Here is a 60,000-nt window from a genome sequence, read left to right on the forward strand (position 1 = left end):
GTACTGTATGTATGTATGTATGTATGTACTGTATGTATGTATGTATGTATGTATGTATGTATGTATGTATGTATGTATGTATGTATGTGTGTGTGTATGTATGTATGTATTGTATGCATGTATGTATGTATGTATGTATGTATGTATGTATGTATGTATGTACTGTATGTACTGTATGTATGTATGTATGTATGTATGTATGTACTGTATGTATGCATGTACTGTATGTATGTATGTATGTATGCATGTATGTATGTACTGTATGTATGTATGTATGTACTGTATGTACTGTATGTACTGTATGTATGTACTGTATGTATGTACTGTATGTATGTATGTATGTATGTATGTATGTATGTATGTATGTACTGTATGTATGTATGTACTGTATGTATGTATGTATGTATGTATGTATGTATGTATGTATGTACTGTATGTATGTATGTATGTATGTACTGTATGTATGTATGTATGTATGTACTGTATGTATGTACTGTATGTACTGTATGTATGTATGTATGTACTGTATGTATGCATGTACTGTATGTATGTATGTATGTATATATGCATGTATGTATGTACTGTATGTATGTATGTACTGTATGTATGTACTGTATGTACTGTATGTATGTATGTATGTATGTATGTACTGTATGTACTGTATGTATGTACTGTATGTATGTACTGTATGTATGTATGTATGTATGTATGTATGTATGTATGTATGTACTGTATGTATGTATGTACTGTATGTATGTATGTATGTATGTATGTATGTATGTAATGTATGTATGTATGTATGTATGTATGTACTGTATGTATGTATGTATGTATGTACTGTATGTATGTACTGTATGTACTGTATGTACTGTATGTATGTATGTATGTATGTATGTACTGTATGTACTGTATGTATGTACTGTATGTAATGTATGTACTGTATGTATGTACTGTATGTATGTATGTATGTATGTATGTATGTATGTACTGTATGTATGTATGTAATGTATGTATGCATGTATGTATGTATGTATGTATGTACTGTATGTATGTATGTATGTATGTATGTATGTATGTATGTATGTATGTATGTATGTATGTATGTACTGTATGTATGTACTGTATGTATGTATGTATGTATGTATGTATGTACTGTATGTATGTATGTATGTACTGTATGTATGTATGTATGTATGTACTGTATGTATGTATGTATGTATGTATGTATGTATGTATGTATGTACTGTATGTATGTACTGTATGTACTGTATGTATGTACTGTATGTACTGTATGTACTGTATGTATGTACTGTATGTACTGTATGTATGCATGTACCTACATACAGAGGACACATGCATTGTTCTCAGATTATGGGCAGGACATTTCTTGAGTTCAGCTCAGAACCTCCTGAATGTCCAGGTTCACTGAGCTGCAGAGTGTGCACTGGCTCTGACTCATGATTGGTGCAGGTCTTTAGGTAGTGACCAATCAGATCAAAGAGGACGCACAGGTTCAAAGACCCTGGAGGTCAGCGTTGACTCACGTCATTCTGCTTTTCACCAAATAAATGCCAATGATTTTAAGATGCAATTAACTTAAGTAATTAAGAATAAATCAACAATACAATTGATATTAACTAAAGCTATATTTGATTTGGACATATTTACTTGGCAACACAGACAGGTCATATTAATCAAATATAAATGAGCAGCATGTATATTTATACAATGTGAGGGTTGCAGCTTTGATACACGACACATGCAGAAAGTGCACCTTGACCCTTTCCTCTCGTAACTTCTAACCCATAAAGTAGACTTGATTGTATGTTGTAAAAAAATTCCCAGGGCTGCATTTGTACGAAACTTTTCAAGGCTCAAAAACACATGAGCAGTGAAATCATTAATACTGTGCAATGACTGAACATTTTTCATCTAATGTGATTTGTGAGTTGAATATCAGTGATGTTCCCAGGGGCCAGTTCAGTTCACTCACAGCTCCCTCCCCTGGCCCTCTGGGACAAACACATTGTGATAGTGCATCCTTGCAGGAACTGTTGGGAGCAGAGGTCTATAGTTAATAAAGTCATCTGGGAGGTTTCTACTGTCTTACATAACACCTTGAGAACAATTCATCTTATCTCTGGAACTGAGAGACCAGTGGGAAAAGCAGGGGTCAAAATGGGGCAGTTTTTCTGTTTGTTTGCTTATTTAGACCCTTATTAACCATTGCTCCACATTAAACCTGGTGTGTCTAATGTCATGCACTCAATACAAAATTACAATTATTATAACCTCAAATTGACTAAAGGCACTAGTTTTATCTACTTCCAGTACGACACAGGGATAGCCAGTGGTGTAGCTACTGATCACATTGCAGCGCAAAATGGCGTCAATGAGAGCTGAAATAAGGGGTGAGAACTCCTTATGGACAGACATGTGGCAGAAGCAGAGCAGCACGTCTCCATCTGCATTGATACAGCCTTTAGTGCAGTGGCTGTCAAGTCTCACCTATGAAACGATCTTTACAACTTACAACTACAAAGGTGAGACTAACTAGCCACAGCACAAAAGGCTGTATCGACAGAAGACACTGGAGTTCAGGACCACAGGGCGCCGTGCATCTTCACCTCAAAGCCACAAACCACTCTTTTGAAGACAGTGCGGTGAAGATTCTAAGCTGGAGAAGAGATGGTTTGAAAGAGGAGTTAAAAAACAGAACTTACAACAAAACATACAAACTAAATGATATGTGGAAATCTTAAGATGGGCGGCCCATGATCAGTTTTCCAGATTTGAGGCTTATAAATCAGAGGTTTTGAGAGGAATAATATCTAAATTATATAAATGCATTAATAATCTGGACAGCTACTCCACTAAATGTATTAAAAGCCAATGGGAAAGAGAAGGTGACTTGGTTTTGACAGATGAAGAGTGGGAAAGTACATCCCAGTGGAAGACCTCAAAATCACAAATCTGGAGGGGATTTTATTGTGGAAATTGCCATCTCACTTGAATTCAGAACGATGCATTTGCGCATTAAAACCCTGCCATGGACCATCTGAATGGAAACCTTTGGACCTTACTTTTGGCGGTAGAAAAAACAAACAAAAAATACTTACGGTAATCATCAAGTCGTAAATGAAAACAATGGAAAAGATCCCATTCACACTTTAAATTGAACTGAAAATACTTTGAAAAACCTTGGACCAAATAAGACATTTCTTTTAGTTTTGACGCTCTGGATTTGTCCAATCAGAGCCTTTGGTCAGGGGCCATACACAGACTCTGAAATAGTCTCAGATTCAAGTTGATTTTAATCGTTATCTTAATTTTTTTATTGCCTGTCTCTATTCTCCTGCTGTTCTTAAACTGTACGTTGCAACAGTAGAATTTTCCTATTTATTCCATCTTTACTTTGTGTTCAGTGTTAATATTTAGGTTGTTTGTTATATTAAGTTATGTTTGTGTTGCATTAAAAAAGTGTCAAGCTTTTTGTTTGCTTTCTTCTTTTTGCTTGTTTGCATGTTTCTTTTGTTTCTTTTTGTTCTTGTTTCTTTTGTTTTTTGTACTGCATTTTCCCTGTGTTCCATTGTCATAATATTATATATTCAGTTTTTTCTTCTGTTGTTATTCACGTAACAACTAAATAGATAAATGCATTATAAAGCACTTTAAAATGCTACATAAATCCAAGGCATTATCATTATATATTACTATTATAGAATAGTCATGAATGATAATCAAAGGCTAGAACAAGGAATGTTATATGTATATAGAAATCGTAATATGATGAAACTCTTCGTGAGCAAATACAACAGGCTGATAAGTGGTTTTGGCTCTCGATATGAAGGAACATAAAGTGTGAGGCAACACCTGTTGGCTCACCCACCTTCAGACAGGTAGAACCATGTGTGACGTAACAGCAAACCTTCCAACTTCCTCATCAACAAGTGAACAAGACTGAAAGAGTGAACAACCTTTGGACCAACATGTACTGACCAGACATTATGCTAATATGGGTCAGATACGGGAAAAGTACAGCTTTGACAATTGTATTCTTGGGACAGACACTTCACCAGTATCGATACATTGCATTGAAGACTGCACAAGTTGTGCTCACCTGTGCTCACTGTCTCACTCCGCTCTGAAAGTGCAACACAATGAGACAGAACATGGTCTCGTTGTGTTGCACTCACTCTGGGATAAATGCAACACAATGAGACTATGTGTGCTGTGTTTTCCTGGTCTCATTGTGTTGCATTCATCCCAGAGCAGTCTGGCAGTAAACAATAGGTAATACTACACGTGGAGAACATAAATGTAACTGTGAAACATTAACCGGTGAAGAGGGATTCCCTCTGCTATTTACGATGGTTCAGGGGCGGGGCTTAAGGAGCATGGGATTCCCACATTCTCTGTGTGTGTGGGAAGAAAGCAGCATATATTAAGGTTGTGGGATTCAGAGTCTGACAAAGACCTTTGGAAACAGCATGGAGAACCATCAGCAGAGACTGAGCATGAAGATCGAGATGGAAAGGTTAAACAAGGAGCCATGTGCAGAGCCAGTGGCTGCTCAGAGCAGCAGGTGCCTGAAGAGGGGCCTCATCCTGGTCTCTGCCATGGGCTTGGTGGGCGTCATCTCAACCTGTCTGCTCTTCCTCTTTTTGGTCAGACCGACTTGTGTCCAGGTAAGCTTCTCCTTTTGTGTAAAATGATACAGAGTGAATGAATATGAGTGTTATACTTTTAGCTGTAATAATCTTTCTGTAACAGATGGATAAACGACCTGAAGTAAATACTGTACTACTGAATACTACTGAAAAAGTCAACATCACCTGCAGACCTCAAGGTAAGAATGCAAAATGGGGAAGATTTTATTATCTAAGATAAATGTTTCATAGTTTTTACACTCTGGTCAGTACGAATGAGGGATTACACCGACTTCATTGATTTGAAAAGATTGATGGCAATTCAACATTCCACGTGCATGCGATTACGCACTTGTTTTACACACTTGTTTTACACGTTTGTATAACAGGAAAGCACTGTGAGCACTGACAGGTGAAGGGAATGGCACTGTAATAGGTTTTAGAGTTGATTAATTTTAATTTGTTTTATTTAAAGCAAGTCATTCTTCTGTTTCATGATGACTGGATACTATAACAGTCCAAGAACTGAACAGTGGTTAACATGGAATAACTGGACTGGCATTATAATGGGCCTTAGGACGATGGGGAAAAATCCCTTTAGGACTTAATTTGGAAGTTAAAATGTATCAGACTATGGACTGGGTTGGGCCACTACGTTGTACTTGAATTGTCGTGAAGTTGTTTGTGGAAGTTCTGTTGTACCTGTGTTCGTTTGGCTCCCTGGTCTTGTTCTATGTTTTGTGTTTTATACATTGTGTTTTTTTAATATTGGAAAAAATTATAATGACAAAATAATATAATAATTACAACAACACAAAATAATAATAATTGTATTTTAGTGAAGGTTTAATTTGTTTTTAATTCAAGTTAAGCTTTCTGACAGAATGGGGTTAGGATGCATTATGGAAACGTAAAGATCACCACAAGTAAATGTCTTTTCTGTTTATTTGTTTTCAGAAACAAAACAAAAAGGACACTATGAAATCTTCAAAGCGGAGGAAGACGCTAAATATTTGATCCATGGTTGGCTGAGCCCCAGTGACAAATGTGGGGATGTGCAACTCGTGCACTGGCTTGATGCAAAAAAACGGATTCTGCAAAAGAACAACACGTGTGGAGTTTATGTGTTCTTTGGCACTGATGTTCAGCTCTTCAAAAGCAGCAGAGTCAGTCTGCAGTTCACGTCAGAGTCATCCACGTTCAGAGACAGCTACTTCTATGTCACTCAGTTGTGACCAGGTTGACGGTCTGCTCTGGACACAGGCAGACCATCACCTGCACATGGAAGTTTAAGTGGATACTACAGTAGTATCATAAAAGCTGATGTCCAGAGACACTCCTGCTTCACTGATACCAGTCTCAGGTCATATCTGGGACAGTGTAGCAAAGGATTTGAGACGTTAAAGGTCGTTGTCTTAAAGTGCTATAAATATTTTGTGATGGAAAATTTAATACAAATTCAGGGGTGCAATATCTGGACATAAAAGGAGAGATTACATATATATTAGAGGTGGATTTGACCACAATATCAGAACTGTGTTGCTTTAATAAAACATACATTTATATCAGCAAGAAATCTAACTCCTAAAACTGTGGCATAGGACTAGTGCTATAGGACCAGTAAACGGCTGTGTCTAATTACTATGGATTTCCTGTACATTGATATATTGCTTGCACTGTACTTTGTTTTTTGTTTTTTTACAATTATGATTGTATTCACTTTTAAATACCTGTGCTGTGATTTTGAGCTATATTTATACTACTACTACTAGGGTTAGGGATACTACTATATGTCTATAATTGTTGACCGCTTATTGTTATTTTTGTCCCATTGTAGACTTAAATTGTTCCTCTTTTGACTTATTTATTGTTCATTGTTTTATGTTGCACCAAGACAAGTTCCTATGTTTGTGAATTCTGTTCATTGACAATGGCAATAAATCCTTTCTGATTCTGATTCTGATTCTGATTCTGATTCTGATTCTGATTCTGATTCTATTTATGTTGGATTATATATGATAAAAGTGTTGCCAATAAAAAAGAATATTCCCAACTCTCTTGATTGTCCTGAATTTCCTGTTCATGTGCCACACCAACACACTCGAGTGGGAGTAGTCAAACAGTGAGAGCGAGATACGCTGATTTCATTTCTGATTTACGCAGGTTTCATTATGACGTGAAATCTGAGAAAACACCACAGCAGCAAAACCAAACATGGTTTATGATTTTTAGATGTAAATATTACTTATGCAATCAGAACAGGGTCAGACTCAACATTTAGAAACAATATGAACATATTGTTATGTTTAACAGAAAAGTTCAATGATAAATGATAAATGATAAGCTATAGTTACACTAGCCACACACGCACCAGTTTTGAGTGATATCTGAAATGTAATATATCTGTTCAAAGCCCAATGAGAATTATTATATGAATGAAAAATATTCAGTTGGACGTTAAAACAAGATGTTTTGACTTTTATCCAGTCATTCTCAATCTACTTTGGGATGAAAGTTGGAACGTCTTGATTAAAAAACAATCAATGAATTAATAATTGTATTTAGTTGTCTATAGTTAGTTCTATTCAACAGAAAAATACATTCCTACTTTATTGGTTGCAATAAAGCATGAATCTTATTATTTAGAACAACATTATTATAACATTATAAGTATTAATAATTTCACATTTTAGAGTTTTTTTTTATTGGGAGTATTAATTCACTTAAGCTCATCACTGAGATCTTCAGGATCCCCGGAGTTGGAGGAAGTGTCTGGGGAGAGGGAAGTCTGGGAGTGCTAAGACTGCTGCCCCTGCGACCTGCCCCGGATAAGCAGTAGTTTTAACTACATATTTTTGTCCCCATATAAAATTCAATTTCACTCTGTAGGGGGCGCTATCGGCCAAATCCAAATTATATTTGGTGAAAATGGTGTTGAGGAGTGGGACATCAATAGTTATCCAAATTATTTTTATATAATTCTCGACGTCTGTGCTAGAATTTTCCCAAATATTACATTTGCTGCCGTTTGTGCACAAACTCCCAATTGCGTCAAATTTTAATCAGTTGTTAAACCCTTCGACCCTGAACCTATTTCAAGTGAAACTAATTAATTTGGCATGATAGCGCCCTCTACAGAGTGAAATTAGATTTTATATGGGGAGTAAAATATTTAGTTTTTCAAAATTTTATGAAATTTGGCACAAAATTCCATTTTGACATCCCGATCAAAAAAGTCAACGACACCCATGTCATATTTGTTATGACGTGTATTATTCCAATGGGAAAATGCTTACACGTTGTAGTTTAACAAACTCCTCCTAGGGCGTTGGACAATTAAAGGAATAACAGAGGATTTTTTGCCGAGTTGAGAACTCAAGCGACTCTTAGAAGCACGCAACAGCTACACGTGCGTTTGTTTATTAGCGACGGATCGCATCGCATCTCTCGTCTCCGTAGATTTCCGTCTCTTCTGATCTCGAACTCTTTCTGTGTCGTCATTTTGTACCGTCACTGAAGGAACTCAGTAAACACACCAGCATATCAACCACACATGCGCAGCCATGGAAACGTGCTGCTCTCCTGGGAACGAGGCTGCAGGTGTGCAGTAGGATGCAGGGAATGACTGACATGTGGAAGAACTACTCGGCTGTCCACGCTACGAGGAAATGAGACTCAGATTGAAAGTGCTCTATTATTCCTTTAACCAAAAATGTTGTGAGATTCATCTTCTGGAGTGGCCCATCAGCCAGCGTGGCGGCGGCGTGGCAGCGGCGTGGCGGCGGCGTGGTGGCGGCGTGGCGGCGGCGTGGCGGCGGCGGCGTGACCTGGCAGCGACGTGGCAGCGGCGTGGCAGCGGCGTGACGTGGCAGCGGCGTGACGTGGCAGCGACGTGGCAGCGGCGTGGCAGCGACGTGGCAGCGGCGTGACGTGGCAGCGGCGTGGCAGCGGAACGTGGCAGCGGCGTGGCTGCGGCGTGGCAGCGGCGCGGCAGCGGCGTGGCGGCGGCGTGGTGGCGGCGTGGTGGCGGCGTGGCGGCGGCGTGACCTGGCAGCGACGTGGCAGCGGCGTGACGTGGCAGCGGCGTGACGTGGCAGCGACGTGGCAGCGGCGTGGCAGCGACGTGGCAGCGGCATGACGTGGCAGCGGCGTGGCAGCGGAACGTGGCAGCGGCGTGGCAGCGGAACGTGGCAGCGGCGTGGCTGCGGCGTGGCAGCGGCGTGGCTGCGGCGTGGCAGCGGCGTGGCAGCGGCGTGGCTGCGGCGTGGCAGCGGCGTGGCTGCGGCGTGGCAGCGGAACGTGGCAGCGGCGTGGCAGCGGAACGTGGCAGCGGCGTGGCTGCGGCGTGGCAGCGGCGTGGCAGCGGCGTGGTGGCGGCGTGGCAGCGGCGTGGCAGCGGCGTGGTGGCGGCGTGGTGGCGGCGTGGCGGCGGCGTGACCTGGCAGCGACGTGGCAGCGGCGTGACGTGGCAGCGGCGTGACGTGGCAGCGACGTGGCAGCGGCGTGGCAGCGACGTGGCAGCGGCGTGACGTGGCAGCGGCGTGGCAGCGGAACGTGGCAGCGGCGTGGCAGCGGAACGTGGCAGCGGCGTGGCTGCGGCGTGGCAGCGGCGCGGCAGCGGCGTGGCGGCGGCGTGGCTGCGGCGTGGCAGCGGCGCGGCAGCGGCGTGGCGGCGGCGTGGTGGCGGCGTGGTGGCGGCGTGGCGGCGGCGTGACCTGGCAGCGACGTGGCAGCGGCGTGACGTGGCAGCGGCGTGACGTGGCAGCGACGTGGCAGCGGCGTGGCAGCGACGTGGCAGCGGCATGACGTGGCAGCGGCGTGGCAGCGGAACGTGGCAGCGGCGTGGCAGCGGAACGTGGCAGCGGCGTGGCTGCGGCGTGGCAGCGGCGTGGCTGCGGCGTGGCAGCGGAACGTGGCAGCGGCGTGGCAGCGGCGTGGCTGCGGCGTGGCAGCGGCGTGGCTGCGGCGTGGCAGCGGAACGTGGCAGCGGCGTGGCAGCGGAACGTGGCAGCGGCGTGGCTGCGGCGTGGCAGCGGCGTGGCAGCGGCGTGGTGGCGGCGTGGTGGCGGCGTGGCGGCGGCGTGACCTGGCAGCGACGTGGCAGCGGCGTGACGTGGCAGCGGCTTGACGTGGCAGCGACGTGGCAGCGGCGTGGCAGCGACGTGGCAGCGGCGTGACGTGGCAGCGGCGTGGCAGCGGAACGTGGCAGCGGCGTGGCAGCGGAACGTGGCAGCGGCGTGGCTGCGGCGTGGCAGCGGCGCGGCAGCGGCGTGGCGGCGGCGTGGCTGCGGCGTGGCAGCGGCGTGGCTGCGGCGTGGCAGCGGAACGTGGCAGCGGCGTGGCAGCGGAACGTGGCAGTGGCGTGGCTGCGGCGTGGCAGCGGCGTGGCAGCGGCGTGACGTGGCAGCGGCGTGACGTGGCAGCGACGTGGCAGCGGCGTGGCAGCGACGTGGCAGCGGCGTGGCAGTGGCGTGACGTGGCAGCGGCGTGGCAGCGGAACGTGGCAGCGGCGTGGCTGCGGCGTGGCAGCGGAACGTGGCAGCGGCGTGGCAGCGGAACGTGGCAGCGGCGTGGCTGCGGCGTGGCAGCGGCGTGGCAGCGGCGTGACGTGGCAGCGGCGTGACGTGGCAGCGACGTGGCAGCGGCGTGGCAGCGGAACGTGGCAGCGGAACGTGGCAGCGGCGCGGCAGCGGAACGTGGCAGCGGCGTGGCTGCGGCGTGGCAGCGGCGCGGCAGCGGCGCGTGCCATGGCAGCGGAGCATGGCAGCGGCGTGGCAGCGGCGTGGCAGCGGTGTGGCAGCGGAACGTGGCAGCGGCGCGGCAGCGGAACGTGGCAGCGGCGTGGCAGCGGCGTGGCAGCGGCGTGGCAGCGGCGTGGCAGCGGCGTGGCTGCGGCGTGGCAGCTGCGCGGCAGCGGCGCGTGCCATGGCAGCGGAACGTGGCAGCGGAACGTGGCAGCGGCGCGGCAGCGGCGCGTGCCATGGCAGCGGAGCATGGCAGCGGTGTGGCAGCGAGGTGGCGAGGGCCGATCATTGCCACTTGCAGCTATATTTGTTATTATTATTATTAATATTATTATTGTTTATTCACTTTTAAACATAAGACACAGAACAGAACAGAAAGCTAACAAAGGGCAAAAAACTAAATAAAAAGAACTAAACATTCAAAGAAACAAACACATTCAAGTCCCACCTCAGTCCGTCAAATTTGTTCATTTCCAAATTAAGTCAGAATGTTATTCATTTGTCTAATGACTGATATTCTGATCGTTAGTGAGGTTTGTGTCAATCATTTCTTTGTGATGGCCTTTTTTCCTCTAAAACTATGTTCAGAATGTATCCGTTTATTGTGTCCATGGCAGTAGTCTTGAGGCCCAGATACATGGCTGTAAAGTGGAGTGTCAAAAACAGCCTGCAGTGCCTCGATCATTTCAGTCCAATGTTTTTGAGCAACAGGAAAGTCCCAAAACATGTGGTAATGTTTTGCCTTCTGGCTGACAGGTTCTTGTGAATAATGGGCCCTTTAACATGGTGTTCTGAAAAAAGAGGTTATGGTTGCTTTGTTAGATTTTTGATGGTTAGATTAACTCCTTATTTGTATAATGTATGTTTGTATAATATCCATAAAAGTCCTGTTCCTCCAAGTCAAAGGATTCTTTCTACGTTTCATAGTTTTTCATGTGATTATCTTTTACAATCTTTCGTTATCTAGATCTTAAATCTCAGATCTGTGCTGTTGGGTGGAAATAAATGACTATAAGCCAACCGGTTTAAGATTTTAAGATCTCTGTTTTGATTAGCTCTTTCCAGGTCGTAAGAACAGATTTTACAGGGATTATTATTTCCTCCAAAGACTTAGCCTTTTGTCATCTGCCAGTAAGGCCTTTATGAACATCCAGAATCACATTACATTCTATATTTTCTATATGAGTCCCATCAGTCTAGCACTAGCAACGCTCTGATTTGAGCAGAAATAAGACAAAAATAAAGATAAACCTCAACCTCCTTTTTCTTGTGATAGTTGCAGAGTTTTGAATTAGATTTGAAGTTTTTTGCTTTGCCTTGAGATTCCTGTCTTGAGAATCTTGCGATTATTTTATTCCATTCATCAAACAGCCGGTTGGGGAGGAAAATCTGGAGGGTTTTGAATAAATAGATAGATCATTTTATAGTTTCAATCCTTTGATTTAGATTAAGTAAAGGAATAAGACTCTATTATCAAGGTCTTTCTTTATTGGTGGCAAAAAGAGGAGCCTAGTGTTTCTCTAAAATGATGACAAATCTGTATGAAGTGGGATTCTGTTTGGGGAAGTATTTCTCAAGCTCAAGAGAGAATAAGATATTCAATTTGTATCTAGACATTGCACAAATAAAAATAGTATAACATCTTTGTAGCAGGCAATTTTATGTTCCATCCCATCAATTGTAACACCATTGATTATTTTTGACTCTTTAATAAATTGGGCCAATGTTTCTAGTATAAAGTGAATAAAAGAGGAGCCATAGCCCAGAGTCAGTTGGTCTGTTAACTGACCGTTTAAATTCTTAATTTTGGATTTTTAATCTAATTAAATTTGTTTTACACTTTAAATGAATATTACCAGCCAACACAATCAAAAGCTTTCTTTTGTTATGGTGCTAGAACCAAAGATGACATTTAGGTTTGGCATAATTTGGTGAAGAATTACCAATAAAGCTAAAACAATATTATTTGGAAGGGAAAGACTGACTTGTTTCTGTGGTGTGGAACCCCGTGTCAAAAGCCCTCGATGTTTCCACTCGGTGGAAGCGGTTCCCCAGGCTGTCCACTTCATCACACCTTCTGTGTCTGTTTGTGTCCCACACACAGTCTCTCAGCCCTCAGATGCTTCTTGTACCTTGAGAAAAGCTGGAAGTAGATTTAGCGATCAGAGCTACTGTTTCCACTGTGACACATCTTGTCCCCTCCAGTGCGCACCACACAGGTCAGCTGACATCCTGTGCCGCTACAAACAGGTAAACATGCGTGATAGAATTAGACCTGGGTAAGTCCAGATCCAAGACTATACAACAGCAACATGTACGTTCTAAAATCATTAGAATGAATTAATACATTTATGTTAGCAAGTACCTGAAACCTGTTTTCACTCTCACATGACCTTTCTGCAGGAGGCTTGGTTTACCTGTTATATTCCATAAACTGAACTATTATGCATTTATTCAATTACAGATGTTTGGCTTATGGCCTAGAGCAATGACCTGACATTTCAGATTTAAGATTTTGATAACAAAAGGTTTTTGTTTTTTGTAAAAGAAAATTAAATTGAATTTACAATTTACAAATATGGAGTTATTATAATCAGGAAATAAAACAAAGCAACAACAGTTATATAAATTAAAGCACATAAATCAGAACTTTCTAGGGGAATAATATCTCAAATATATAAATGTATTCATGACTTGGACAGCCAATCTACAACATATATATATATATGTACATCACAAAGGAGGACCACAAAGTCCCATGTTTGGAGAGATATTTGTTAAAAGAATGTCAAAGTGCACATTATTCACAGGGAGGGGCCGAATGTGGGAAAGGCTGTGGTTCACCAGAGCCAGAACATTATCATGTGCTTTGGTACTCTCTCTGTCCAAGATGGTTCTCTGGATACATGACTAAATCAAGAACATGCATGTACAAAATGAAATGATGTGGAATGTGTTATATGTTACTGTCTTAATGTTTAATCCCTCATTTGTCCAGGAGGGTTCCATCATACAAAAGGATTCAAGTGTACTCATCTGGACATTTCTTCTATTTATACTACTCTGAGCTGCGTAAGCCCTGAACCCTGCAGGTCCTAAAGTTTACTACAAGCGGTCACAGGCAAACCATCTGCTCCTGAACGTGGACAAGACCAAGGAATTGACTTTAGAAGGAAGAAGACGCCATCAGCCCATCACTATCCAGGGCCAAGAGGTGGAACTAGTGAACTGCTACAACCTGGGACTCCATGTGAACAACATGCTGGACTGGAGAAACAATATTAATGCTGTGGACAAGAAGGGGATATGAATACTTTACTTCCTGATAAAGCTCAGGTCTCTCAGTGTCTGTACCAACTTACTGGAGATCTTCTACCAGGCAGTGGTTGCCAGCGCCCACTGGGCACTGCCCAGTGATCTGCTGTGATCTTCTGGGAGAGCAACTACTCTCCATCCTGGACACGAGCTCACCCACTCCACTGGACACAAGAGGAGCCGAGGATCTCAATCACCAACAGGCTCCTGCAGCTCAGCTCTTATATTATATATTATATATATATATATATATATATATATATATATATATATATATATATATATATATATATACATACATGCACGCACACGCTTGCACACACACACAAACACATTACACACACAAACACACACACACTCATTTTTATCATAAATCAAAGGGGATTTTTTTAAGATTTGCTCTGAAATAACAACGTTACCAATTTCGGTAAAAGCTGACTTTCTGTTTTAATCACACAAGGAGGAGATGGGCACATTTCTTGGATACTTCACCCACTCTTTTATCTCACTCGTCCTAAAAGTGTGGTGCTGTGGGGAGGGAGAGGAGCGTGGACGCGCTTTGTGCTGCTGGATGACTCATTGTGAACCACTAAATGCATCAGACAGGAGCGAGCAAGAGATACAGACACCTAAATAAACAGGTCATATAAGAAAAACCCAAAAGTGGTGATGTGCAAAGATAAGGAGCAGGGATTATTATCATTTGTTTATTTGTTAGGGACTGTGCATAATAATGAACATACTGTACATGATATACACGCTGTAAACACACTGGAATGTAGCCATGGATTTATTTCTATATCTTTTGTCCCACATTCACTCATTCACTAACAAACATATTGTATGTTCGTGAGCCACAGCCATCTCACTAAATACATTCAATCTTTATAAAATCTGCCTCTATGTTGGTACTGAAAATCCAAATCCAGATGCATGGAAGAATGTATTTAAGAGCAAGCAGTTTTGTCAAAACGCATCATAGGAATATGTTTGTTGACATTATTCTTATTCTTGCTTGTAAAATGTCTTTATTGTGGACAAGATGCTATATGTTGTATTAGACATTTATAAACCAGATATTTCTCTTGGTTTGTGGTTAATATCATAAAATTGAATGAGAACTTGAGAGATTATGGGACTATGGGAGACAACAGGTGGGATTCATTTGCCCTTAAGTCTTTTGAGCTAGAGCAGGGGTGGGCAAACTACGGCCCGCGGGCCACATCCGGCCCACAGGGCCTTTCAATCCGGCCGGCCAAGCTTGTCCAAGTAGTATAAAAAAAAAAAAAAAAAATCTTTTTTGCCCTCAGGCATCTGTCTGCACTTGTATCCTTAATAAATATGATGTGAAATTAATTAAATAATAGATTCAATGGCCTATATTTGACAGAAAAGTGATATTTTATTTGATATTTAACTTTTGGGATTTTTTTTTTTCATACCAATTATCGCGGGCCGGCCCTCCGCTACTTGCCTGGATTCGAATAATATGGCCCACGGAGGAAAATAATTGCCCACCCCTGAGCTAGAGCCACGCTGGAGGCAGCTCACGGGGGCTAGCTAAGCAGCTGCATCAGTTACAAGTATTGTATATATTATATATATGTGTAATAACTAACTGTGAATTTATGTTGTGCTAATTTAACTGTGCACAGCTAGAAAATGTAATTGTTCATCACCTAAATACCTCTGAAGTGACAGACGGCCACGAGGTAGCTAATTTATTCTGCACTGGAAAGACGATATGGAGTGTCTAATTGTGCCGTTTCATGGCATTTTAGAAGGCTAATAAATGTGCACGTACTCGAGAAACCGTGTGCAGTGCTGTCAATGTGGAGCTACACAAGGTCCACCTCATTTGAAGACTTTTCAGACACAAAACAAAAACTAAGAGACAGAGTCAACGAACAGTTGAAGTATGCTACCAAAATAAAAACTTCCTGGATCATTAAAATTGACGGACTAAAAATGCCAAACCCCAAAGAAAAAGATTTTGTATTGAGACTCAATTGCCTGAAATTGAACAAGGACTTGGATTTATCAATGTTTCTATAATAAATGCTCTTTATATATGATTATAAACATGTTAATTGCTACTTCGGTCAAAAGTTTACAGTTTGTTTTGTGCCCGAAGCTTACCTTCTCTCATTTCACCCTGGAGAGACTCCATCTAGAAAGCTTTATTAAATGGGTTATCCGGTGCTCAGACCCCAGTAGAGGACATTGCGATGATGGCCATGACAGTTATATGTATATTAGAAGATGTCTCCCTTTGGGGCCTGCAGACTGGTGGTAGTAAGAGATGATGCCGTGGATGGGAGGTGGGACGATGAGTGTATGGTATGCCCAGGAGGAGATGGGGTGCAGCACAGACTGAAAACGGGCAAGCCAACTGGATGAGGGTTTAAATAGGGCAGACGGGTGCTGATTGGATGCAGAGAAGGTGCACCGTGCCTTATTGAATGGTTTATTTGGGGCTCAAACCCCGGCAGAAGACGTTGTGATGATGGGCATAACAGGTCAGATGGGGTTTATTGCCATTCGTCGATGAACAAAAATTCACAAACATAGGAACTTCGGTGGTTCGGTGCAACACAAACAACAAACATTGAACACTTAATACAGAGACGGCATGATATGTACATTCTAAATAACATATAGTAGAAAAAGCTTCAGTTGTAGTCATCTGGACTCAGTTTGAAAAAATAGACGTTTCGACTCTCATCCAAGAGTCATTGTCAATAACAGAATTTAGGTCGAGAACTCCGATATTAATGGCCTTATGGCCTTCCAAAAATACACAAAAAGGATGTTCCACTCAGACCCATAGTGTGCAGCACAGATTCCATCACTTACAATGTGGCCAAGCATTTAACAACTATATTGGCTCCGCTTGTGGGGAATTCGGAACATCATGTGGAAAACACGCACAACTTTGTGGATAAAGTGAAACATCTCCAACTGGACCCAGATGACCTCATGGTTTCATATGATGTGGTGTCCCTGTTCACCTGCATCCCGACCTCTGATGCAGTAGCAGCGGTGAGGACCAGACTGCAGGAAGACACCACCCTACAGGAAAGGACCAAACTGACACCTGAACACATATGCAAACTGTTGGACATCTGTCTGAACACCACTTACTTTCAATTCCGGGGACAATTTTACAGACAGATTCATGGTTGTGCCATGGGCTCGCCCGTCTCTCCCATAGTGGCCAACCTGTACATGGAGCACTTTGAGAAGAAGGCACTGTCCTCATTCTCAGGCATAGCCCCAAAACTGTGGCTTCGCTATGTCGATGATACTTTTGTAACAATCAAGAAACAAGAGCTGGAAACCTTCTCTGATCACATCAATGCTGTGGACCCACATATCAGGTTTACAAGAGAAGACGCTAAGGAGAATCGCTTGGCCTTTCTTGATTGTTCCACGATCAGAGGAGAGGACGGGAAACTCCAAATAGAAGTATATAGGAAACCTACACACACGGACCAGTATCTGCTCTTTGGTTCCAACCACCCACTACAGCACAAGCTGGGAGTGATCAGAACCTTACAACACAGAGCTCAAGGTGTGCCCACCAGCTCAGAGGGCAAGAAGAAAGAGGAAAAACATGTCCGAAATGCCCTCTCAGCCTGTGGTTACCCCGCTTGGGCTCTCAACAGAGTGAAGAGAACCAAGAAGCAGGACAAAAGGGAAACTGAACAGAGAAGGAAGGGTGTTTCTATCCCTTATGTGTCTGGCCTGTCGGAAAAACTGCAGAGAATTTTTAGACAACACGAAGTCCCTGTTTATTTTAAACCAGGAAACACTTTAAGACAAAAACTGGTTCACCCAAAGGACAAGTTGCAGACTCAAAAACAGAGCAATGTAGTTTATTCGATCCAATGCAGTGAAGAAAGCTGTAAAGAACGGTACATAGGTGAGACGAAACAGCCTCTACACAAGAGGCTTTATCAGCACAGAAGAAATACAAGTTCAGGACCTCAGAGCGCCGTGCATCTCCATCTTGAAGCCTCTAATCACTCGTTTGAAGACGGTGAGGTGAAGGTTTTAAGCAGGGAGAAAAGATGGTTTGAAAGAGGAGTTAAGGAAGCTATTTTTGTTAAAAAAGAAAGACCTTCTTTAAACAGAAATGGAGGGCTAAGGTTTAATCTTCCTGTTATTTATAATGGTATACTGAACCCCTGGAAAGGTAAAGGACATTCAGATGCTAATCAGGTACTCAGGGTGGTTGAGCCAGAGTCTCACAAAGACAAAGAGGATTCTAATAGCCCATTAAGATTCTGAATAGGCTAGCTCGGTAGATACAAGGGGGGAGTTTCTGTTGAAACAAACAACTCTTTCTACTTCAGGAAGGCTCCTCCCAATGGGCGGGTCTTACCACAGAACAGTATTAATATCGGAGTTCCCGACCTAAATTCTGTTATTGACAATGACTCTTGGATGAGAGTCGAAACGTCTATTTTTTCAAACTGAGTCCAGATGACTACAACTGAAGCTTTTTCTACTATGGAACACGCCTGGACGAATGAGGGATTACACCTAAATAACATATATAATATAAAGTTAAGTAGTGCAATAGAAGTGGACAGTGCAATGAGTACAAGGTGCTTAGGCAGTGTTCATGAGTCCAATGGCAGAGGGAAAGAAACTGTTCTTATGACGGGAGGTACTGGTCCGGATGGACTGTAGCCTCCTGCCTGAGGGGAGTGGCCTCCTGCCTGAGGGGAGTGGCCTCCTGCCTGAGGGGAGTGGCTCAAATAGTCTGTGTCCAGGGTGAGAAGGGTCGGCTGTGATCCGACCTGCTCGTCCCAGAGTCCTGGAGACGTACAGGTCCTGCAGAGATGGGAGTTCGCGGCCGGTCACCTTCTCAGCAGAGGGCGCTGTAGTCTCTGTTTGCCCCTGGCTGTGGCTCCAGCGTACCACACGGTGATGGAGGAGGTGAGGATGGACTCAATCATGGCCGTGTAGAACTGCACCATCATCTCCGCTGTCAGATTGGCTTTCCTCAGCTGCTGCAGGAAGTACTTCCTCTGCTGGGCCTTCTTGATGAGGGAGCTGATGATGGGCCTGTTGGCTCTATAGGCGAACTGCAGGGGGTCCAGCAGGGGGGAGGTGTGGGACTTGAGGTGGGGGAGGACCAGGCGCTCAAATGACTTCATGACTACAGACGACAGCGCCACAGGTCTGTAGTCATTAAGTCCAGTGATCCGGGGCTTCTTGGGGACAGGGACAATGCGCACCGAAACGCCGAGGCTGCCAACCCCGGCGCCATCTTGAATCTACTTATTAAACTGATGGATCAAAAAAGGGGAGCAACCACTCAACTCTCTGGAATGGACCTGTTGGGTGTTGTGAGACAGGAATTTGATAGTGCAATTGCCTGGGAGGAGCGGAGACTGGAATAAAGAGGTTGAGAGCTGAAGAAGATTCCTTTTTCGCCTGGAATAGGAGAAAAATTTAAATTGTGTTAAATCCAGTGTTTAGAAAAGCACAGTCTTCTTTCTCATCCACAAATTTACAAAGTGCCATCATGTGCATATTTTCAAACAAAATAGTGAATAATGAAGAAAGTCAGCTGGCAGGTTAGCATGCCATATGTCTGGGTAAAAACTGAATGTACAAACAATTCTTTTCTTTCTTACTGGCGACCCCCCTGACTTTTAGAAAGACCTACTCAATTAAATGGGTTTTAAAAATGTATGTGTCCTCCATAAAGATTTCTGTAAGAACAAGAAAAAATATAGTCTTCTTTTTTCCATTATCTAGAAAGACGTTGAAAATGTGACTTTTATGCCATACGTAAGTCTAAGTCATAGGACTGAAACTGTACAAATGAATGTTTTGCCCAGATTTCTCTGTTCCAGACTCCCAATTTCCTTCCCCAACCGGGTGTTCAATGAATGGAATAAAACAAGCTCAAGATTTGTATGGCAAGGCAAGAAACACCCTAACCCTTATCTTAAACCTCGGATTAGATTAAAACTCTACAATTAATTATTCATTCATTAATAAACATACAAACTAAATAAAGATGTATACAAATCTTAAACTGGTTGGCTTATGACTAATGTTTTGTACCAAAAAGAACTGACCTGAGATTTAAGGTCTGGGTTACAAAAGGTTTAAAGTTTTTTCACTAGATTGTACATTTATTATAACCAATTAAACAAAGCAACGACAAATATAACCCTCTGACTGAAATAATAATAATAATTTTTTGTATACATTTTAAATTGAAAAAATGAATATGTATATCAAAAATAAAAATAAAATGTTGTTAAACCAAAGCTGTTACCAAGAAATAACACACTTCTATAATGCCTCTATAAGGCCTTTATTACATTTAAATTGTAGTAATACTCAGTGCTAATCTGTGGTGCAAGAAAGACACAGATGAACTGTTAAGAAAGCAGTATATTATTATGTCTCAGCTAACACCAGAGCATTTGCTTTACAGGGAAGTTAAGAATTGTTATTGAAAAAATAAAAAAGCTTGACCTCACAATATTGTTTTTACTTATTCAAATTAGAATGTTGATTCATTCATTACCTCACATGAATCTCTCATTTGCGTTGCCAGTTCCTACGACTAAATCCAGCTGCACTTGTAACCAATCATTAGTCAGTGCTAGTGCAGCCTCTGCAGCTCAGTGAGGGAATCTTAGGGGTTCCAATGCAGCGTAACCTATGTGTTTTTTTCTGATGAGACAGTGCTGCTGTTACGCAGAGGTCTTTTCAGAACTATGGGTACGTTTAAGGAATATCTGATGTTCTCATCATAGATCAGGGATGAACTGTTTGTGGGTTTTCCTTTTTGCTATGGGACTTCCAATGGCCGCTAGAACAGTGACCATGGTAACCATGGAAAAGGGACCATTGGAAATGGTGAAGAAATTAAAAGGAAATAGAACTGTACTTAACCACCTTGTCAAACACGTAGTATTTGCTTTTGGATGGTGAGAACGTCAAAGTACAGAAAATCCACAGTATAGACGAAGCCATTATGCTGTAATTATAACAATCTCTTCCATCATGTCAAGTTTAGTTAAGAAGAGAGGAAAAATAAAACACATACATTTCTTAGTAAAATAATAGCCAGATAAACAAAAAAAAGGGGAGATTCACAAACCAAACACCAAACTGGTTTCTGAGGAATTGTCCAAGAAAGTCCCCATTTCACAGCTTCATGGGGCAAAATGATCTCAGCTCTACAACAACAGAGTTATCTCAGATCTTGAGTGGGCTCTTCAAAGCTGCTGGCCTTTGGTGACTTGTGTTTGTCATCAGTCTTGTATGTGGTGCCCCCAAGTATCTCTGCATCTGAAACCCTCAGCATCACACTCACAATCACCAGTGTGTGCAAAGTGTCACATTCAAAGAACCACACTTTGGATTCAACATGCACAGAGAGAGGTCTGAAACGGATTGTTCCAAAATGAATCATTGTACCCAACAAAACCTTGACTGGATCGAGGGGAAAGAAATAGATCTGTTCAGAAATAAGAAAAAAGAGATATCATAAGCTAAATGAACCGATGTCAATATTAAGTCACAGCCACGTTGGTAGCTCACGTACAGCCCACATTAACTGACGTCACAGACAAACGAAAAGGTGTTTTTTCTAACTTAATGCTGTGGCTCCATCTAGTGGTTTGATGATAAAATAAAAATGTGCAGTATTATTTTATACTTAATATACGGAAGAAATGTAAATAGCTTGCATATAGGTATGTAATTAAACGTATCTAACGTATTTATTTTTGTTATAACAATGAATGAAACTGATCGGATGAAGGTAACTTTGTTTTCCTGTAGCTAATCCAAGAGGAGCGAGTCCACCTAAGGAGCAAAACCCCATTAATTAAACAAAACATTACCCAGATAATTTAATTATGTTCAATGTTCACATAATATTACAATTATTAATTTTTAACGAAAATTAGTAGAGATTCCAAGATTGTGAGCTCCTATACAATCAAATGTAAACATTTTCAAATCAGGTCCATGTCGATAATACTGTCAGTTCAGTCCTAATTGTTTTAGTCATCATTTCTTTTTGTTCTGGCCTTCTTTCTCCAAATGGATCCATTTAAAGTGCCTCCGGAAAGTGTTTACAGCACATACATTTTGTTATGTTACAGCCTTATTCCAAAATTGATTGAATTAATTATTTGCCCCCAAATTCTACAAACAATACCCCAAATTCTTTACAAATGTATTAAAAAGTGCTCCTTTGGCATCAATTACAGCCTCAAGTCTTTTTGACTATAATAAGCCTTGCACACATATTCTCCCATTCTTCTCACGCTCCGTCAGGTTGGATGGTATAAATCGTCAGTTCACAGCCATTTTCAGATCTCTCCAGAGATGTTCAACTGGGTTCAAGTCTGGACTCCGGCTGGACTCTCAAGGACATTCACAGAGTCCTGTAGCCACTCCCTTGTTATCCTGTTATCCTTTGTGCTTAGGGTCGTTTCCTGGTTGCTCCAGAGCGCTCTGGAGCAGGTTTTCATCAAGGACGTCTCCACGCACTGCTGCATTCATCTTTCTGTTGATCCTGACTAGTCTCCCAGTTCTTTCCACTGAAAAGCCTCCCCACAGCATGATGTTGCCACCACCGTGCTTCACTGTAGGGATCTGGAACTGGCCTGATGAGCCTTGCTTGAGTTCAATCTTTGTTTCATCAGACCAGACATTTTGGTTTCTCATGGTCTAAGAATGCTTCTGGTAACTTTTTGCAAACTCCAGGCGGCTTTCCTGAGCCTTTTACTGAGCAGTGGCTTCAGTCTGGCCACTCTTCCTCACAGGCCTGAGTGCTGCAGAAAGATTTGTTCTTCTGGAAGGTTCTCCTCTCTCCACAGAGACACGCTGGAGATCTGTGAGCGTGACCACCGGGTTCTCGGTCACCTCTCTGACTTCTTCCCCAATGACTCATTTTTTTAAATTTAATTAACAAAAACAACCACAACTACAACAGAATCCCTCTGTGATGTCATCAATGTGCGACATGCCATTGAAAACACAAACTGACACCATTTTCTGACAGTTAATTATTATTCAAAAAAATAGAGGTGTTATATGGTATTAATGTTGTGTAATTTATATGGATTTTGGCAAATATGACCTCTATGTCATATTTGCTCCCCATGACCAACCAGGAAGTACAATTGTAAAATTATACAAATAGGCAAAACGCTTTGTAAAATCTGAAATATAATTGTGTTCACAAAGTTTTAGTGAAACGTGTCTGTCAGATAGACTTTGACACGCTATTATAAAATACTGTGATACATTTTTACAACAGAATTCTTTCCCAGCAAGTATATATACAGTATGTTTCGTGCTTTACTTGTCAGAGAAAAACCTTCTCTTTCCTACTTTTATTGTATTTAGTAGAATGGCTCTCCAAATTATAAACGCATTTAAATTTAGATATTATTCTTTGTGAAAGTTTTGATTTATATGCCTAAATAAAAATCCAAACAGGGGTTTGTTTAATGTCTTGGTTGTAATAAGTCCTTATTTGGAAGTACTTGTAAAAGTCCCACATTTACCGTTTGGTTCAAAACTTTTATCATAAGATAAGATTTTGATTAGCTCTGTCCAGTAAACGCAGATTCTATCCAGGTATAAGCTATTTCATCCATTTGATCCAACCGTTTGTCATCTGCCAGTAAAGCCTGAACAGGAACCTCTGGCACCACATTACGTACACATTTCTTTCAAATGAACTTCATATTCTGGGCTTTGATTTGAGCTGAAATAAAGTCAGTTTCAGACAAGGTAAGCCCTAACCATCTTTTTATTTTGATAGTTGTAGAGTTTTTAATTTGAATTTTTATAATAATAATAATAATAAATATAGCCGCAAGCGGCAATGATCGGCCCTCGCCACGCCGCCGCCACGCAGCAAGAGGAGGGGGCGCTAACGCGCCCCAATTGTCCTTTTATTACGCCTATTGCTGAATCTGTGACGCTGTCACATCTTCTCCCCTTTGTTTTACCATCAAAAAGCAATTTTATTTTGAATTCTTGGCAAAATGTGCGGCTTTGCCGCAGACACCGTGACTCTTAGAATAAAAATGTTGATAATGTTTGATGGTCCTGAAGATGAGTCTCACCAAATTTCAGGTTAATATGTCTAACGCCCTGGGAGGAGTTTGTGAAAGTCTAAAGTGTAAACATGTTCTGGTGATTTCCCCATTGGAATAACATGGGAGGTTTCGGTCATCGCTACAGCAACGCCATAACAATTATGACATGGGTCTCATTTACTTTTTTGATGGGTATGCCAAAATTGAGTTTTGTGTAAAATTTCAGATAATTTCGCAAAACTAAACATTTAACCTCCATATAAAATCTGTAGGGGGCGCTGTGGTGCCAAATTAATTAATTTCACTTCAAGTAGGTTTAGGGCAAAGAGTTTAACAACTGATTGCAATTTGACGCAATTCAGACTTTATCTGCGCAAACGGCAGAAATGTTAAATTTGGGAGATTTCTGAAATTCTTGCTACAGTTTGCGGCTTCGCCGCACAGAGACCGTGAGAGGTATCAATGTAATTTGAATAACTTTTGATGTCCCACTCCTCAGTAGCATTTTCACCAAATTTCAGCTTTTTAGAGCCAACGCCCTGGGAGGAGTTCGTAAAAGTACGACGTTTGGAAAAACTCCCGAGTCATGCTTAGCCATTTTTGAAGCAATATGGCCGACATTTGGTTGGGCGGACGGCGTTGCCATAATATTTTTTACTTCTCTTGTCACCATCTACCTCTGCGCCAAATTGATTCTACGATCAGATTTTTTTGGGGTCATTTCCCATCTCTCAATGCATTTTTGGTACATTTGGGGGCGCTGACGCGCCAATTTTTTTTTTTTTAGAAAAGGGAAATAGCCAGAATGTAGAGAGGCACGATTTTTAGAGGTGTGCAATTTTTTGTGACTTTTCGTCAATGTTCACTGGGTGAAAAATAGGGGGGTTGGTCCAGAGAAGAAAGAAGAAAGAAGAAAGAAGAAAGAATAATATTCCGATGCGAAAACAATGTTTCCCATTTTTCAAATATCATAAACTATACATTTTCGGAAAGCGCTCGCGCTTTCCTACCTCATGGTGTGGGTCCCTGGTCACTGACGGGTACTTTCGTTAATTTTGAGTGGGCTCCGCCCACTTTGTGTTTTTGGCCCTCTATACAGTAATAATGTTCAATTTTTGCATTACATGCTTATATGCACGGAACATGCAAGAGATGGGGAACGTATTCGTGAGCTACTTAGCGCAAATGAGTGCTTTATATGGCTTCACCCGTTTACAACGGTAATGTTCCATTTTCCTACTACTAATTAGTATGCACGGGGCGTGCGTGAGTGGAGGAGTGCGTTAGTGAGTGTTTAGAAGTGGGCGAGCGCTTCGCACGGCCTCACGGGACTAATAGACCTCTCGCCAGCTTGTGGCGCTCGGGCCTGATAATAATAGGTTGGTTGGTTGGTTGGAAATAGAAATAGAAATAGTTATAGAAATAGAAATCTGGGCCTATGCCAGTGAATGAATCTTTAAGTTGACAGTGTGAATTGATTTGAACATTTTTTTAAATAAATCAGATATCTGATTTATTTAAAAAAATGTTCAAATCAATTCACACTGTCAACTTAAAGATTCATTCACTGGTAAAATAACCAAATTACTTGTCATCATTTCTTTGCGTATAACTTTTAATTAACTGTTATTTTACTCATGTAATAGGCTGTTCGAGTATGTGAACCCTTTGGGCCCGTTCGAGTATGTGAACCCTTTGGGCCCCTTTGAGTATGTGAACCCTTTGGGCCCCTTTGAGTATGTGAACCCTTTGGGCCCCTTTCAGTATGTGAACCCTTTGGGCCCCTGTGAGTATGTGAACCCTTTGGGCCCGTTCGAGTATGTGAACCCTTTGGGCCTGTTCGAGTATGTGAACCCTTTGGGCCTGTTTGAGTATGTGAACCCTTTGGGCCCCTGTGAGTATGTGAACCCTTTGGGCCCCTGTGAGTATGTGAACCCTTTGGGATTACTTGGATTTCTGTATAAATTGGTCACAAAAAAAGTCTACGTCACAACAAGAGAAAAACACAGTCTACTTAAACTAACGCCGCACAAACATGGTATGTTTTAATGCAGCAGTGCAAGGTGGAAAAAGTATGTCAATCTTTGGTTTAATAGGTTGACCCTCTGGTTGACCCTCTTTTGGCAGCAATAACCTCAGCCAAACGTTTCGGTCAGGAGGAATTTTGGACCATTCCTTTTTACAAAACTGTTTCAGTTCAGCAATATTCTTGGGACGTCTGGTGCGAATCTCTCTCTTGATGTCATACCACAGTATTTCAATGTCTTTTTAATTTTTTTTTTGTAACAGCAGAAAACAGCAGTTGCGTCGAGGGGCAACAGTGAAAAACAGACTAAACAATGTTCATAGGGACTTGGCAATGTCCCAGCATCCCGTGTCCTTATATAAATGTCCCAGGCTCCCCTGTCCTCAGACCCTCCTTCTCGGTCAGGAAAAACTACTAAATCTCTTTGGGAAAAAGTAAAAACCTGGAGGAGTTCCATAGTGAAAGAAAGATCCGACTCCCTCAGACAGACGCGAGAAAGACAATGGAGCTGGAGCCACTCAGGGGGAAAACCAGTTCTTTGAGGATTTCAATTGGGTTTTGGTCAGGACACTCCAGAAAGTGTATTTTCTTCTGTTGACGCCTGTTTAGGGTCATAGTCCTGTTGCATCACCCATCCTCTGTTGCGCTTCAGTTGGCAGACAGATGTTTTGTTGATGAACTTGATGACATCGGTCCAGGCCCTGAGGCAGAAAAGCAGCCCCAAACCATGATGCCCCCTCCACCATATTTCACTATTGGAATGAATGTTGGTGTGCAGTGCCTTTTTTCTGCACACATAGTGTTGAGTGTTTTTTCTGAACTCAATATACGTTTCTGGAAAAAAGTGGCTTCCTCTGTGATGTCCTCCCCTGAACTCCCCTTTTGTTTAATGTTTTCCTTATTGCTGGCTCATCCTGGCGAGTTGGCCTGGTCATCCGAGGGGAAGGATCGAGACTGTTCTCTAGCTAAAGACTGAAGGAATCAATCCAAAAACCACGTTGGGCACATATACGAGGTACCAATAGCACTGTAAGAAGGTTTTAGCGCTACGCAGAGAGCTCACCTTCATTCCCAGTTCCTAAGAACTTGTACACATCTTTGCTTATAAACGTGACTTGTGATCCATAAAGACGGCTGCAGAGCTGCAGAGCTGCAGGTGATGCTGAAGCCACACCCCCAGACTGCTGCAATGACCTGCATTAAGGCCAAATCATACTTCATAAGAAGCGAGAAGTTTGTTCATGAGGCCCGAGGTGCACGGGCCTCATGATGTCATTTTGTTCTTACTGCCTTTGTTCGGCAGGGCTGTCTGTCAACTAGGCTCTGAATGGCTAAACCAATCCCAATTACAATTTCACATAAAACACTTTCTTATTCTGAAAACTGTGAATGCTGAAAGTATTTTTTGAGCGATGAGACAAGTGACTATGTGCACTCTCTTTCCCTTTGCTCCACCTCATATTTGGCACAATCATGCCTCTTGTCTTGACTTACACCCCCTGCACTGTCATCAATTGCGCCCACTGCAAGATGTGACGAAATGAACAATGAACTCTGCTACGCATCTGTTAACACTACCTCCGGGGGCCAAATATGGCCTCTAATGTTTGTGCAGACTGTATTTGTGACTTAGATAAAGATCAGAACACCTTTAATGAACGATTTATGCAGAATCCAACTAACCCCAAAGGGTTCATAGACTTTTTAATGTCTTTCAAGTATATGTCTACTCCTGTATTCATACCAATTCAAACTGAATCTACACATACATTTTAAATAATCAAAGCCAATGTTGTCCAAGATTATAATAAAATATCAAAAGCAATTCATCTTAAATAGTTTAAATGCCAAATTGGCCATATTGTGTGCTGTTTTCACTGCATCTTTTATATATGACCAATTAAATATATATATATATATATATATATATATATATATATATATAAATATATATATATATATATATATATATATATATATATATATTCAAATTTTAGTATTTTTGGTACAAACTGAAGTAGAACCATAAAAAGTAAAACTACTTTTACAGCCGTCAAAAAGAGTGCCGTGAAATTTGCTACACAGCTAAGGTATAAATGTGTGTTGAAAGAAGGTTTATAACCAAAAGACATTCATATCTGAAATACAGAAGAAAGAATGCCATAATTAGCATGATAAATGACACAAAGTCTTTCTGTACATTTGAAGAATCTTTCTTGAAAGAGTGTTGCTTTTCAGGACCCCCTTAACGTTCACACAGGAAGGAAGCACACGTCAGAGTCAGAGCCGGGTCCTTCTGTGCCCAGCAGCACCTCTGAGTCTGTGGTGACGAGAAGAGCACGGCTGCTTCAGAGGAATACTGAACCTGCGCTCGTGTGGTCTGAACACCAATCTTGAAACCCTTAATTTACAGAAATGTGCTGACTAAGGTCTGCAACTGTGGAATATGCAAATAATACAAGCCAGACTTTATTGGCGTCATCAGAATGGTTTGAAACACATTTGATCATATTTATATGACAGATGAAAACAAAACAAAAATCATGTTTGAAATATAAAATGAAAGAGGACTAAGAAGAACTTTTAAAATAATTTTATAGCACAGGGACATTTGCAAAATAAATATAATATGCTACAATATTGTTAGTGTTTACAAATTCCCATTTGTAAATGCATATTAAATATATTGTAATATTTTCTCAAGACATTATTTCATTGAAATCTGTCTTGAAGTAACTTGACTAACTTTCTGAGCAAAATCTTTGAGTAAATCACTGCCAAAGATGGACATCAGATCTTATAGAGTCCAAAGAAATTGGCATAATGTTCATGACTAAGATAATCTGGGTGTGACACGCTCACTAACACTCGGTCGTATTTCTGCAGCTGCAAAGCGGCACCAAGGAAGCTGTCAGTGGTCCAAGGACGCCCCGGTTCTGAGGGGCAGAAACCCCGTCTGTGTGCCTCCATCAGGGTCAAAGGTGAGCTGTGGCCAGCTCTCCTCACAAACACAGTGTGGTCGAAGAAGGATGTGGAGTTGCAGGTCTTGAAAATAAGTTCCACTCTGGAGTAAATGTAGTACAGTCCTGTGTGATTCACCTGCAGAGCACCGTCCTTCGTCTTGTAGGCCACACCTCCAGAGGTGAACGCCCGGCTCTTATGCAGATCCCATTTTAATGTCTTATGGGTGGGATTATTCTTTAAATACCCTGAAACATTATGAAAATGTGTCACTGATGACTATGACAAGTGCAGATATAGTGCAGATTACAGGTTCATTTATCATCTTTACCAAGAACATGAGCCGCTGGTCTCTCCTCTTCCACTTTTGTCTCCTCTTTCAACGGAGGCTCATACAGGCCTAAAGTACACATGAGTTATTTATTATTATGAATAAACACTTTAAAACCTTTAAAGACACTTTAAAGTCATCTTACCTATTTGCTTCTGTGGTGCATTGACAATGATCTCTTCTGTGCTTCTGTTCAGCACTTTGACCATCTAAAACATAGAACTATGCTTGAGTACACCACTTTAACCACAGACATGCATGTGCTGCACAGGTTTCTTTCACATCAGAGCACTTCCTGTGTCAGTGGACTGGTGGTCGCAGGTGGAACATTTCTGTCTAAGTGCAGAGTAGATAATTGTGCAAAAGTGTGCACAACTCTTTCCACAACTAAGAACATTAGACTGGACCCCTTCCCACACGTTAGCTAATTTAATGGTTTACAACAACATTGCATCCTACAGCATTAAACACATTGCCTTTAAACAGTTTCTCCCCTTACCTTTTGCATGTCTTTCAAATCTCTCTGCAAGTTCACGGTCCACACAGCTCCTAACCCCAGGCTTGCAAACACCAGTGCGAACAACAGTAGCACCAGCACGACCAGTCTGGAGCTGGCCCCCATGCAACCGCCGCTCCGTCCAGGATTCCTCACTCTTTCATGGGCTTGAGGGAAGGACCAGCAGGGCACCAGGTTTGGAAGGGGTTGGTTGGGATGCCCCCCCCCTCCGTCCACGATGAACACCTGCGGGTATGGGATGTTCTGGCCATAGGCTGGTTCAGAGGTCATGGTGCAGGTCTGATGGAGAGAGATGAAAGGACTGGTGCGTGTGAAGCTGCAAGAGGTGTTTAGTCTTAAAGAACCTGTCATGACTTTGGCCACCTCCCCCATTTCCCTCCCGTGTCACCCAAAAGCTTATCTTTAAACTGGTGGTGGTGATGATTTCCTGTCCTTTTATCAATATAACCCTTGCAAATGTCATTTACAGATTCATGTGTCTTTAATTGTTCTTTCCAGTTGGCATTTCACCCTTTTAAATGGTCACTATAGTACTCTGGTTTTCTGGCAGAATAAGATATGCAAATCAATGCAAAAATGGATTGATTACATATTTATTAATACACTATCATAAAGTTAGAGATTTATTGTTTGGGGGTATTGAAGAAGTGCACAACAGTTTCAATAAAAAACTGCAATGCGAAGAAAATGTAGAAGCTCGAGGAAGTTCAAATGTTTCCTGTTGACCTTCTCTTCACCACAAACATCAGAAAATCTAAAGCATTTTGCCCAAAAAAAGAAACCTTGACTACAAGACACATACAGACTTCATCAATGTAAGAATTGTATGTAACATCTAATTGCACATCATTTTATTCATCCATACAACTGCTGTAAATAAGAGTGTTACTTTTGCTACTATTATCCTTTTTTTTAAACTTTTTATCAAGAATATAAGAGTTTTTTATAAGAGCTTTATCTGTTACTTCTATTACTTCTGTACCTACTTTGTGTTGCAACACTTGAATTTCCCCATTGTGGGACAAATAAAGGCTTATGTTATGTTATCTCTGTAGCTGGAATGTAAGTGTAATAATGTAAATAATGATACAGCAGTTTCATTTGCAGACATGAATGCTTTTGGTGGGAAGATATTGCTGCCACATGAAAAGCGTTCTTCTTTCAGCTTGCACAGACCGTGTGGTGGCAGTGATACTTGGCGAGTGGTGAAAATTAACCCCAACCTGTTCGTGAGCATTGAGCTTACTGGAAACCTCCCCATTCCACATTTCATCTGCTTTAACTTAAAATGTCTTAATCCTTTCAGCGACTAACTGCTCTGGAGACTGTGGCGGACCCTTTTCCACTCACCGTCATATATCATCTTTGGTTTGGCGATGATCAGTTAAATTATTAGTTAACCTGCATGACTAGAGGTTTGTGTTAAAGGGCACGGGTATAACCACATAGGTGGGAGCTTTGAACGCTGCAGGGATGTTCTGTTCTGTCTGTGCGCTCGATACAGAATGTGCAGCTTTATATATGTACATTCAAACTAATACAAAAATAAACCTTTTCTTGACGAGTTCTTGATTTGGTAATCAACCAATCAGAACATAAATCTCTATCAATTTGCAAGGTTTTTGGACATGATATTTCCTTAAGTTTGTTGACTAGGAATCACGACTTTTTAAATGCTAAATAATGTTTTGTAACTGTTTTTATAGAAACTCGCCAATGTCAAACTCTTATAAGTCACAAATGAATATGCAAATAAATTTATGTTTCATCCATTGTTTTTATAACTTACTCTATTATAATGACATGCATTTAAAATGTGTTTAAAACAATGAAGTGCATTTGAAGATAAACAATTATTAACTCTTAATAATCCCAAGACTCATGAACTCTGGTTATAATGAAGCGTAACCCAATTTTCCAGATACAGAGAACAAGGGAAACCTAAGAACGTCACTCACAGGTTTGTGCAACGACATTGAAATCACCTGCAACACTTGTTTCTGTTTCCCCGAAGTGTCGTGCTCAGGGCTGTGGCAGCGCTCAGGGGGCTAAGTGAGTCGGGCTAACCAACTACCAAAGGACAAAATGAATCAAGAGGGAGAAATGATCTCACATGGGGGTCTGTTTCTAGATCTGTCAGAGTAATGTGGTCAAATAATGTGGTCAAATAATGTGCAATCAGTGGGTTTCATTCGTCTACGTTTCCTGACTGAGCTTCATTCAGTCAAAATGGAAAACTGCTTTTATGTCGTAGTGAATTGCTGCTGGACGATATAAATAGTAAAATTGGGTAAATTAATACCGGTACTTTTAATGCATAGTAACCTGTGACGTATGACTCAAAACGTCCTCACCAGGACTGGGTTCAATTCAATCAACAGGAAATTCAATGTATTGTTGTAATGCCCCGAAATCACACCAGCGGCTGCCTCGAGGGGCGACGGTGAAAAACAGATCAAACATTGTTCATAGGACCAAACTGAGCTTCTGTTTGGTCCTACTGCTGTCCAATAAAGTCCTGACACACTGGTGACCTCCAGAGAAACGAGGAGACATGTACAAGGAAGAGTATTTTCTAAACAGGAGAGACATTTGCTTGAATTGGTGACTGGTCTTTAAGTCAAGACACAAGTCATCAAATATAATAAAGAGTCAAGTCTGGATCGAGCCCAAGTCCTGACTCCACAGTTTTTAAACAGAATGTATAAAAGCACTTAAAACACTGAACGGGACACAGAGAGTAAACAAACAAAACAAAAAATCAAAGAAAGATTTATAAGTCATCTCAAAGTCCTACAGCACATTCCTAAAATCAAAGTCCCATCCTCCTATTACTGTTCACGTTGTAGCTCTGTGGTAAATCACAGAATATAACGCTTGTGCGTGTACTGCCTGTTAACTATGCAATTAGGTAAATTCAGATTTTAAATGAATGCCATTTTAGAAAATACTTTCCAGTTTGATACAAAGTTAGTCAGTATTTACAATGGAAGAAAAGTTGCTTAGTGCAGCTGAAGTGAACTGTATTTATTGGGTCAGGAGAGTGCAGCATGTACATACATGAAACACATGATGTAAACAGCAGTGGGCTACTTTTCATCCATTGTCCCACATTCACCACATACACATGTTTTTAGAGGTAGAAGAAACCAGAGAACCTGCTACAGTGTCACAATGGGAATCTGAGCTTCACATTGTAACACTCAATACAGAATGCAACTTTGAGTTCATTTACATCACTGAAGGTGTCATAATTGTCCTGTCATGAATTGTCTTCATCTGAAGAGGAGTAACAGTCCAGTCCCAGTAGATGGCCCCTGTCTGTCAGGGGTCCTGTGTTCAGCTGAATCCCAGGGACCTGCTTCTGTGCCACACACTTGAGTTCTTCTTTTGAAGGAACAGAATATTTGCACTCATCTGATGTTGCAGATTCTGTCAGCATGAGAGGGTTTTCTGTCAGGTTTTGGTTGTTGGAGTATGTGATTGCAGAATTGCCTAAATTTGGCAGACCTGATTGCAAAACTCTGGCCAGATTGTTTATTTGAGTTAAACCCAAAGCAGCAGATGATCCTCTGAATGAAGCCACAGCCACTGCAAGTCGTGATTGATCAAAAGACAGAGGTAAATCCTGTTGAGGATTGTCCACATTAGAGGGGGCCTGGTTTATAGTCCTGTATTCTGAGCCGTTCAGAAGAGTCTCTGCTGTAGATATCTTTAGCTTTCCCAGACAGCTTGTTCCTCCACTGTTGACTTCATTAAATCCACAAGCATTAACAGTCGCATTTGGCTTTTTAACTGAAAGAGAGGGAAAAAAAGGGTAAAATATGTAATTATGAGTTTTTATTGTTGTGGTTTTCATGCCATAATTTAATCTGGATTATTTCTTTAGTCCTGGTATAAAACAGATTCATGTCCATCTAGTTTTGTCAAAGTTTTATGAGGTATATATTGTGTCACTACTGTATTTGTGTCACACATGTATCTAATATAAATTAGGACGACACAGACAATATTTGTGCAGTGTTGGTGATTGAACTTGGTAAACTTGGACACAAAGAGTAAGGTTAAATGGTACTGACCAGCGCTGTGTGAATCCGGCTGGTCAGCTCGTCTTTTGCAGTAGGCTCGAGGAGTCCAGGGCTGGTGCTTACACGACGGGTCAAGAACACGCAGTTTGGTTATAAAATGTTTATATTCCTTTTCCAAAGCTTCAATTTTAAGACGAAACTCTGCAATCTTCCTTTCTGGATAGTGAGTCAGCTGGGACTGCTGGAATGTAACGAACAAGAACACATCTTTTAAGTACAATTATGAATGGTTCATATAATAAGAGTAAATAAAGTGTATTGTTTCCGCACCTGCAAGTAATATTCTATTTCATTCTTTATGCTGGGGATCCACTTCTTCACAGAAGCAGCAGTGTTAAGTGTAAACTGTGAAGACAGAACATGTAGTTAATGTTTGGTATTATCAACTCAACTCATTCTTTGAATGGTTTGGTTATTTCATTACCAGCTTAGGTCTTGTTTCTCGCGCATCTTTGAGTCGTCCCTCTTTGAACATATAAATGTTCAATTAGTAAGTGCCAACAACAGCAACAAAAATGCGTGAGTAAATATTGAATCGAATGCCCAGGTTTAGCATACTTAGCATACAGCTAACTGTTTAGCTAGCAGTTAGCAGAGCTAACTCCTCACAGCGCCAAAGCAAACACAGTGTTCTGTATAAAGTTTTTACCTTCTCGTTCTCTCTGGAGCCACAGTCGGTTTAATCGTCCTTGTTGTTTCTCTTCGTTTCTTGCCATATTTTATCATTATTATTATTATTATTCCAGCGCTTTGCCGCGCGACACGCGCTGCTGAGACCAAAACAAAACCACGTGACTCTGAGGACGTCAGTCACGTGACACCAGTGTGAGTTTCATTGGTTGACACGTTTTATTAAGAGTGAAGTGCGAACAACCGTGTGAACTTATGTTTCCCTCTGATGAAAGCACATTTCACTGATCCATATTCAATCAAATCATAAAGTTTGTCTTTTGTGTCTGTGTACGAGTATTTACAATGTATATAATCAATGTAACGGAGTACAATCCCCCAGTGTATATACAAACGAACTATATTAAGCATATAAGACAACTAACTATCTGGAATTGTCTAATGTGTCCATGCATATTTTATAGAGCTATGCAATTAATCTAATTCAATGATCAGCTGTCAATGATCAGCGTCCCTTTTATTTGAGAGGTCATTAACCTTCTGTCAGTATAAAAAGCATGTGGTTTTGACCAGAGTTCAGACTCAGGAGTAGGAAATTTCAATATTGTAGAATACTTTGAGTTTCTTGGCTATGATTAAAAGTAATATCTAAAATCATTATTGTTCAATATAAGGAAAAAGCCCTATTTTTAAATGCAAATATTGTACTACTTGACTATTAACATCTTTCTCTTCAGTAAAGTTGCGATGTTCTCATGCTCTTGTGTCCCTCCGCTCTGAGCCAGCTGCAGTGCCGTCTTCTTCACACTGTTTGTTGCCTGGAGATCTGCTTTGGTACCCTGAGCGCTGCCCTGTCCCCAGTCCACCAGTTCCTTCACCCCTCCCAGATGCCCACCACGCACTGCCCAGTGTAACGGTGTGTCTTTGTTCTGGTCTTTGGCGTTGATCTTTGCACCGGCCTCAAGAAGCAGACTCACCACCGTGTCATGGCCTTTCTCAGCTGCAACATGTAGTGCCGTTTTCTTCCACGTGTTCCTCTCATCTATACTTTTCTTTTTCAGTGATTGTAAGAGAGCTGAAACTGTGCTGACGTGCCCTCCAGCTGCCGCGTAGTGCATGGGCGTAGACCCGTTCTTGTCTTTAGCCACCGCCTTGGCCTTGTGAGACAACAATGAAGTCACATTTTCAAGGTTCCCCTCCATCGCGGCGAGATGTAAGGCACTTCTCTTCTCATTATCGAGAGCGTTTACATTGATCTGCTTGAATGATAGCAGCGCGTTCATTACGTTGCTTTCTTTTGGAGCTACAGATGCCCAGTGCAGAGCTGTTCTTCCGAGCTTGTCCTCAGCCTCGATTTTAGCCTTATTCTGTATAAGACATGCCACTATCTCTTCATTTCCATGCTGGCTGGCTACATGCAGCGGTGTGACTCCATCCTGGGCTGTGGAATTGATCTAAAATGATCATGAAAAAGTGTTAATTAAAAGAGTATGCACTGTTTCAGACTTAAAACGACCTGATATCAATGACCTGAGCTCCAGCAGTCAGCAAAAGATGAACAACGTCAGGCGTATGTAATGCGGCGGCCAGATGCAAAGGAGTCTGAGCTTTAGGGCCAGGCGTGTTTGGGTTCAGTCCTTTTTCTAGAAGCTCTTTCATTATGGGCACGCTGCCACCCAAAGCAGCCAAGTGCAAGACTGAGGAGCGATCGGACAGTGTAGCATCCCGATTGGCTTGTTTCTCTAAAAGGACTCTAGAGGAAACAGTAAAGAATATTTAAATCCACGTGAAACCTAATAAATACAATTCATAAACCAAACAGCATTGTGCACCTTTTAACTAAAACCAGTGATTTGTCATGCAGCCTTTACTCCTCAAAGGTTCTATGGACAACTATTTAATTGATTATGATGAGTAGATTGTGAACAATACCACACTATTATTAAGACTATTATTTTCATTCATTTAGCAATTACAATTTGCCTGTCAAACTTGCTCAATTCATCAGTTTCCTCACCATATTTCTTGGACAATTTGACACCTCATTAGAGAAGTTTTGGAGACGCATTTTCAAATTTGCTCAAATCATTAGTCTTGGTTGTATAATATATCTATTTGCTAGTGAGTTAAATGAGTTTTCTAACATTTACCTGAAGACTTGTGAATGCCCCATCTCTGCAGACAGCAGAAGTGGAGAGTATCCCTGTTTGTCAAAGATGTTTATGTCTGCTCCACTGTCGATCAGCGCTAAGAGGGCTGTGTCTCTGTTCTGTCTGACGGATGAGAAGACTGCGAAGTTCAGGTCCTCTTCGCTGGCTGCTCCTCTGGCTTTATCTGGTACATTTTAGAAAATATAAATTCAGTTCAAGCACATTTTAAAGATTGGAGCATGGTTGTAGACTATAGGATCAGAAGGTTTTAAACACAATAGACTCAGATAGAGAGGTTCATATGTTGCTTGCAATACATTTAGTAGCTCTGAAACAAGGTCATTACTTACAAAACAACTCCTATAAATTATAACTGATCTAAATTTGTGGTAAAAAAACAACCAGAAAAGATGTTTGATTCCATTATTGGTTCACTAGCCACTAGGCCACAGGCGCAGAATGCACTCTAGATATGAAGTTAGTATAAAGGCAGTGATCATGGTAAGATAACTTACTTATCTACAGCAAATCAGCACTATTTTGCACATGCAACACTCTCTGCTTCCGCTTACATGTGCTGAACCACACCTAAACATCATATGTTACATTTTTAATACACTGTAATATACGCAATAAAAACAGACACAAATACTCACCAAAAAGCATCTTTAAGACTGAGTTTTGCTTTTGCTTTATTGCTTCATTTAGAATCTCATAATCTACCTTTGCCCCAGCTTTTAAAAGAGCACTGACTGTGTTTTCGTAGCCTTCTGCCACTGCATAAAATAACGCTGTTTTGTTCTGACAATCTCTCGCCTCGATCTCTGCACCATTCTGCACCAAACACTCAATCTGATGCCAGTCGTCTTCCTGGGCAGCTCTGTGGAGAGTCCATGCATCTTTCACACTACTCTCTGCAGTGGCTTGTGTTGGAGTCTGCGCCTCCATCACCTCGGCGCTCCCGGCAGTCCTCAAGTCTTCACTTTCTGGTTGGATGAGTTGCTCTGCATTGGATTGTGTCTTGGCATCAAAAGTGTCTGTGGTATTATTTGTTATCTCCTCTATTTTCACTTCTGCACTGGCAGGTTTGTTTGGGTTTGTTATAGCGAGATCAAGTTGTGGCACCATGTTTTCTGTCTCAAAACGGCCTTCTTTCAAAGCAAGTATAACATTTGCTCTTTGATTGACGTGTCTCTTCATAATTTCATGCATTATTACCTGGTCCTGCTCAAGTAAATAGCCAATCAGCTGCCTCTGTGAGTCTCGGATATGCTCGTTCATAGTCTTCACATATTCACAGATTTGGTAGTATAGCTCTGGTTCTACTCTCATAAGACATGGGTGAATGAACTTGCGACAGGCCCGTTCACCATTCGCCTCAATCACGTCCAAAATCCTTGAATTTTGTTCATGCCGAGTCCTCATTGTTAAGATAATACATTTCTTCTTTGTTGTAAGAATTCCCTCTCTGACAATGTGATCCAGTAAGTCGACTGTGTGCAAAATCCCATAAATTAGATCCTTCCTCTTGGTCTTGAGAACATCGATGGCACAAGGATTGGCCACATTATGCGCAGCTTTTGTGAGATTTTGAAACGTTGTGATCATTTTAAAATCAACAGTCGTCTGCAAATGGTCCAACTGCGCTTCTGTGTTTAGCTTTTGATCGCTAAGTGAACCACCAAGCAACTGAATGCACTTTAAACCTGATCCTTACATTGTTCCAAAGATTCAGTGTGTCCAGGAAACTTCCAGTGTTTTGCATGCACAATAGCAGATTTACCTGTATTTTAGTCATTCATATTCAGATGAGACAGAATTATAATTGAATTTATACAAGGTGAAAGCTTTCTATTGCTGCTGCATTTCAATCTTGTTACTGGTATAATAACTTTGAGCTTTGGCCTGTCACTATAACACATTTTGATTATGTATATAATGCAATATACAACAACGACAACAAAAATCACAACAGTAGTATTGTAACTACTTTGAACTAAATTGACCTTAAATAAGTATATTCCCACTAAACCCTTTTCTAAATGTATAATATATCATTAAAACACATGGGCTGCAACAACTTAATAGTGGAAGATAATACTGAAGTAAATAATTAATCATCTATTGTGAGTCATAGAAGTTACTTAGGGTATTCGACCCTACTGCTAAACTCTTATACTCTTTGCAAAACTTGCAAACTCTTTGCAAGACAAAAATAACCCTAACACTTCAAATTGAGCCCTAAAATAAATAGTTGTATCTGTTATTTATTTAAAAAAACGTTGATTTATAGGTCTATGTCTGATTTGATATTTTTTGGTAGTACATTTTGATCCTTTGGAAGGATATAAAAAGAGAACATAACTTGAAAATGTGAAAAATAATCCTTTTCTTTCTTTTGGGCTCTGTCTGAATTCTTAAATGGCAGTTTGAGCTGATCTTTGTCCCTGTGGAATAGTTTAAATTCCTTCAATAACTTGCAGAATTTGCTCTTTTGTCGCAGCGTCGCCTCGATTCCCGTAAACCACGCCCCTGTGCCGTGACGCAGCCTAGATCTTCCGAGTTCTCCTGTCCTTATATGGCAAGAAGGGCACCGTTTTCCGGAGTGACGTCACGTTGACCCATGTTTGGACCATCCAAATCAAGCAATGAGAAACATAAGTAAAGGTTATAATTCATCAATGTTTGTATTATTCTATAAAATGAGTACATAAAAAATAACAACAAAACAAATGACAAATATTAGACGTTTCATATTAATGATATATGAATCAAATTTATTTACCATTAGTTTAAAAAAAATATTATTAATTTAAGAAAGTTATAATATGCACTAATACGAATTTATAATTTCTAGTTTTAGCTATAGTATCTATAGTCTATAGTTCAGTTCAGTACATGGAAAGAACTATGTCTCCCTCTAGTGTTCAATTCACAACAGGACACTCTAAGATACTAATACTGATACTAAGATACTACAGGGAAATAAATCCCATAGTAAATCCCATAGTAATATTGCCAGTTCTTTTCTTTTTAATTATATTGATGTCCAATATCCACCAAAATATTCAGAAGTTGGTTAAATTTTCTACAATTATTATTATTATTATTATTATTATTATTATTATTATTATCATTATTATTTTTTATTTATTTTTACTTAAAATCATTCCAAATATAGGCCCTGGTAAGAGCTGGTGTGTCCCCTGGTCCCTCTGGTTGGGACACGCTGATCTAAACGATATTCTATCAAATAATTGGTTTGTGGATGGATTTAAAATGTTAATTACACATTATAGAATCTTTATATTTCCAAATAGTCCACACTTGGACTCATACAAGTACCTGGGTGTTCATCTGAACCACAAACTGGACTGGACTCATAACACAGACTGTACAGGAAGAGCCAGAGTCGGCTGTATCTCCTCCTATCTCCTCCTCTCCTCAGGTCTTCAGGAGTGACAGGGCCGCTCCTGACAGGGCCACTCCTGTCACTCCTGAAGACCTCCTCTGACTCTGTGGTGGCATCAGCTCCTGTAGGTGTGATGTGTGGTCTGCTGGAGCAGCAGCATCACAGAGAGGGAGAGGAAGAAGCTGGACAAAGTCATCCCTGGTGCAATAATTCTGTCCATATAACAGATTGTTGTTATTATTATTATTATTATTATTATTAAGATTATAAGATTTTTTTCTAAGTTATGTTTTTATTATTATACTTCTGCTCCTAATCTGTGTTGCAACACTGGAATTTCCCCATTGTGGGACAAATAAAGGTTATCTTATCTTATCGTATCTTACTTACAAATAATGAATTGATGACTTCTATGCCAATGTAACCATCATGCTTGTTAAAACAAATTATTAAAATACAGGCATGACTTGTTATAGCTGTATTTTATGTTAATACTATATTACTATAATACTACGACACCAGTAATCCTCCTAATACTATTGACCTTCTGTAGTGCATGCATGAGCTTTGTGATGAGTTTGTGATTTATGGCTTCATATTTTCTTATTGAAAAGGAGGGTCCAAGGCAGAGGATGTGGTCTATAGTTATTGATTTGCTTATTTTCTTTGAATATTGGTTTATCTACCTGCTCTTTATTGTTCTATGACTGTTTTATTGTTAATTTTGTGAAGCTCTGTGAGGCGTTTGCTGTTGTGATTTTGAGATGTGAAAATGTTTGTCGATGTTCTTGGAAAGAGTTTATCTTTGTGTGTATGCAACTTTATTCAGAACTAAGTTGTGATATCTTTCTGTTTTTCCTAGAACTGCTCAAACAATAATTGAACTGGTTCGATCAGAGCACACTCTGCTCTTACAACATGTTGCAACATGTGTCAGTTTAAGATATTTTGACAGGACAGAGCACACCCACTTTACTGTCACACAAGAACACACAGGCATTTTGCTTCATTTTCGCTTATTTATTTCCATAAATATCAATATGTTCCTGAAGTTCTCAGAAAAACATTAAAAAAAAATTGTACATATTTAGTTACAAATGGCAAACATAGGTACTCCAAGTCGATCTTATATACATAACAATGAGTGAAACCTCATTAAAGAAGTTAAGAAAAAACAAGTCAATCTTGAAACTTTCTAACTTAATTTCTTACAAGTAAGAAAAAGTACATTGTACTGTAAATCAGAAGTCAGGCAGCTCAAGTACAACTTTATAGCTGCTGAACTTGACATCACAACCGGAAAGGCCAATATGGCTGGTCTTAAATCCTGTAATACTGAAGTCCAGAACGGTCAAGACCTGCTGTCGTGCAGCCAGGACTTGGTCAAATAAAGTAAATATCTGTCCAGTTTGGCGCGAAACAGAAACAGAAGAGTATCCTGCTTGTCCCCGCGCCCCTCTGGTGCATGGGGACTGTCACTGTCCCGGGCCGCTCTCTGGGACGCACCTCCGGAGTGCGCGCGCACTCTCTGAACTTAAAGAGCGAGCCTCGGTCCTGCCAGTGTCACGCCACATCGTCCCGTGTGGAGATGGGCCTCTCACTATGTCAAGAAGCGCTTGAATCAACTACAGTGTCCACCAGTGTCCACTAGTGTCCTGCGGCTCAGAAGGTCTGCAGCTGCTGCGTCAACATGAGCTGACAGCCGCTGTTCACGTGGTTCATCACCTTCTGTTTGAGCTGGGCCACTTGCTCCCGGAGCATGTTGGCTGTAGACGCCAGCTCCGAGTTCTGCGACTTGAGTGTCTTCACTTTGTCCTCCAGTCGTGAGATCCTCTCCAGCTTCCTTTTCCGGCACTTGGAAGCAGCGATACGGTTCCTCATGCGCTTCCTCTCGGCCTTGATGCGCTCCTGACTCTCCATGTTTATGGGGGACAGCGGAGGCGTCTCCCCGGGCATCTCCGGCACGGTCTGCGGCTCCTCTTTGAGCGCGGAGAGCCTCAGCTGTCCGGACGAGGACTGTCCGTACATGGGGAGCTGAGGAGGCGCAGAGGAGAAGGACATGGCCGGGGCTGAGCTGGTGTAGTTAGGCGCAGACACGGTGCTGATCGCCGGGTTAAACGTGCTCAGATCCTCGTACACGGGAGAGTCCGGGCGCATGGCAGAGCTGTTATTGTACGTGGCGCCGGCCGCGGAGGAAACCGGCGGCGGTGCGCTGTTGACAGTGGCCGGGGCGGAGGTCCCGTTAGGACCGGGCATGTGCTGGTGGTGGAGCTCAGCCAGGGCGCGCACGAAGCCCTCGGCGAAGCCCTCCTGCTCGTCCGTCACGTTCTTGGGGCAGATGAACTGCGTGGGGGTCGGGGTGGTTGTGATGAGCCCGTTGCTGGACTGGATAATGAGCCGCTCCAGCTCCGGGGACGCCAGCTTGAGTAAGCCCACGTCGGGAGAGGTGAGGATGTCGCTGGCCTTGGGCCGGAGGTGCGGCTTCAGAGAAGTTCCCGTCGGGTCGGACAGGTTCAGTGTCATGTTGTGTTTCAGAGCTTTGTTGCTGTATCCGAAGCCCGCGCTGTCGAGCTGGGAGAAAGCGTTGAGTGAGTCGTCATAAAAAGTAGTTTCCATCTTGTTATGCATAGAAAAAACAAAAACTAAACGTCAACAGAAGTCTTAAAGAACTTTTGGAGTCTTCTTAGTTTTCTGGTGAAGTTTCGGGCGCTCTCAGTCGGCGAAACTTCCAAACTTTGAGAGTTGTTTTTTCCCGATACAGAAAGAGTGACTTACTTCTTTCAGCGGGCGCGGTTTGCTGTAAGTTCCCTCTCTAAAAGCACCTTGTATGTGGCGGTGTCTGGCTCTAGTGTGTACACTGAGCGCTCACGGCGTGGAGCCTCCTTATGGCCGCGGCCGCTCCACAAATAACCATGATGTCATGACGCCGCGCTCCCATTGGCTGGTGGGCGTGTCGGGGGGGGAGGTGGAGCCTGCGCGTCAAATAAGGCGCGTTGCCTTGACGACCACTAGAAGATTCTGAGTCTCGCGGTGCATTGTGGGATGACATAATGCTTAAAGCAGAGCGTGGCGCGGTGCATTGTGGGATGACGTCTTGTTTTTGAATCTCTGGTTACGCGCTCTCCTGTCAGAGGCGGGGCAGTGAGGACAGCGCAGTCCCTCTGTCCTCCACGTGGACAGCGGGACCCCAAACATCTGCTCCGTCCCGACACCAGCACCGCACACTTCACTCCACTTTACACTTTATCTACTTTACACGTTATCTACTTTACACTTTATCCACTTTACACTTTAGTCCACTTTACACTTCACTCCACTATACACTTTAGTCCACTTTACACTTTAGTCCACTTTATTACACTTCACTCTACTTTACACTTTATCTACTTTACACTTTATCCACTTTACACTTCACTCCACTTTACACTTTAGTCCACTTTACACTTTATCTACTTTACACTTTAGTCCACTTTACACTTCACTCCACTTTACACTTCACTCCACTTTACACTTTATCCACTTTACACTTCACTCCACTTTACACTTCACTCCACTTTACACTTAAGTCCACTTTACACTTTATCTACTTTACACTTTATCTACTTTACACTTTAGTCCACTTTACACTTTAGTCCACTTTACACTGTAGTCCACTTTACACTTTAGTCCACTTTACACTTTAGTCCACTTTATTACACTTTATTAAACTTTAGTCCACTATACACTTTATCTGTTTTACACTTTAGTCCACTTTACACTTTAGTCCACTTTACACTTTATCCACTTTACACTTTATCTACTTTACACTTTAGTCCACTTTACACTTTATCTACTTTACACTTCAGTCCACTTTACACTTTAGTCCACTTTACACTTTAGTCCACTTTACACTTTACACTTCAGTCCACTTTACACTTCAGTCCACTTTACACTTTAGTCCACTTTACACTTTATCTACTTTACACTTCACTCCACTTTACACTTTAGTCCACTTTACACTTTATCTACTTTACACTTTAGTCCACTTTACACTTTATCTACTTTACACTTTAGTCCACTTTACACTTTATCTACTTTAAACTTTAGTCCACTTTACACTTTAGTCCACTTTACATTTTAGTCCACTTTACACTTTAGTCTACTTTACACTTTATCTACTTTACACTTTAGTCCACTTTACACTTTAGTCCACTTTACACTTTAGTCTACTTTACACTTTAGTCCACTTTACACTTTAGTCCACTTTACACTTTATCTACTTTACACTTTAGTCCACTTTACACTTTAGTCTACTTTACACTTTAGTCCATTTTATACTTTATCTACTTTATACTTTATCTACTTTACACTTTAGTCCACTTTACACTTTAGTCCACTTTACACTTTAGTCCACTTTACACTTTAGTCCACTTTACACTTTAGTCTACGTTACACTTTAGTCCACTTTACACTTTATCTACTTTACACTTTAGTCCACTTTACACTTTAGTCCACTTTACACTTCAGTCCACTTTACACTTTATCTACTTTACACTTTAGTCCACTTTACACTTTAGTCTACTTTACACTTTAGTCCATTTTATACTTTATCTACTTTATACTTTATCTACTTTACACTTTAGTCCACTTTACACTTTAGTCCACTTTACACTTTAGTCCACTTTACACTTTAGTCCACTTCACACTTTAGTCTACGTTACACTTTAGTCCACTTTACACTTTATCTACTTTACACTTTAGTCCACTTTACACTTTAGTCCACTTTACACTTCAGTCCACTTTACACTTTAGTCCACTTTATACTTTAGTCCACTTTACACGTTAGTCCACTTTATACTTTAGTCCACTTTACACTTGAGTCCACTTTACACTTCAGTCCACTTTACACTTTAGTCCACTTTACACTTTAGTCCACTTTACACTTTAGTCCACTTTACACTGCAGTCCACTTTACACTTTAGTCCACTTTACACTTTATCTACTTTACACTTTAGTCCACTTTACACTTTAGTCAATTTTACACTTTAGTCTACTTTACACTTTAGTCCACTTTACACTTTAGTCCACTTTACACTTTATCTACTTTACACTTTAGTCCACTTTACACTTTAGTCTACTTTACACTTTAGTCCACTTTATACTTTATCTACTTTACACTTTAGTCCACTTTACACTTTAGTCCACTTTACACTTTAGTCTACGTTACACTTTAGTCCACTTTTACTTTATCTACTTTACACTTTAGTCTACTTTACACTTTAGTCCACTTTATACTTTATCTACTTTACACTCTAGTCCACTTTACACTTTAGTCCACTTTATACTTTAGTCCACTTTACACTTTAGTCCACTTTACACTTTAGTCCACTTTACACTTCAGTCCACTTTACACTTTAGTCCACTTTACACTTTAGTCCACTTTACACTTTATCTACTTTACACTTTAGTCCACTTTACACTTTAGTCCACTTTAAACTTTAGTCTACTTTACACTTTAGTCCACTTTACACTGTAGTCCACTTTACACTTTAGTCCACTTTACACTTTATCTACTTTACACTTTATCTACTTTAAACTTTAGTCCACTTTACACTTTAGTCCACTTTAAATTTTAGTCCACTTTACACTTTAGTCTACTTTACACTTTATCTACTTTACACTTTAGTCCACTTTACACTTTAGTCCACTTTACACTTTAGTCTACTTTACACTTTAGTCCACTTTACACTTTAGTCCACTTTACACTTTATCTACTTTACACTTTAGTCCACTTTACACTTTAGTCCACTTTACACTTTAGTCCACTTTACACTTTTGTCCACTTTACACTGTAGTCCACTTTACACTTTAGTCCACTTTACACTTTATCTACTTTACACTTTAGTCCACTTTACACTTTATCTACTTTAAACTTTAGTCCACTTTACACTTTAGTCAATTTTACACTTTAGTCTACTTTACACTTTAGTCCACTTTACACTTTATCTACTTTACACTTTAGTCCACTTTACACTTTAGTCTACTTTACACTTTAGTCCACTTTATACTTTATCTACTTTACACTTTAGTCCACTTTACACTTTAGTCCACTTTACACTTCAGTCCACTTTACACTTCAGTCCACTTTACACTTTAGTCCACTTTACACTTTAGTCCACTTTACACTTTAGTCCACTTTACACTTCAGTCCACTTTACACTTTAGTCCACTTTACACTTTAGTCCACTTTACACTGTAGTCCACTTTACACTTTAGTCCACTTTACACTTTAGTCCACTTTACACTTCAGTCCACTTTACACTGTAGTCCACTTTACACTTTAGTCCACTTTACACTTTATCTACTTTACACTTTAGTCCACTTTACACTTTAGTCCACTTTACACTTTATCTACTTTACACTTTAGTCTACTTTACACTTTAGTCCACTTTATACTTTATCTACTTTACACTTTAGTCCACTTTACACTTTAGTCCACTTTACACTTTAGTCTACGTTACACTTTAGTCCACTTTTACTTTATCTACTTTACACTTTAGTCTACTTTACACTTTAGTCCACTTTACACTTTAGTCCACTTTACACTTTAGTCCACTTTACACTTCAGTCCACTTTACACTTTAGTCCACTTTACACTTCAGTCCACTTTACACTTCAGTCCACTTTACACTTTAGTCCACTTTACACTTTAGTCCACTTTACACTTTAGTCCACTTTACACTTCAGTCCACTTTACACTTTAGTCCACTTTACACTTTAGTCCACTTTACACTGTAGTCCACTTTACACTTTAGTCCACTTTACACTTTATCTACTTTACACTTTAGTCCACTTTACACTTTAGTCCACTTTACACTTTAGTCTACTTTACACTTCAGTCCACTTTACACTTTAGTCCACTTTACACTTTAGTCCACTTTACACTTTAGTCCACTTTACACTTTACACTTTAGTCCACTTTACACTTTAGTCCACTTTACACTTTAGTCCACTATACACTTTAGTCCACTTTACACTTTATTACACTTTAGTCCACTATACACTTTATCTGTTTTACACTTTAGTCCACTTTACACTTCAGTCCACTTTACACTTTATCCACTTTACACTTTATCTACTTTACACTTTATCTACTTTACACTTTAGTCCACTTTACACTTTAGTCTACTTTACACTTTAGTCCACTTTATACTTTATCTACTTTACACTTTAGTCCACTTTACACTTTAGTCCACTTTACACTTTAGTCTACGTTACACTTTAGTCCACTTTTACTTTATCTACTTTACACTTTAGTCTACTTTACACTTTAGTCCACTTTACACTTTATCTACTTTACACTTTAGTCCACTTTACACTTTAGTCCACTTTACACTTCAGTCCACTTTACACTTCAGTCCACTTTACACTTTAGTCCACTTTACACTTCAGTCCACTTTACACTTTAGTCCACTTTACACTTCAGTCCACTTTACACTTTAGTCCACTTTACACTTTAGTCCACTTTACACTGTAGTCCACTTTACACTTTAGTCCACTTTACACTTTATCTACTTTACACTTTAGTCCACTTTACACTTTAGTCCACTTTACACTTTAGTCTACTTTACACTTCAGTCCACTTTACACTTTAGCCCACTTTACACTTTAGTCCACTTTACACTTTAGTCCACTTTACACTTTAGTCCACTTTACACTTTAGTCCACTTTACACTTTAGTCCACTTTACACTTTAGTCCACTATACACTTTAGTCCACTTTACACTTTATTACACTTTAGTCCACTATACACTTTATCTGTTTTACACTTTAGTCCACTTTACACTTCAGTCCACTTTACACTTTATCCACTTTACACTTTATCTACTTTACACTTTAGTCCACTTTACACTTTAGTCCACTTTACACTTTACACTTCAATCCACTTTACACTGTAGTCCACTTTACACTTTAGTCCACTTTACACTTTAGTCCACTTTACACTTTAGTCCACTTTACACTTTAGTCCACTTTACACTTCAGTCCACTTTACACTGTAGTCCACTTTACACTTTAGTCTACTTTACACTTTAATCCACTTTACACTTTAGTCCACTTTACACTTTAGTCCACTTTACACTTCACACTTTAGTCCACTTTACACTTTAGTCCACTTTACACTTTACACTTTAGTCCACTTTACACTTCAGTCTACTTTACAGCACAAGAAGCTGTCCCTCAAACTGAACCTTCATCACTTCTAATTGACTCGTTAGTGTTGGGATGAAACACAGTTTTCTGTTGTGTTGATGGCTTGTGTCATGTTTGCCCCACGTCACCCTCGAAAAAGAGCTCTCAATCCCAACAGGTTCTTACCAGATTTAATAATGGTTAATAAAACAAATAATATACAATAAATATATATGCACGCTGAATACAAAATGTAAGTAACTGTTTTCCAGTACAGTTACTTTCATTTGGTGGTAATCTGAATACAGTTACTTTGATTCAGGCTTCAAACTGCTCAGTATTATATTTATTACAGTTCAAATGGTGGTGAATGCACGTGTCATCTTTTATTAATTAATTAGCGATGAATAGATGTCTATACATTTTCTTTTTCACTACAATATAATAAAAAGTGTTAGAAAGAGAATACTCTGGACCATGGACTGTGTTACATTTCATTGCAGGTATTCAGTATTGTGTAAGTACGTATTCTTTACAACTCTTCTCATCAGAATATTTCATCCAGAGACAGATATTATTATCATGGTAATAAGAATAAATATATATCCAGTGAGAATCTTTACAGATCTGCTCAAAATCGTTTAGGGAAGAGTTCATTTTAAGTTCTTTGTTCCCCTCCATTTCTGGCCCGTTCTCTTTTCTCTTCCAAACCGTCTCAGACATTTACATCCATCAAAAATATGTGAATATTTCTGCTCCAAAGAGATAACTTTTCCTTTCATGTCAGGTTTGGTAATTGGTGGAGTGCAGTCCATTGTCCTCTGCCCCGTGGTCAGAAATCACCGCTGGTCTAATGGCCGAAGGTTAACGGGTGTGTCTTACGTCTTCTCCAGTTCTGCAGCTCCGCCCCCGTCTGGGTCACTCTCTGCTCCTTCTGCTTAACGGCCCAGGATCCCCACTGCACCACCTCCTAAATGTCTTCCCCGTGTGACGAGTAAATCAGTCCCCTGGCGCTGGTCGGCTCGAAAGCACCTAAAGAGAAGAACCAGGTCATAAAACACCAACACAGTCTGACTTTTTATGACGGCTAATGCTGGCTTTATGCACTGGTGTATACGTCAAACTCACAAGATCAATAGAGCGGGATGTAATACAATATAATTGGTTGACTTAACTGATCTTGGACATTTTGATTTAAACACTTGACGGTGTCTTCTTCTGCAAGGACGACGTAAACACAAGGTCAGGTCTAGAGCTTTAGATCTTGTCTTATGCTTTTCAAAACGATAACTGTTCTTTAAAGTAAACTCCTTTACAATAGAATTTCATTATTAGATTTCAGTTTAAAATTCTAATTATTTATAGCAAAAAGTAATTATTTAGCATTTATTGGCGGTCACTAAAACTACCGGTATTATTAAACAGATACAATACAACAAAATGTTTACTGAGGGAACTATATTATGATAGATCCATGCGTTTGGACACAGGGAAACATGCTGCTCTCATGGGGACGAGCCAGAACAAGGCTCTGCAGGTGAACGAGGCTCTGCAGGTGAACGAGGCTCTGCAGGTGAACGAGGCTCTGCAGGTGAGCGAGGCTCTGCAGGTGAACGAGGCTCTGCAGGTGAACGAGGCTCTGCAGGTGAGCGAGGCTCTGCAGGTGAACGAGGCTCTGCAGGTGAGCGAGGCTCTGCAGGTGAACGAGGCTCTGCAGGTGAGCGAGGCTCTGCAGGTGAACGAGGCTCTGCAGGTGAACGAGGCTCTGCAGGTGAGCGAGGCTCTGCAGGTGAACGAGGCTCTGCAGGTGAGCGAGGCTCTGCAGGTGAACGAGGCTCTGCAGGTGAACGAGGCTCTGCACGCCACGAGGAAAAATAGACTCAGATTTGGCGCCAAAAATCGTCCATTCCACCTTTAATGTACTTAAATGTACTTCTAGATGATGTGTTTTAGTCCCAGTGTTGTATGAATGTTTTTTTCATACAACGTTTTTTTCTTTTTTACATTTCCATAACAAAGCCAACTGTCGTGTCTCTATCGTTTTTGTGTATTGAGTGAACATTCCATTGCAGGCAACACAAAAAGTATTCTGCCCATTAGTATACACAGCATAGACTTTAACATGACAACAGTTGTACATTTTACACTATTTCCAGACATGTTACTGGAGCCATTGACCAATCCCAGGAGATATTGTTCCACTTGAATCTGCCCAAAGTGGTTGAATCCCTGATGCACTGAACTCGGCTCCTCCACATCTCACGAGAGGCTCCTTCGCTCTCATCTCAGGCCTGACCATCCAGACCATCTCAGGCCTATCAGTGACCATCCAGACCATCCAGACCATCTCAGGCCTATCAGTGACCATCCAGACCATCCAGACCATCTCAGGCCTATCAGTGACCATCCAGACCATCCAGACCATCTCAGGCCTATCAGTGACCATCCAGACCATCTCAGGTCTATCAGTGACCATCCTGACCATCTCAGGCCTATCAGTGACCATCCTGACCATCCAGACCATCCAGACCATCTCAGGCCTATCAGTGACCATCCTGACCATCCAGACCATCCAGACCATCTCAGGCCTATCAGTGACCATCCTGACCATCCAGACCATCCAGACCATCTCAGGCCTATCAGTGACCAGCCAGACCATCTCAGGCCTATCAGTGACCATCCTGACCATCTCAGGCCTATCAGTGACCATCCTGACCATCCAGACCATCCAGACCATCTCTGGCCTATCAGTGACCATCCAGACCATCTCTGGCCTATCAGTGACCATCCTGACCATCCAGACCATCTCAGGCCTATCAGTGACCATCCAGACCATCTCTGGCCTATCAGTGACCATCCAGACCATCTCAGGCCTATCAGTGACCATCCTGACCATCCAGACCATCTCTGGCCTATCAGTGACCATCCTGACCATCCTGACCATCCAGACCATCTCTGGCCTATCAGTGACCATCCTGACCATCCTGACCATCCAGACCATCTCTGGCCTATCAGTGACCATCCTGACCATCCTGACCATCCAGACCATCTCAGGCCTATCAGTGACCATCCAGACCATCTCAGGCCTATCAGTGACCATCCTGACCATCCAGACCATCTCAGGCCTATCAGTGACCATCCAGACCATCTCTGGCCTATCAGTGACCATCCTGACCATCCAGACCATCTCAGGCCTATCAGTGACCATCCAGACCATCTCTGGCCTATCAGTGACCATCCAGACCATCTCAGGCCTATCAGTGACCATCCTGACCATCCAGACCATCTCTGGCCTATCAGTGACCATCCTGACCATCCTGACCATCCTGACCATCCAGACCATCTCTGGCCTATCAGTGACCATCCTGACCATCCTGACCATCCAGACCATCTCTGGCCTATCAGTGACCATCCTGACCATCCTGACCATCCAGACCATCTCTGGCCTAGCAGTGACCATCCTGACCATCCTGACCATCCAGACCATCTCTGGCCTATCAGTGACCATCCTGACCATCCTGACCATCCAGACCATCTCAGGCCTATCAGTGACCATCCAGACCATCTCAGGCCTATCAGTGACCATCCTGACCATCCAGACCATCCAGACCATCTCTGGCCTATCAGTGACCATCCTGACCATCCAGACCATCTCAGGCCTATCAGTGACCATCCAGACCATCTCTGGCCTATCAGTGACCATCCAGACCATCTCAGGCCTATCAGTGACCATCCTGACCATCCAGACCATCTCTGGCCTATCAGTGACCATCCTGACCATCCTGACCATCCAGACCATCTCTGGCCTATCAGTGACCATCCTGACCATCCTGACCATCCAGACCATCTCTGGCCTATCAGTGACCATCCTGACCATCCTGACCATCCAGACCATCTCTGCCCTATCAGTGACCATCCTGACCATCCTGACCATCCAGACCATCTCTGGCCTATCAGTGACCATCCTGACCATCCTGACCATCCTGACCATCCAGACCATCTCAGGCCTATCAGTGACCATCCAGACCATCTCAGGCCTATCAGTGACCATCCTGACCATCCAGACCATCTCAGGCCTATCAGTGACCATCCAGACCATCTCTGGCCTATCAGTGACCATCCAGACCATCTCAGGCCTATCAGTGACCATCCTGACCATCCAGACCATCTCTGGCCTATCAGTGACCATCCTGACCATCCTGACCATCCAGACCATCTCTGGCCTATCAGTGACCATCCTGACCATCCTGACCATCCAGACCATCTCTGGCCTATCAGTGACCATCCTGACCATCCTGACCATCCTGACCATCTCTGGCCTATCAGTGACCATCCTGACCATCCTGACCATCCAGACCATCTCTGGCCTATCAGTGACCATCCAGACCATCTCAGGCCTATCAGTGACCATCCTGACCATCCAGACCATCTCTGGCCTATCAGTGACCATCCTGACCATCCTGACCATCCAGACCATCTCTGGCCTATCAGTGACCATCCTGACCATCCTGACCATCCAGACCATCTCTGGCCTATCAGTGACCATCCTGACCATCCAGACCATCTCTGGCCTATCAGTGACCATCCTGACCATCCTGACCATCCTGACCATCCAGACCATCTCTGGCCTATCAGTGACCATCCTGACCATCCTGACCATCCAGACCATCTCAGGCCTATCAGTGACCATCCAGACCATCTCAGGCCTATCAGTGACCATCCTGACCATCCAGACCATCTCAGGCCTATCAGTGACCATCCAGACCATCTCTGGCCTATCAGTGACCATCCAGACCATCTCAGGCCTATCAGTGACCATCCTGACCATCCAGACCATCTCTGGCCTATCAGTGACCATCCTGACCATCCTGACCATCCAGACCATCTCTGGCCTATCAGTGACCATCCTGACCATCCTGACCATCCAGACCATCTCTGGCCTATCAGTGACCATCCTGACCATCCTGACCATCCTGACCATCCAGACCATCTCAGGCCTATCAGTGACCATCCAGACCATCTCAGGCCTATCAGTGACCATCCTGACCATCCAGACCATCTCAGGCCTACCAGTGACCATCCAGACCATCTCTGGCCTATCAGTGACCATCCAGACCATCTCAGGCCTATCAGTGACCATCCTGACCATCCAGACCATCTCTGGCCTATCAGTGACCATCCTGACCATCCTGACCATCCAGACCATCTCTGGCCTATCAGTGACCATCCTGACCATCCTGACCATCCAGACCATCTCAGGCCTATCAGTGACCATCCTGACCATCCAGACCATCCAGACCATCTCAGGCCTATCAGTGACCATCCTGACCATCCTGACCATCCAGACCATCTCAGGCCTATCAGTGACCATCCAGACCTCAGGATTTCCCCTCTGAAGGAAACTGGACCAGCGTATCGTTTTAGCCACACTCCCAAATCTCTGCTGGACTTTAGTGAAGAAGTCAACCAGTCTAACACAGTCTTAAGATACTGAGACATAAAGAGGGACAAATAATGGGACGGAACAGTCTAGTTTAAGCTTAATATTTATCACGTGTAGCCTTTCTTTGCATTTACATGGAAACATTTGAGCAGGAAAAGCTCAAATAATTAACATCTACAACTCATGAGTGATTCTACTATCTAATGAACAGTTTTATAATGCTATTTATTTATTACAGCTCATTGTTTTATGCTTCTGTGCATTTAAAAAACACATTTGATGATCATTTAGTGGCATAAAGACGTTTCAGTATGATCGTTTGTTTTGATATTTTCTGTAACATATTGCACTCCAAAACTCCGTTATCGGGACAGGCCGAGCTGTAAGAACATGTGCGAGTATCTAATCAAGTAAGTAATCGTGTCAGCCCAGTACAGTATAAGACAACAGTGTGTGAAGCTTTGAGAAAATGCACAATCTCATCAGCAACATGAAGAAACCAAAGAATCAGTGTTGAGTCAATAATGTGGTGAACTGTAGCCGTAGTTTACACTTTTGTTTCAATGTTTTTTGTCTTTGCATCCAACCTCTGTCTCTTATCCAGGCCCAGGTCACAGGGCAGCTGTCAGACACTCAGACTTCCCTCTCCCGGGACACTTCCTCCAATTTGTTCCCCTGAGAACTGAGAGACAATAGTGCGTCCAGCTTGTTCTGGGACGGCGACAGGACCTTTTTCTGGTTATTGCACATATAGTAACCGCCGTATAATATATAAAACTACCGTATTTTCATAGTTTTGGCCGGCCTGCGACTTATACTTATATTTATACGTATATACTTATACTCTGGAGCGACTTATATGTGATATTATTTGTTATTTTCGCACTTGCAACTGCATTTCATACTCCAGTGCGACTCATATATGTTTTTTTCTTCTCTATTATGCATTTTTTGGCTGGTGCGACTTATACTCTGGGAAATACGGTAGTCACAGAGGCAAAGTTGCTGCTGTACTGTTGCATGTACACTCTTATAGACAAGTATGAACTGCTGGGGTAATTTTCTAATGTAAAAAGAAAAGAGCGTGCTGACTGACAGAGCCGGTCTCCTGCTCTGATTTACGACGCCGTATAAAGCCGGCGTTCATTGTGTTTGATTATAACATCCCGCTCAACGTGTCTGAGTGATGTCTCATTGTTCTGCCCTTCACAATGACTGTTTGATGCTTGACAGTTTTTCAGGCACTGTTTTAATTAATTTGCCCATAAAATGAAGCACGATTCCCCGCAGCCACTCTGGCTCCCTCCATCTCGCAGACTTTATTAGCCTCGACAATTAATCGCCACCAACTACCAGAGTAATCACATCTGAGATATATTAGTTACAATCATATGGAATATCGATTGGTTCTGCTTGGTTTTGACCCTTTCAGCACGCCGTAACTCACTGGCCAATGACATCACTGAGTAAAGGTGGCACACTGCAGTTTCTGTCCTTATTTTCTTCTTTAAATCACGCAAACCAGTAAAAGCGATGCACAGACTGGCACTTGTTTGTGGCGGCTCGTTTTATTTGTTGTCTCAAACTAATTTAATTTGTGAGAGTGCGCCTGGCTCTCATTATGTAAATGAAATAACCTCAGTTTAAGGGTATAAAGACGCACATGAAGGCAGAGGGTAAATGTGCTTTTTGACACATTTTGGTGGCTTTTCCCTTCCCTCTCGTCATGTGTTTAGGACCTGTGTGAGCCCTCAGCTGTATCTGCAACAGGGCGTCCAGTGTGTCCGGCGCAGAATGATCGATAGCTATTAAAACCCACCCGTCCTGGGACCAGATGGGCCACTGTGAGCCCAAAATGTGTGAGTGTGGCCCATGTTTGTTCAGGTGGACTATAGCTAACCTGTTCCACACCATTTACTGCTGCTCGAGCTGGAGAAACTTAGCGTGAGTTACGTACGTGTGCACTGTGCGTCGCCGTATGTCTGTGTGTCACTATTGTCTGTGGGACTGGTCTTTTGCTGCTGCTTCTAACTGAGCTTTTCAGAGCCAATAAAAGGTGGAGAAAGTGAGAGCAGGAGGAGAGTGACAAGGGCCAGACACTGTTTCATGCCGTGTAAACCTGAACGTCACTTTTGCTTGACAAGGATATTTATCATTATTCATTGTTTTGCAATATAACAAAAGCAAAATACACATTTACAAAAAGAAACAAAGCTGCTCTGTAACAGCTGGAAATGTTTCCAAGCATTGAGTAAAATGATAATTAATTGATCTCAGACCAAGTTGGGTTGTTACGAGATTTGAGTGATTTGGCAATACTAATACTAATACTAAAACTAATACTAATACTAATACTAAAACTAATACTAATACTAAAACTAATACTAATACTAATACTAATACTAATACTAATACTATTACTATTACTATTACTATTACTATTACTATTACTAATATTAATACTAAAACTAATACTAATACTAATACTAAAACTAGTACTAATACTAATACTAAAACTAATACTAATACTAATACTAAAACTAATACTAATACTAATACTAAAACTGGTACTAATACTAATACTAATACTAAAACTAATACTAATACTAAAACTGGTACTAATACTAATACTAATACTAATACTAAAACTAATACTAATACTAATACTAATACTAATACTATTACTATTACTAATATTAATACTAAAACTAATACTAATACTAAAACTAATACTAATACTAATACTAAAACTGGTACTAAAACTAATACTAATACTAAAACTAATACTAATACTAATACTAATACTAATACTAAAACTGGTACTAAAACTAATACTAATACTAATACTAATACTAAAACTAGTACTAATACTAATACTAATACTAATACTAAAACTGGTACTAAAACTAATACTAATACTAATACTAATACTAATACTAAAACTAATACTAATACTAATACTAATACTAAAACTAATACTAATACTAATACTAAAACTGGTACTAAAACTAATACTAATACTAATACTAAAACTAATACTAATACTAATACTAATACTAAAACTGGTACTAAAACTAATACTAATACTAATACTAATACTAAAACTAGTACTAATACTAATACTAATACTAATACTAAAACTAATACTAATACTAATAGTAAAACTTGCAGACTTGTATTTTGTTCATAATGATGTAGTGAATCTGATCATTTCTGTCACACACACACACACACACACACACACACACACACACTGGAGCCCTGATCAATACTCAGTAGTGTTCTGTTTCAGCCGTGATGGTCGCCACACAGATTAGACAGGATTGTATGGCACTTTACACAGTTGTCACACAGAGGAAAAATGTACAGCAATGGAACAAAAGGCTCCAAAATAGATGGCACTTTTGATTGACAAGCATTACGATTGTGATCAGATTTGCGATAACCCCTAACCCCACCTGAGAACATTAACATTTGAGAGAAATATGAACTTCTAAACTAATACAAGAATCTAATGCAAGAATCAGCGCAGACGTGTGCAGTTTGCAGAAAGCGCGCTGATATGGGAAAGAATCGATCTAAAAGTGATGTGTCCATCCTGGAGACGCCTTTCATGCTACAATGTCAAATACATATGGGAAAGAGTGTCTGGAATGTGTGTGGTCTGTAATTTCTTTGTGATTTTAATGCATTTTTCTTTGAATTGCCTTGTGTATAAAATGTGCTCTACAAATAAACTTGCCTAATGCCTTTTAGAACGTATACGTTTGGATCATAAAGACAGTAGCAGTCTCAGATACAAGCTGGAGGGGCTTGAGCAAAAGAAGGTTGAACTACTGATAAATGATCAAATCTTTTTAACAATTCAACTTGTGATTTTGATTTTGTTGACATTCATTGTACAAACATGGCGCGTGGATGAACAAAATATACTAAATTAACTTCAAATAGAAAGTACTCACAGAACAACCTTTCGCCAATCGGTGCTTCAACATTCTAGTTGTAAATGCTTTTTTATACATTCACAATTGTCCAGAATCAACCAATTGTCATTTAAGATAAGATATTCCTTTATTGTCCACACATGGGGAAATTCCGGTGTTGCAACACAGTAGATGCAGGGGGAAAGGACAGATAACTTATAGGAAGTTTGAAAAAAATAGAATAACTCTTATAAACAAAACAAAAACTCTTATTACCAAAACTCCTATCATATCTTAATAAATAAATAAAAATAAAATAAAGTAAAGTAAATGATAAAATAAAGTAAAGTAAAAATAGCTAGCATAAGACTAAATAATACTAATACTAATGGTAAGTAAACACTCTTCTTTACATCAGTTACATGCACATGAATATGGCCTTAATTGCTTGTGAGTATGACAGTAATTGCACATGAATAAATACTTGGGTTGAGTTTAGTTTCTTGAGGCTGTAGCAAAACGGCTCAAAATCCCCCACAACTTCCTCAAACAGTGATCGGAATCAAGCAACATTTGGATTAACTTTGTCTTCCAACCTTTTCCTGGATTCATAAATAAACCTTTGAACAACACAATTTTCTTTTGAGTGTTTCCTTCTCTCACTCTTTCCTGTCTTTTCTCTCCTCGTGTGACGCTGCTTGGGTGAGGCTCACACATAACTGAGTGACAGGATTTCTGCTTCTACCTAGAGCTGTCCCCGTGTTTGTCTGCACTTGTGTTTGGTTTGTGTGTGTTCGTTGGCACGTGCAGCGCGGTTTCACAATGCCGAGTCAACAATGAAACTCCCATGGCAGCTGGGCGGAGTGGAGCGCCGTGTGGACAATAGGGACAAGTGTTCAACAGGCAGGACTTCTACCAATATGCTGTTCTTTGTTCGTCCAATAAGCCTTATTTGTCTGATTTAAAACATTCTACGTCTGTAAATTCTTGTCCAACATCAATTCTACGTCTGTCATTTGGTTTGACTATATTTGTCTATATCTGTGGAATTTGTGTAAATGACATTACTTTGCTGTTAATTTGATATTGTGACAGGTGTAGGCTGCGATATTATGAATCTACTAAAATAATAATATTCACTGTTATCTGGTATTTACAGACTGTAAAAAATAGACTGTAAAATGTGTTTTATCACAAAGACAATGGCATTAATAAACCAAAAAACATGTGATTTTTATCTATAATCACCCCTTTGTTGATATGAATATTATCCATCAAAATGCCTTCACACAGCTTTAATTTAGCTTAATTAGTATTTAGTCCAAATTAAAAATGAAAATTGTCTGGATAGTTAACGAATATCTTAAACAAAAACAATATATTTTATAGTGCTAGATGTAGAGAGTGTCCAGTACTTCAGCGACATCTAAACATGTCCAACGCTCCATTTGTTTGTCAAAAACTAAGAAAAACAAGAATTTTAGCTAGATTTATCAGTTATAATCATTTTGTTTGCAATCTCAAGGTTAAAAGCAAACTGAGACCCTTTTATGTTTATCTTTCTTTTTTCTCGTTTGTTTCACCGTCCCAGCTCTCAGTATTTAGTTTGTCGTGGATCTTGTAATGGATTAACGTTTGCAGGGTTGGATGTCCTGTTGCTGTGTCGACCGGACAACAAATATTTGGTGCTATGTGGCACCTTCGGCACACATTCCTTGATCTGCTGTGTTGGAAAGCCCTGTTGTCTGTTTAATAACCTCCTCCTTCTTCTCGCTCCTTATTCCTCCTCTCGGTCTCTGCCCAGCCTCATGTCTCTGCCACACTTCACTGTCTGCTTCTCCGAGATAAAGAGACTATTGTCCTCCAGAAAAATGGACTTGAAAACAGCACTTTGGACAAGTGGCTCTGTGTAACTGCAGCAACACACCCTGCACTAATGTACAACTAGGAAAGCATTTCATTTCAGGGCCAAAGATTGATTAACATCTTCCAGGCGAGTGCTGTTTTGTACACACAGAGCAATAGTCAGCACTTGCAAACCATCTCCGAATTTTGCATCAAAATGTTCCTACGTTTATAGTTTCGGTCTTGTTACAGTGACTTTAGAGCTTGTCCCACAGATGATGGACTTTACATGATCAAGTTCATTATCTATCTATGGCAGTTTACAGTCATTCAACACCTACATGCAAACTGAAAAGGTAAAAGTGGATCAGATGGATGGTATAGTTGAGGCGCTGTTTCCTTTCTGAGCCAATCATTTATAGTATAATGACATGTTTGTAGACGTAGGGCGAAAATGGAGAAGAACATGAAAAAAAGGCCGAGAATTATCAAAGAATTGAACCCGGGACCGTCCTGCAATGAGGCGAAAGTCTGAACCACTGCACAACCTCAAACACATCCTCTTTGTCAACTGAACTTGGCTAACTTGCCAACCAGATTTCTATTTCAGGACATCATTTGTTCCACGTAAACTTTACAAATGCCAAACAACGAACACAGAAAAAACACACGTCTTGTCAACATTTGAAAGAAT

The 60,000-nt window shown here is 41.2% G+C and overlaps 4 protein-coding genes across 4 annotated transcripts; all 4 read right to left on the reverse strand.

Annotated features, from left to right (window-relative positions):
* Positions 1–28,415: 28,415 nt before the first annotated feature.
* faslg (Fas ligand (TNF superfamily, member 6)) lies at positions 28,416–30,038 on the reverse strand. The gene is made up of 4 exons (XM_072438672.1): positions 29,629–30,038; positions 29,275–29,338; positions 29,130–29,198; positions 28,416–29,046 (listed from the first exon to the last, which is right to left on the reverse strand). Exons 1-4 carry the CDS (start codon positions 30,016–30,018, stop codon positions 28,628–28,630), a joined length of 942 nt encoding a protein of 313 aa, XP_072294773.1. The 5' UTR covers positions 30,019–30,038; the 3' UTR covers positions 28,416–28,627.
* Positions 30,039–32,658: 2,620 nt separating this feature from the next.
* On the reverse strand, positions 32,659–34,487 carry LOC140353847 (uncharacterized). Its single transcript, XM_072438601.1, has 5 exons — positions 34,384–34,487; positions 34,159–34,199; positions 34,005–34,079; positions 33,726–33,915; positions 32,659–33,441 (listed from the first exon to the last, which is right to left on the reverse strand). Exons 1-5 carry the CDS (start codon positions 34,448–34,450, stop codon positions 32,909–32,911), a joined length of 906 nt encoding a protein of 301 aa, XP_072294702.1. The 5' UTR covers positions 34,451–34,487; the 3' UTR covers positions 32,659–32,908.
* Positions 34,488–35,049: 562 nt separating this feature from the next.
* Positions 35,050–38,132, reverse strand: caiap (CARD- and ANK-containing Inflammasome Adaptor Protein). The gene is made up of 4 exons (XM_072438723.1): positions 37,171–38,132; positions 36,515–36,698; positions 35,895–36,117; positions 35,050–35,818 (listed from the first exon to the last, which is right to left on the reverse strand). The coding sequence occupies exons 1-4, from the start codon at positions 38,120–38,122 to the stop codon at positions 35,072–35,074; spliced, it is 2,106 nt and encodes a 701-aa protein (XP_072294824.1). The 5' UTR covers positions 38,123–38,132; the 3' UTR covers positions 35,050–35,071.
* Positions 38,133–41,057: 2,925 nt separating this feature from the next.
* jun (Jun proto-oncogene, AP-1 transcription factor subunit) lies at positions 41,058–42,766 on the reverse strand. The gene has a single exon (XM_072439269.1). It carries the CDS (start codon positions 42,552–42,554, stop codon positions 41,589–41,591), a length of 966 nt encoding a protein of 321 aa, XP_072295370.1. The 5' UTR covers positions 42,555–42,766; the 3' UTR covers positions 41,058–41,588.
* Between the last annotated feature and the right edge of the window lie 17,234 nt (positions 42,767–60,000).

This window comes from Eucyclogobius newberryi, unplaced genomic scaffold (genome assembly GCF_026437365.1).
Source record: "Eucyclogobius newberryi isolate DKJ021-1_F unplaced genomic scaffold, fEucNew1.0.hap1 SCAF_9, whole genome shotgun sequence".
In the NCBI taxonomy this organism is placed as follows: Eukaryota; Metazoa; Chordata; class Actinopteri; order Gobiiformes; family Gobiidae; genus Eucyclogobius; species Eucyclogobius newberryi.

Bases quoted from the DNA above. Each gene is read 5' to 3' on its own strand.
- faslg (XM_072438672.1), bottom strand. From the start codon at position 30,018: ATGGGGGAGGTGGCCAAAGTCATGACAGGTTCTTTAAGACTAAACACC. The intron at 29,339-29,628 runs GTAAGGGGAGAA...TCTATGTTTTAG, and splicing joins ATTTGAAAGACATGCAAAAG to ATGGTCAAAGTGCTGAACAG. The intron at 29,199-29,274 runs GTAAGATGACTT...TGTGTACTTTAG, and splicing joins TGCACCACAGAAGCAAATAG to GCCTGTATGAGCCTCCGTTG.
- LOC140353847 (XM_072438601.1), bottom strand. From the start codon at position 34,450: ATGGCAAGAAACGAAGAGAAACAACAAGGACGATTAAACCGACTGTGG. The intron at 33,916-34,004 runs GTGCGGAAACAA...GTTACATTCCAG, and splicing joins AAATAGAATATTACTTGCAG to CAGTCCCAGCTGACTCACTA. The intron at 33,442-33,725 runs GTCAGTACCATT...CCTCTCTTTCAG, and splicing joins GCCGGATTCACACAGCGCTG to TTAAAAAGCCAAATGCGACT.
- caiap (XM_072438723.1), bottom strand. From the start codon at position 38,122: ATGATCACAACGTTTCAAAATCTCACAAAAGCTGCGCATAATGTGGCC. The intron at 36,118-36,514 runs GTAAATGTTAGA...TGTTTCCTCTAG, and splicing joins GGGCATTCACAAGTCTTCAG to AGTCCTTTTAGAGAAACAAG. The intron at 35,819-35,894 runs GTCATTGATATC...TGATCATTTTAG, and splicing joins TGCTGACTGCTGGAGCTCAG to ATCAATTCCACAGCCCAGGA.
- jun (XM_072439269.1), bottom strand. From the start codon at position 42,554: ATGCATAACAAGATGGAAACTACTTTTTATGACGACTCACTCAACGCT.